This window comes from Candoia aspera, chromosome 4 (genome assembly GCF_035149785.1).
Source record: "Candoia aspera isolate rCanAsp1 chromosome 4, rCanAsp1.hap2, whole genome shotgun sequence".
NCBI lineage: Eukaryota > Metazoa > Chordata > Lepidosauria > Squamata > Boidae > Candoia > Candoia aspera.
In genome coordinates, this window is record NC_086156.1 from 91,068,565 (window position 1) to 91,140,653 (window position 72,089).

General features: G+C 36.4%; 8 protein-coding genes and 3 pseudogenes across 8 annotated transcripts; all 11 read right to left on the minus strand.

The window, feature by feature from the left end:
- Positions 1-385: 385 nt before the first annotated feature.
- On the minus strand, positions 386-1,302 carry LOC134497320 (olfactory receptor 14A16-like; annotated as a pseudogene).
- Positions 1,303-6,280: 4,978 nt separating this feature from the next.
- LOC134496584 (olfactory receptor 14L1-like) lies at positions 6,281-7,213 on the minus strand. Its single transcript, XM_063302303.1, has one exon. It carries the CDS (start codon positions 7,211-7,213, stop codon positions 6,281-6,283), a length of 933 nt encoding a protein of 310 aa, XP_063158373.1.
- Positions 7,214-12,485: 5,272 nt separating this feature from the next.
- LOC134496585 (olfactory receptor 14I1-like) lies at positions 12,486-13,472 on the minus strand. Its single transcript, XM_063302304.1, has one exon. It carries the CDS (start codon positions 13,470-13,472, stop codon positions 12,486-12,488), a length of 987 nt encoding a protein of 328 aa, XP_063158374.1.
- Positions 13,473-21,606: 8,134 nt separating this feature from the next.
- On the minus strand, positions 21,607-22,596 carry LOC134496586 (olfactory receptor 14L1-like; annotated as a pseudogene).
- Positions 22,597-29,937: 7,341 nt separating this feature from the next.
- On the minus strand, positions 29,938-30,855 carry LOC134497321 (olfactory receptor 14A16-like). Its single transcript, XM_063302987.1, has one exon. It carries the CDS (start codon positions 30,853-30,855, stop codon positions 29,938-29,940), a length of 918 nt encoding a protein of 305 aa, XP_063159057.1.
- A 4,765-nt stretch (positions 30,856-35,620) lies between these two features.
- On the minus strand, positions 35,621-36,553 carry LOC134496587 (olfactory receptor 14A16-like). Its single transcript, XM_063302305.1, has one exon. It carries the CDS (start codon positions 36,551-36,553, stop codon positions 35,621-35,623), a length of 933 nt encoding a protein of 310 aa, XP_063158375.1.
- A 6,443-nt stretch (positions 36,554-42,996) lies between these two features.
- LOC134496588 (olfactory receptor 14I1-like) lies at positions 42,997-43,917 on the minus strand. The gene has a single exon (XM_063302306.1). The coding sequence runs from the start codon at positions 43,915-43,917 to the stop codon at positions 42,997-42,999; it is 921 nt and encodes a 306-aa protein (XP_063158376.1).
- Positions 43,918-52,422: 8,505 nt separating this feature from the next.
- LOC134496589 (olfactory receptor 14A16-like) lies at positions 52,423-53,906 on the minus strand (annotated as a pseudogene).
- Positions 53,907-57,500: 3,594 nt separating this feature from the next.
- Positions 57,501-58,433, minus strand: LOC134496590 (olfactory receptor 14L1-like). The gene has a single exon (XM_063302308.1). The coding sequence runs from the start codon at positions 58,431-58,433 to the stop codon at positions 57,501-57,503; it is 933 nt and encodes a 310-aa protein (XP_063158378.1).
- A 4,236-nt stretch (positions 58,434-62,669) lies between these two features.
- LOC134496591 (olfactory receptor 14I1-like) lies at positions 62,670-63,683 on the minus strand. Its single transcript, XM_063302309.1, has one exon. It carries the CDS (start codon positions 63,681-63,683, stop codon positions 62,670-62,672), a length of 1,014 nt encoding a protein of 337 aa, XP_063158379.1.
- Positions 63,684-69,422: 5,739 nt separating this feature from the next.
- Positions 69,423-70,403, minus strand: LOC134496592 (olfactory receptor 14I1-like). Its single transcript, XM_063302310.1, has one exon. It carries the CDS (start codon positions 70,401-70,403, stop codon positions 69,423-69,425), a length of 981 nt encoding a protein of 326 aa, XP_063158380.1.
- Positions 70,404-72,089: the final 1,686 nt, after the last annotated feature.

Genomic DNA, 72,089 nt, shown 5'->3' on the forward strand with positions numbered 1-72,089 from the left:
AATTAGACCTTGTCACCACACATGGAGGAGAATTTTCAGCTGATTTGTCTATTTTTCTGCTTCTACCAGTTTTATTGTGACTGTTTTATTTTCCAACATGTTATATTGAATTGTTAGAGTACTGCAATTCACTTTTAAGGAGTGGCATGCAAAATTGTAAAGTAAGTAAATAAATGCAGGGTGCCTCATTGGGGAGGGAGATCAGACCGTTAGGAAAAACTTCCATTTCAGCAGCTGCCCTGCTAGATTTGTGGAAAGCAACAGGGAAATGCAGCACTTAATATGCTTGCTGATGAAATGCAGAACAATATCTAACTAGATAAAGGGTCTTTGCTACACATTGAAAGATAGATTTAAAGAAGAAGAACAAATCAGTTTTAGAAACTTATTTCAAAACTAAAAGCTTGGATACAGCAACCTTTATTTCCTTATTCCTCATGCTGTAGATCACTGGGCTCATCATGGGTGGAACCACTGAGTATATGACAGCAAACACTATATTGGTTTGTGAGGAGACATGAGGTATTGGTCTCAAGTACACAAGCATTCCAGTGAACAGGAACATTGAGAAAACAATGAGATGAGGAATGCATGTGGAAAAAAGCCTTTTGTCTTCCTTTGGATGAGGGCATTCGAAGCACTGTTATGAAGATCTGCACATAAGTCACAACTACAAACAGAAAGCAGCCAAATGCTATGGTAACACTTAAAATAAGAAATACATGTTCAACTAGATATAAATTAGAGCATGAAATTTTTAGCAGCTGTGGAAGCTCACAGAAAAACTGGTCAACTACATTGGAACAGAGTCATGGCAAAGGTTGTGCCAGTGTGCAAGATGGCATGAAGAAGTCCACTGAGCCATGCACTTCCTGCCATCTGGATGCAGGCTGCTTTGTTCATAATTACCTCATATCTGAGGGGATTACAGATGGCAATGTATCGGTCATGAGCCATGACCGTGAGAAGAGCATAATCAGAAGATGCAAAGAGGAGGAAGAGAGAATCTTGAAAGACACAACCAACGTATGAAATCAACCTGGTGTTCCTGAGGGAATTTGACATGGATTTGGGTATGGTGACAGAAACAGATCCAAGATCAGTAATGGCTAAGTTCATGAGGAAAAAGTACATGGGGGTATGAAGTCGGTGATCAAGAATGACTGCAGAAATAATGATGAAGTTTCCTGAAATGGCAGCTAAGTAGAAAAACAGAAATACAACAAATTGTGAAATCTGCATTGCACGGACATCCGAGAACTCCAACAGCAGAAATTCTGTCATAGAAGTTTGGTTGGACATGTCTTTCATTACTCAGTTTTAAATTATAGTATAGTCTCTGAAGGGTAAAAAGAAGAAGAAAAAAAACAGGAAAAAATAGAAAATTTTTTTCATCTTAACTTATTTAGATATTTGAACTTTTTTCACATGAACTAGAAAATTATCTGAAGAGTCATAGTTCAAAGATAAAATAAATGTTCCTCATCCTCATAGATGCCCTCTATTAGAATTTACTTATCCTGGCACTTACTGATCCCTGAAGGAGCCAGTGGAGCTTGGAAGAATTGCAAGACTGTAATCCAGTGTCTATTTTCTCTCTGAATTTGGAGTTCTGTCTTTGAATTACAGTATATGTTCCACAAACCAAAGAATTGCAGCTATAATAAACATTTTATGGGAACATGATTTTCAATCCATCCTTTCTGATTTTGTATTTGGATTCATGCCATTGCATCCCATTAACAATTGTGACAGAATTGTGAACAACAACAACAAAATTAGAAGATGATGATGATGATGATGATGATGATGATGATGACGATGATGATGATGATCATTGAAACAATAACAACAAGAAACCAATCATGATGGTTAAGATAAAGATAAAATATTGTCAATTTGTGTGTTTTTAATTATGCTGATCATCATAAAAAAATATTACATCTTCCAAATATGGAGGTCATAATAGAGTCCTTACAACTCTGTGCAATAAGTCAGTGTTGATAAAACTATATAACATTTGGGAAAAGACTGAGAGGGAAGGATTGTAACTCCTCTAATATTTGAGATGAGTCTAGAGCTTATGTTTTTAACTACTAGGATACCCCATAACTATCTTTCTAACAACTGACATGAGAAGGAGTAAAGAAAAATAAATTATAAATGAAACAGCATATTAGAAAACTGATGAGACAATTTAAAAATACTTACTACTTTATTTCTGTGTATTGGTCTAAAATCTTCAGTCTAAAATGTGCACAAAGATATTAGAAATGTAATTTCATCTCCTATTTCTGAGCCAGGCACAGCAGCATGCAATATATCACTGGAAAAAGAGGGGGATTTATTAATGTCTCTTTAGAGATTAGTGCTCTCAAGAGTCAAAAACAGTTGATCAGAAGAACTGGAAATGTAGCTTCACATCAAACTTTTAAGTGATGGTAGGTAAGCTGTGCTTAGATACAAGACAACATAGATTTATGCAGGCTGGCAAAAAATATGTCACTCATTGTCTCATCTCTGATTATTTTTTGGATGATCAGAGTGGTATATCTGCATGTTTCTGTTTTCATGCAGCATGTAGAGAATAGTGAACTCTGGTTGTTTTTCTCCCTATTTAGTCCACAGTAATGATAATTTGATTTTAAAAGATTTTAAAAGAGAGGGAACAAATGTTCAACTTTGCTTAACTCTTTTTTTTAAATGAATATTGACAAAAAAAAATATTGAATGTGGTCTATCTGCATGTTTCTGTTTTCATGTAGCATTACGACCATGTCGAGAATAGTGACCTCTGGTTGTTTTTCTGCCTATTTAATCCATAGTCTCTCCCACAATATTGACCTGAATACAATATAAAGGGTTTCTTGTACCAGAATGGAATGTTTTCAGCCAAATGGACCAGTATAACACATGACCAAAAGTTAACTGGTTGGGTCTAAAGCCAGTTTTCTCCTTGGCCAGAAGAAAAATCCTGTGAAGATTATTCCAGGAAGCTAATAGATCAAATCTCTTGGATTCATTCAGATTTTAACTCCAGCTGGGCAGATCCTTTGCTTGTCATATGGGAAGACTTTGAGCCTGTCAATCTATAAGACATGGATCTCAAAGCATTTAGTTCTACCACCAGTATATTAGATCCTTGCTCCTGAAGGCTTCCTAGGAAGTGATAAATACTGTAGCTTGAGACAAGCAGTGACTAATTCATCCTTGGGTGAGGGGACTGTCCGAGTTGCCTAGAACAAAATGGTGGTATACCCCTTTTTCTGAACCATTGCTAGGCCCAGCAACATTGAATAATTTTTACCTGGCTCCAACCTCCCCTTTTTGTAGAAGGTTTTGAGAAGGGAGTAGTGAGGGTTAGGATTAGGGTTAAAGTTTTGCCCTCTTTGGGTAAGCACATTATCTGGACCCTTTTCAATCAGGCTTTAGGTCCATGTACAGAACTGGGATGACACTGATCACATTTGTGAATGACCGCTCCAGGAACCAGGATAGGGGATGTATAACATAGGGTGCAGCAGGGTCTCCCAGGGGCATTTGATCCAATAATGATAGTATACTTCTTGAGTGAGGGGCACTTTATTGTGATGGTTGTCCTAGTTCTTGTGGGGCCTGTTACAATCTTGGTTGGTAAGATAGAGAGGTCTGTGTTGGTAGAATAGAGAAGTCTCAGATCCCTACTATATGAACCTTGGCACACTTCCACTCCTATTTAGCATTTCTATGAGGCAGCTGGGTGAAGTAATCTGTTGAAACTGATTCAAGTATGATTAGTATATAGATTATATAAATTATAGCCAGCCCTATATCTCAACCTTGGGTTAGCAAGCTCCCAGTAACTGGAGGCTGTAAGTTTTTTGGATTGGGAGAAATAGGCTGAGGCTCACCTCTTGCAAGACTGAGTGGCCCTGCTTTCAAGGACCTCCTGATCACAAGGATTTACCATGATTAATTCTCAACAGGGCTGTACTTCTCCCAGTAGCATGCACTGTAATTTGTGATTCTCCTGAGCTCCTGCTCAGCTATGGCCAGGAAGACCTTTGCACAAATCTACCTTATGTATCAATTAATCCTCTCTTGGATCAGGAAGCCCTTTTCACAGCCATTCATATCCTAGTCACTTTATGTTTAGACTATTGCAATATATTTTACACAGGCCTATCCTTGAAGACCACATGGAAGCTACCATTGGTCCAAAAAGTGGCCATACCAGCAATCAGGGGGGTTTCTTGCTTTGCCCATGTAATATGCCTGTTCACATGACCTGTACTAGGTACCCCTGGATTCTGGGTGCAGTTCAAGGTGTTGGTTGCCACACATAAAGCCTGACCTGCCTTTAGACCTGGTTACTGTAAGGACTACCTTTCTTCTGTTATTTCTGCCCAAGCAGTAAGAAAAGTTGGTACACTCCAAAACCCAACTCTAAACCCTTGTTATTCTGTGGGATCTAGGAGGCATGCCTACTTTGTAGTTCTGCCTGCACTGTGGAACAGTGTCCCTCCTGTTTGAAAAGTCGGACCTTTCTGGTTTTCATAAAGCTAAGGAAACTGGGCTTTTCCAGCAGGCCCTGTGGTGGGATGATTCCCTGGTAGTCTATCCTGATAGCTTAATACATTTGAAATGGCTATGCTCCACAAGGAATCACTTCAGTATCTATTATTCCTGCTTTTCTTTTTTCTGTTGAAATAGCAAAAAGATAGATAAAAAGAAAAAAAAAAGAAATGACCTCAAACCAAGAAGTCTTGAAAGAGCAACTTTAATGTCATTGTTTCTCATGGTATAGATTAATGGATTCATCATGAATGGAATAATGGAATACATAATCGCAATTATAAAGTCAAGGTGATGTGGATTGTCAGGGAGTGAGTTTGGTGCAGTGGTTAAGGTGCCGGCCTAGAACCCTGAAAACTGAGTTCTAGGCCTGGCTTAGGCAAGAAATTCAGCTCTGTGACTTTGGGCAAGTCACTCTCTCAGCCCTAGGAAGGAGGAAATGGTAAACCACTTCTGAAATCTTGCCAAGAAAACTGCTGGAACTAGTCCAGGCAGTTGCCAAGGTTCAGACACGTTTGAACAGCAAAAAAGAAAACAAAACAAAACAAAACCTGTGATATAAGGATAGTGACTCCAACCATGTTTGCTAAGGAATATGGGTAAACAAATTATCATTCATGCATCACACTTGTAAGGAAACATGGTATGAGGCTGCATCACACAAAACAAAATAAGTTGCATGACAAATTAAGCCACTGCAGTTAGTTTCTATGAATCTCTGCAGGTTTATTTGATTTAAAACTTCAACCCGGGAAAAATTCCAATTCAGAAACATATTTCTCAACATATTCAACTCATTATTACTAATAACTCACATATTGAGCAATAATTATTGGTTTAATTAATATCTTAACCATAATGTGGAAACTGCTTAGACATCAAAGCAGTCTACAGATATTAATAAATAATACTAAATTGTCAAATATCAAAACACTAATAAAAAGTAATGGTGAGCAGATAACTTTTAATAAGTTTCTTATTTGTCCAGCCAAGCATTTCTGATTTATTAGGAAGTCCACAAAAGTAATCATACAATTTTGTAAATATTTCTCATATGGAAACTATAAATATAAATTGCAGCATTCAGCTTTAAAAAAACCAAAAAACCTAAATTTAGATTACTTTCAAATTCATTTCACGAATCCTTTCTCTTAATATATACGGTTTCATGTTTCTTCAAACATTTGTGTTTGAAATATGTAAGGATTCATTCAGTCCAATATTTAGTATCATTTAGTTCTAATTTCGTATCTTTCAATTAACTCTTATTATCAGAGTGGTTGTTCTGAAGATTATCTCTGAAGCTGAAATATCAAGAAAAGACAGACCTTTCAGTCAAATTACGTTAACAGAGAGAACAGATTGGTTGAGTGGTTGTAAGTTCTAGATCAGACGCTGGGAGTCCATGAGTCATAGACCTCCCTTATCCCAGGAAGCCAGCTGGTTGACTGTGGCCAGATGCTCTCACATAGCCCTAGAGAAAAGGTACTGGCAAACCACTTTTGAAAACGTTGCCACGAAAATTGTGCAGATTTGTTCTTGGTGTCACCTGGAGTCTGGGTCACAACAAAAATCTTAATAGAGATCGTCTCAATCACATAAATGAACAAACAACTGTTCTAAAGTAAGGTAATATGCATGAAAGTGGGAAGTGGTTACACAGGATTGTACCCTATGTCTGCTTTTTCTCTTTCCAGTTGATTTTTTTTTAAGGTAAATGAACAGTTCATACTTCTTTAAAATGACATAATCTCAGACCAACAAATCTTGAAAAAGCAGCTTTGATCTTCTTGTTTCTGATGCTATAGATTAATGGATTCAACATGGATGGAATAATGGAATACATAATTGTAATTATGAAGTCAGGATATGATGGACTGTCAGATATGGGCCTTAAGTAAGCAAAGCAACCAGTAAACATGAATAGGGAGAAGACGATAAGGTGTGGTAGACAAGTGGAAAAGGCCTTTTTCCTTCCTTGAACAGAAGGAATTCTCAGTACAGCAGAGAAGATCTGCACGTAGGTAACAATAACAAAGACAAAACAACCAATTCCTAAAGTAGAATTGAACATTACAATACCAATTTCAGCTCCATATAAACCAGGGCAGGCAATCTTAAGTAAATATGGAACTTTGCAGTAGAACTGATTGATAATATTAGAGCAGAAAGGAATAGTGAATGTTGCAGTAGTGTGTAATATAGCATTGACAAAGCTGGCAGTCCATGCACTGCCAATCATTTTGGTACAGGCCTTCCTGTTCATTATCATTTCATATCGTAATGGATTACAAATGGCAATATATCGATCATACGCCATGACAGTAAGGAGGGAAACATCACAGGTCAGGAAGAAGAAAAAGAATAGAAACTGAGCAACACATCCAGAATAGGAAATATACTTAATATTGGTAAGAAAATTTAAAACAGCAATAGGGATAATGACTGAAACTGAACCAATGTCCTGCATGGCTAAATTCATCATGAAGAAGTATATGGGAGTGTGAAGGTGGTGGTCAAAGACAACAGCAGTGATGATGAGGAGGTTCCCAGTTACTGTCATTAAATAAAGTGTCAGGAATAAAGATAAGTAAATGATTTGTACCTCCCCAAGTTTTGAGAAATCCAAGAGAAGAAACACAGTTGTGTCATTATCCATTCCTAATTGTGCTACCCTTAAAGGAAAGAGGGGACGTGGTGGTGCTCAGGGTTTAACCACTGAGCTGCTGAGCTTTCCAATCGGTAGGTCAGCAGTACAAATCCACTTTACAGGGTGATCTCCCGTTTCTAGTCCCAGCTCCTGCCAACCTAGCAATTCGAAAACATGCAAATGTGAGTAGACTAAAAGGTACCACTTTGGCGGGCAGGTAACGGCGTGCCATGTAGTCATGCCGGCCATATGACCACAGAAGTGTCTACGGACAAAAGCCGGCTCTTTGGCTTTGAAACGGAGATGACCACCACCCCCTAGAGTCGGACACGACTAGACTTAATGTGAAGTGAAACCTAAAGGAAAAAGGAACAGTTAATCTATTTCCTATTAAGGACAGTTTGGGGTCTTTTGAACAATAACTGACCAACCTTCAATGACCATTACATTAAACCTTGATCATCCAACATTCGGAGTAACCACACTGCATTTTGATCTGTCAATTATATTACTTATTTTAATTTCAGTGTGGTAAGTCTCAGGCCTTAAGGCATTATTTTGTATCTTGGACTTGGAGATATTTGAGAATGCATTTTAGAATTTAAGGTATTTCCTTTGGTACTCATGCATAAAGTCTGACCAGATTCAAATGTTTTGGTTTAGTTGTTGAGTTGATGAGAGACAAATTGATTCAGATGAAAGCAGCCAAATTCAATCAAGTCCCTTCAGTTTGAAGTGATGGAGATACTAGAGCCACTTTGGAAAAGTCAAAGCTTTTTAATCATTGAAATTGAATAAATGACTCAAGTCAATCTAGATAGTGACTTTGGCTTAGAAAGGGAATGAAAATGCTTTTGAAGAAAAAGTTCATACTGAATATTTACAATAAGTTTTTAAGGACATATTAAAAATGAAAATGAGGACATAAAAAGAAACAACCTGAACATAGATTAATGAAGATAAGGTAACCCTCGAAAACGCAGCTGATCCTTTGACTTTAACATCAGTGGATTTCACTCAGTCGAGACAGGAAAGCTTCAGCTGAGCAAGTAAAGAATGTTTGTACAGAAATGGGGTGGGGCCTGTGGAGGGGAAACAATAGCGAAAGGTCTTGTTTGTTGCTGGGGTTAGCAAACTTTTTTTTTTACTGAATAGAAGCTGTTTTTGAAAGGTGGGAGTCAGAATGGAAAAATTAATCATGCAAATTCAATTGAAGTATGCTTTGTTTATAAGTGATTTGACACATACACACACACATATATACATATACATATATATTTTCCATCTTTTGCAAGTGGTTTGCAGCGTTGGTGCTCCCTACTAGAAAACATTAGGAAATTGTGTTGCTATTCCACCATTCTTGTGTAAAAATTGATTTTAGAGTATGGTTTATAGATTCAATGGAAGAAGAAACATATACCTAGTTCTCCAATCATGTTTGGAGATTGTGTGATTGATTATGTTTCATGAAGTCCATTCATATTCGCTCTTAGTAAAAATGCAGATAGATGTTTTCTAGGGTGATCGATCCCTAACCTGGTCCTTCAGGTGTCAGAGGTAATTGAGTCCATCCATCCTGTTGCTGGTCATTCTCTTCTTCTGCTTCCTTCCACTTTCTCCAGCACTATAGAATTCTTCAGAAAGCCATATCTTTGCATAATGTGTCCAAAATATGATAATCGGAGCCCAGTCATTTGTGCCTAAACTAAGAACTCTCAGCTGATTTTTTTCAGTGATGCAATGTTTGTTTTTCTCCAGACTATGAGTTGGCCAGGCAGAGCTATAATCAAAAACCACTCTTTATTAATACAACTATTTACAATAATAAGTCAATGTGATTAATGAAGTGGGCTGATTCTGATTAAGACCATCTGGGCAACATCGGGAGAATCAGCAAGGTTGCAGGTGAAGGCTGTGGCAGGACTGCTAGGCAGGATTCACTGACTGGAACTGTAGTGCCAGATGAATCTCGGACACGTGGCAAGGCTGGAACTGGGGATGAGTGTTTGTGGTCTGAAACACCGCTCGAACCGAGCTGACACTTGGAGGCTAGGCAAGACCAAGCTGTGCTAGGCTTGGCACTGGAGGCAAGGCTGAACTGAACTGGATATTCCAGGCTAGACTGGCCACTGGAAGCAACACTGTACTGGGCTATAGACTCATGACAAGGCTGAGAACTCAAAACAACACTGGAATGGACTGGAGACCTGGGACTAGGCTGGGAACTTGATGCATGACTGGGCTGTAGACTCTGGACTAGATTGAGAGCTGGGAACACAACTGGACTGGACTGCTGATCCTGGGCAAAGCGGATGACCAAGATGGGCCTGAAGTTCATGGACAAGACTGGGCACTTAAATCATGACTAGACTGGACTAGAGATCCTGCGCAAGGCTGGAAGCTCGAAACATGATGAACCTGGACTGGAGATTCTGGGCAGGTCTGAGAGCTAGGAGTACAATGAAACTGGACTGGAAATCCTGAACTAGGCTGAGAGCTTGGAGCAAGTCCAGGAACACAATTAGAATGTGTGGAATGGTGGCAGCAAGGTCTGGAACTGGTCATAAGGCTGAGGTTACTAGAATTGGCTGGGAAAGGATCCTCTGTGACAGCATGTGCAGGATTCAGGTCCTCCATGATTGGAAAAGCAGGCACTGATTCCCCTCCAGCTACAGATGAGGTTTCCAGCATCGGTAAGGACTCTTCTGCTGAGGCTGTGAGCTCAAAGGACTGGTTGCCTCCAGCAGCTTGCTCTTCACACATCTGCCTTTTATGCTGAACCCTTCCATGCCTTTTCTCTTCAGCAGCCAATTGGCCTGCTTTCTGATTCGCACACTTTTCTGCACACTTTTCCTGTGCGCTGATTGGAGAATTCAAATCCTCCTCCAAAGCCTGGCCAATCAGCGTCTGTAACTGCTCCTGTGCTGCTGAGTCACTTCTGGGTTTTGCTTTCCCAGGGTCTGCCTGTTAGGTTTCTATTTCCCGCTCTGATTTCAGAAAGAGTTTCATTTTCTGAGTCAGAGGCCAGCTGAAACCTCACTGTTTTCTTGGCTATCCATGGTATTCTCAGATTTCTTCTCCAACACTAAAGTGGGAAAAAAAAAATGTCAGTACTCCTTCTATCGTGCTCTTCCAAGTCCATACTTGTTACATGAAGTTCACAGGGAAAACCATTGCCTGCGCATTTCTGATCTTTGCAGGTGTAGACACATCACAGCATCTGAATAAGTTTTTCAAGCCTTTCATTGCTACTTTACCAAGTACTAGTTTATGGTATATTTCTTGATTGATGAATCCTGCACTGTTGATAGCTTCTTCTTTTTAGGATCAACTATTTACCACTTCAGCATTTTCACGGTCAATTCTAAACCTGGTTGCTGTTCATGTTGCCATTGGTTTGGTACTCATATTTTCTCTTCTTTTTTGCAATACTCATTGACTTGCATTATTAAAGGTTGCAGATGATCTGCATTTGTGGCTACCAAGGTAGTGATCAGCATATTGCTGGTTATTGAAGATTCTTCCTACAGTTTTAAAGCCATACTTCTTTTCCATTTTCCCTCAACATATATTCCAAAAGGAAATCTGTTACCTCTCAATTTTGAAAAAGGACTTTTTTTAATTAATAAAAAATGACAGAATATATTTCACTTTTGCATAGATTTCATAATAGTTTAACAAAAGTGTGTTTAAAATATGAGTAATTTGTTATATCATTAAATGAATATGTGGTATATAGAAGTGATTTACATCAATTTGGTATGTTAATTCTTGGGAGTTGTTTGCTTCTTCATTATTTCTATTCATTTTTATTTCGCCTCTTAATAAGTAATTAATTTGTTGGATGTATGTATATAATCGCCTATTTGAAATTCTCTTTTTGTATATGGATTTCTCTATATTTCTTTTTTCTTTGTTAAATGAATAAAAAGAGAGAGACAGAGACAGAGAGAGCAACAGTGGGAGAGAGAAGCAGGCAGGTAGAAGGCAGCGAGTTCCTCTAACCAACCTGATCTCATCGTTATGCTTTTAATAAAGCCATACGGATTCGATCCTGACCTTGGCTTCATCTCCCTAGAATTACATTTGGAAGAAAAAGGTAAGGGACTTGTTAGATATTATTGTACCAGGTTTTCTCTATTTCCCTTTTAGAAATCTTTCAAAAATGACCCATTCTGTAATGTCTGAATGAGTCCTGAGATCATGTTTACTTAGAAATGTGAGGCACTAATATTATTGGGAAGACAAACTACCATTCATGCATCTCAAGTGCAGGGAAAGATGGCCTGATACTGCATTCACACATCACAAAATAAGTTGAATGATAGATTAAACCACCCCAGCAAGTTGTATACAAAGGTCTGTATGATCTCTTTACCCTTGTCTTTACCACCCTTGGTGTTTCTCTGAATTAAAATGTCATCCTTCCGTTTTTTTAAAGAGACTGTTTTAATAGAAGAAGATAAACTTTTCTTATAAAGGGTGGGTTGGACAGGTTTATTTGATGCTTCAAAAAGTTTTAATTATGTTGATTCATAAACATACGAATTAACGCCTCAGTAAAGAGGGATGGTGAACAGTTAATTTTTAATTGGTTTCTCATTTGTCCCGCCATAGGTTTAAGATTTATTAGGAACTCCACATCAATATTCAGATCCTTTTTTAAACATCTCTCATATGGAATTCTCATATAAAAATTATAATATTTTTTTCCCTAAGGCAAACAAAGAAGATTATTTACTGTCAAATACATTTAATCAACACTTTCTCATAATAAATACATTGTTTAGAGATTTTCGATACTACATCTGTACTGTAAATGCAAAAGTTCCATTCAATTCAGTAGTCCATATCCATTAATTCTAATGACATATCTGTTATCTAGCTCTTTTTCACAGAGCTTCTGTTGTGATAATTATCTCTGAAGCTGAAACATCAGGCAAAATATCAGGCAAAATATATACATTTCTTCAAGGTATTCTAACAGAGAGAATCAGTGTGGTCTAGTGGTTAAGTCAAAGGAATTTGAGAAAAAGAGTCTTTGTCTTGCCCTACCCAGCTGGGTGTCTTTGCAGCAAACTTTTTCTCTCAGCCATTTCTAAAATGTTGGCAAGAAAATTGTACAGACATGTCCCTATAGTCTTCAAGAATCAGAGCTGGCTCAATACACCATAACAACCTCCATCTTGACACAGATGAGCCCAATCTCATAAAGGAATAAAATGAAATTTCCAAATTAATGTACTGGAAGGTTGGAGATGGTTACATAAGTATTGATACCCTATGTCTGTCTTTTTACTTTCTTGTTGAAATTTAAAAATAGGAAGACACAGAACTCATTCTCCTTCAAAAGCAATAACTTCTGACCAAAAAGTCGTGAAAGAGAACTTTTGATGTCTTTGTTTCTCATGCCGTAGATTAATGGATTCAACACAGGCGGGATAATGGAATATGTTATTGTTATAATGAAGTCAAGGTATGATGGACTGTCAGCTACAGGTTTTAGGTAACCAAAGCAACCAGTGAACATGAATAGGGAGAAGACAATGAGGTGTGGCAGGCAAGTAGAGGAGGCCTTTTTCCTTCCTTGAACTGAAGGAATTCTCAGTACAGCAGAGAAGATGTGCACGTAAGTGAGAATGACAAAGGAAAAACAACTTAATGCTAATATAGCACTGAAGATTAGAACTCCAGTTTCAGTTACATATAAATCAGAACAGGCAATCTTAGCTATATGTGGCATTTCACAAAAGAATTGGTTGATAACATTAGAGCAGAAAGGAGTAATAAAAGTGACAATAGTGTGTAATGAAGCATTGAGAAGGCTGGCAGTCCATACACTACCCATCATTTTTATGCAAGCCTTCCTGTTCATTATCATCTCATACTGTAAAGGACTACAAATGGCAATATACCGATCATAAGCCATGACTGTAAGGAGGGAAACATCACAGCCTATGAAAAAGATGAAGAAGAGGACTTGGCCAACACATCCAGAATGAGAAATAGTCCTTATATTCATAAGAGAATTAAAAACAGTTTTGGGAATAATGACTGAGACTGAACCAATGTCTTGCATGGCTAAATTCATCAGGAAGAAGTACATGGGGGTGTGAAGGTGGTGGTCAGAAACAACAGCAGCGATGATGACAAGGTTGCCTGTTACCGTCATTAAAAACAGGGTCAGTAGTAAAGCTATGTGCATGACCTGTATCTCCCTAATCTTTGAGAATTCCCACAGAAGAAACTCAGATGTGTCATTATCCATTCTTAATAATAAGACCCCTAGAAGAAAAAGGAAAAAGAAGTGTTTATTTTTTTTTTCTATTCAATACACTTTGGAGTGATATGGAGAGTACTCGATAAGCCTTTAGTGAGCATTATATGAAAATTGGTTCTCCACATTTATTAAAACATTCTGAAATCTTAGATGACTCACCCCAATTTATGCAAACCCAACTCTGGAATCTCATCTCTCTCTATTAGGCAGTCAAAGTCCAGTATGGGTTATCAGAAATAACAACATAAATGTTACAAATTATATCTGTTGCACGCAATCTGAATCCCTCCTGTCCATTTAAATGAATCCCCCTATATCCTTTCTTCAAATAATCAAAGTTCATCCCCACGTTAAAAAGAATTAAATATTAACAGAAATAAGCATCAACATCCAGTCCAAATCAAGAAGTTGTTAAATATCCCCCCCAAATCCATCTGAGCCCTTAATCCATTTCAAACTTTCTAAAACCAGCAATAATTGTCCCTTTGCTGTATATTCAAAAAAATACAAAATGTTGCATTTAGTTAAACTTATTTTTTTAAAGGTTTGAAGGAATCTTACCTGGTGATTTCACCAAAATTTGCCAGTCTAAAGGTTCTCAATCTTTAAAGAAAGAGAAAAGGGGGAAAAAAGGGTTGGACTGAGACTCCATATAGGCAACATTAGTGGCTGTAAGCACAATGGAATCCCGCAGCACCCAGCTGAGTACAAGCCAAATGTAAAAACACAGTTCCTGCCTTCTGCTCACAAAAAGAACAGCAGTTTCAGAGTACATGTTGGTAATCTGAAAATCTCTCTTGAGCTCCAGAGAGATTTCAGTATCCCAAATCCTGCTTTCTGGCACCGTTTCGGCCACAATGTATTACTGCTTTTAGAACATCAGTTTGCCATGATGGATCACCCACCCTCCCTTCCTTCTTCCATCTCTCTTTTGTTTTTGTTTTTTTCAAACTGTTTCTTCATCTTTAACTGGCACAATTCAGGCAGGTATAATATGCTATCATTATTTGTTGAAATCAATTCAATGTACCGTAATGCACAAATTGTTATAGTCATAGAACAGGCTTTGAATTTTCACAGGAATAACTCCAGAGTTTTGTTAGGCCAACTCAGAATTACCAACTCTGTTCAACTCCTTTATTTGTCACAGAAACCTTGTATTTGTGTCAGGATTAGCCACATATAATTATTTTGGCAAGCGTAGATGGAGATAATTGGGTTTTTTTCCCGATTTTTTTAAGCCATCATTTTAAAGTTTCTTGATAAATGGCCCACAATGAACTGTAAAATTTAAATTAAAGCTTTTTTTAATCCTTTGAATGATTTTCGCATTTCTAGCTTGTTCTACCTGAAATGAGGATTGTGAAGAATGTTTTCAAATACAATCATTAAACTGTATTTGACAACTTAATTTGAATTAAGAACTCTATCAATAAGGTCACCTTGTTTAGAAAGTGAACAAAAATATATTCAAAGAGTCTATTTTAAATACTGGCATAGCCCTAAGTTTCAAAGATATAGTAAAAGTGAAACTGAGGGCAGATTTCTGGTGATTAAAGAAAAATAACTTGAAATTAAATTACATCAAGCCATAGTAAACCTTCATACTGAGTGAAATCTGTCTTTAACCTGAAGAAGTCAAGTTTCTCTATAGGCAGCTAATGCATACAATCTATATTTTGTTGGAATTGTAGTTGAAAAGGAAAGGGAAGACTTATGACTGTTTATAGGAAGCAAGGGAGAGTTAATGGAGAGATAATTCAAAATACAAAATCTGAATGACTCACCACGTTTATCCAAGTTTATTCATGCCGATTTCTCTATATTTTTCTTACTGTCCTTCTGTAACCATCAGTCAGTTATTATGCTGTGCTGCATTTCCAAGATACTTTATCATATTTTTCTTGCCATTTCCCCAAAGATCTTTTTTATAAAACCTTTCTCCTTTGATAGTATAAAAAAGCTACTGTGGAATGGATTAAAAAAAAATAGCAACAAAAAGTTCTTAAATCATTACCCAGGTGTCTTTATTATTATAATGAGGGGAAGGGAGAGAGAGAGGGAGAGAGAATTTGCAGGCTCAATAATGAATAAAACATGATGAGCAGTAAATCTGACTTTATTAGTTTTTAGGTAATGAAAATCTAAGCTGTCTCACTTTTATAAGATTTTATTTTTAGATGAAGGACACTGTGTTATCAACTCATTCTATTATTTATTTAGGTTTTATGGGGTAGGAGGCTCAACTTAGAAACTCAGATGTATCATTATCCATTCTTAATAAGAAGAAAATGCACTAAGGGTTATCAGAAATAACAACATAATGCAACCATGTGGTGCCCTCTAGTTTCCAAACTTCAGAGTTGTGTAACTGGTTTCAGAGTGTAACAAAAACAATTTTCCCCTGGGAAGGGATCCTTTCAATCAAATTCAAAGTCTTAAATCAAGTCCATCTGAGCCCTTAATCCATTTAAAACTTTCTAAAACCAACAGGAATCATCCTTTTGCTGTATATTCCAAAAAAATAAATAAAAACTTTTGAATTTAATTAAACTTAAAAAAAAAAAAAGGATTGAAGGAATCTTACCCAGTGATTTCACCAAAATTTGCCAGTCTGAATGTTCTTGATCTTTAAAGAAAGACAAAGGGGAAAATTTTAAGTTTAAGTGATTAAGAGATGAGCCCAGTCGAACTCAGAGTCCATATAGGCAAGATTAGTGGCTGTAAGGACAATGGAATCCTGCAACTCCCAGCTAATCTGAAGCCGAATGCAAAAACACAGTTCCTGCCATCCGCTTGCAAAATGAACAGCAGTTTCAGAGTACATGTGGGTAATCTGACAATCTCTCTAGAGAGATTTCAGTAGCCCAAATCCTGTCTTCAGGGCTATTACGGCCACAATGTGTTCCTCTCTTTTAGAAAATCAGTTCACCATTATGGCTCACCCACCCTCCCTCCCTTCTTCCATCTCTGTTTGTCTTTTTTTTTCGAACTGTTTCTTCATCTTTAACTGGGACAATTCAGGCAGGTATAACATGCTATGGTTATTTGTTGAAACAAATTCAATGTACCGTAATGCACAAATTTTTATATTCATAGACAAGGCTTTGAATTTTTAAAGGAATAACTCTAGAGTTATGTATTTGAGTTTTGTTAGCCCAACTCAGAATTGCCAACTCTGCTCAACTCCTTTCTTTAAATGCTATAGAGATATCTTATTTGTGTCAGGATTAGCCACATTTAAATATTTTGGCAAATGTAGATTGAGATAATTGTTTTTGTTTCATTATTTTTAAGTCATCATTTTCTTGATAAATGGCCCACAATGCACTGCAGTATTGGAATTATAGTGGTTCTTTTAATCCTTTGAATGACCTTCTCATCTCTATCATTGTAAAGAATGTTTTCAAATAAGAGCATTCAATTCTATCTGACAACTCAGTTTGAATTAAGAACTCTGTCAGTATGATAATGTTGTTTAGAAAGTGAACAAAAGTATATTAAAGAGTCCATTTAAAATACTGACATAGCCCTAGGTTTTAACAGTATATTAAAAATGAACCTGGGGGCATATTTGTGGTGATTAAAGGAAAATAATGAGATACCTTCACTCTCAGCCAAATCTCAGTCTTTAACGTGAAGAAGTGAGGTTTCTCTATAGGCAGCTAACACTTATGTTATATTCTGTATTTTGTTGAAATTGTAATTAGAAAGGGAAGGGAAGACTTCTGACTGTTTATAGGAAGCTAGGGAGAGTTAATGGATTGATAATTCAAAATAAAAATCAGTGAATGACTCACCATCTTTATCCATGTTTATTCATGCAGATTCTTTTATTTTTTTCTTACTGTCCTATAGCCATCAGTAAGAGATTATGCTGTGCTGCATTTCCAAGACACTTTATCTATTTTTCTTTCCATTTCCCCAAAGATCAAAAAAAAAAAAAACTGTCTCCATTGATAGTATAAAAAAAAATACTGTGGAGTGGATTAAAAAAAAAAGTGTAGCAATAAAAAGTCCTTAAATCATTGCCCAAGTATCTTTATTATTTTAATGAGGGAGAGAAAGAGAGAGAAACAGAATTTGAAGGTCAATAATGAAAAAAATTGATGAGCAGTAAATCTGACTTTATCAGTGTTTAAATAATAAAAATCTAGGCTCTCTCAATTGTATAATCTTTTATTTTTAGATTAAGGATAGTGTGTTATCAACTCCTTCTATCATTTATTTAGGGTTTATGGGCTATGAGGTTCAACTTTAGCATAATTACTCTTACTGAATATTCAGAAAATGTTGTTGCTATTCATGCAGCACATTGTACAGTTGTCCTTAGAAAATAATATGCTTTAAATCCTTCTTTAATACTGAGATGATGGTGACATGCATGTGTCTTTATCATTATAATGTGGGGAGGTGGAGAGGACAGAGAGGGAGAGAGGACTAATAGCGATATGAAGCTGTATTCTGAGTTCTTTGTCATATAAATAATCCCTAAAAAGACTTCTCAGCCCCCTTCAAACATGTTTGGTGTGTATTATCTTGAAAATCAAAGATTGAAAAATATAATATGGGTAGGAGCTGTTACCAGCCATCTTTTGGAGAGATGACAATCCCAATGGGAGGACTGAGCATGAAAATATAATGGAATCCTATTATGCTTGCAGGTGATAGAATATCTTCATCTGACTATCAGTCTGTCTACCTGTCTATCTCTTATGGTTCAAGAAATGCTTTGTGGAGTCTGTCTTCACATTACAAAATGTCAGGAAATTGTGCTGCAAACCGAATATTTGTATGAAATTGTTATTTTTTGTTAGGCCTAGTTGACTTCAGCAGAATAAGAAACATCGGTTTAGTTTTCCCACAAATATTGGACTGTCTCCCAAACTGAAGAAATGTGAAGGAAGCCTATTAGATCTGTATCAAAAATTTCAACAGATCTTAGACAGTTACTGATTTATTGAATTCCACTGCATTTATATAGTATCAAAATCAGTAAAACATGCTTCCTTGGTGATGCAGTGGGAATAGTGCTTCATTAAAATACTTTGGCCACATAATGAGAAGGCAGGACACCCTGGAGAACAGGATGATGCTAGGGAAAGTGGAGGGCAGAAGGAAGAGGGGCCGACCATGGGCAAGATGGATAGATGATATTCTAGAGGTGATGGACTCGTCCTTGGGTGAGCTGGGGGTGGTGACGACTGACAGGAAGCTCTCGTGTGGCCTGGTCCATGAAGTCACGAAGAGTTGGAAGTAACTGAATGTATAAACAACAAAAAACATACATGGTTTTGAAATGTGCTAAAGTTGTTCTGTTCTGGGAAGGAGTACTTGGATATCTTACTTGATTTGAGATTTTTTCTTTAATCTTTACAGACATCCATATTATTTTGAACTATGTATTTAATACAGGGAAACTGACAGCTGCCTAGAAGAAATAGATGCTCTGAACTCTTCTTACCATCAAGAAACTATGACTTCAACCTAGGAAATATACATTTATGATCCCAGTTACCTAATGAACTGATGACATGATGTTACTTGAGAGTTGGCCACAGATGTAGTTTACGGATGGACAGTTTCAATGAAATATGGTAATCCTTTATTGAAACTGACGTTTAAAACATTATATACATATATAAAGTACATGTTCACACATACACACACACACACACACTTCTTTGCCTTTCTAACCTTTCTCTATTTGATTCTACTTATTTGATTAATTAAAGAAAGGCATTTTAAAAAGTATTCAAGATTTTTGGGCTAGTCTGCTTTCCTTCTTATTTAGATGCTATTTTCCTGCACTGTCTTCTGACTTCAAAAGAGAAATATATAATCTTCTCTACGTGTCTTTGATCTTAAGAAGAAGATATAACCAGGGAAAAGGGTACATATATAAGGAAGTAGTATTGATTGTTGCCTTAATTCACTTCTTTTTAAAAGAAAATGTGTTAATAGATGTTTATTAAAATCTATTTTGATGGCTGACAATGAACAAAGAGGTATATTTAAACCTCTAGACTTGGAGAGTTAAAGCCCCTAAAAAGGCAGGTTGAAAACGAGTTGGTTATTCCCACTGGAGCCAAAATACAAATCATGATAAATTGATAAATGTTAAAATATTTACAGTTGTGTGTGTGGGGTGTGTGTGTGTATGCAGTATATACATACAAACATACATACATGCATGGGAATCCTTTTACCTTTGAAGCAGCCTTGAATAGGCAGCATTTTACTGGCTGAATTTCTTCTTTTGGAATATGCAAAGAATTGGGAATCACATATTCAAATAAATCCATATTTTTGCCCCATTTTTTTTCCAGAAATCTCTGAAAATTACAGTATTCTTTTTTTTCCCTGCAACTCTAATAGAGTTTTCTATATATTTAAAAATCATTAATTGACTGCTGTCTTTCCATCCTCGCCAAAAATCATCATATGTGTACATGCACTGTAGTAAAGGTAAAGGTTTCCCTTGACGTAAAGTCCAGTCATGTCCGACTCTAGGGGGTGGTGCTCATCTCCGTTTCTAAGCCTTAGAGCCGGCCTTGTCATAGACACTTTCGGGTCATGTGGCCAGCATGATGACTCGGAACGCCGTTACCTTCCCGCCGAAGCGGTACCTATTGATCTACTCACATTTGCATGTTTTCAAACATGTACTGTATGTGTATACAAATATGCAAACAAGGAAATGGAATCTTAGTATTGCCTTTAAAAAGTTCTAAAGGCTCCCAGTGCAGAAATCTGTACAGAAATCTGACAGTCTTCATTTGTATAATGAAGGGAAAGTGAATCCAGTTCCACTGACATTTATTTTAAACTGTGGCATCTATCAGTTTCCCCATGCTAATCAATGAGAAAAACTTTCAGATTTAACCAAAGCCATATTTCCAAGATGAAATACTTCATGCCTAATATGAATTGAATCAAATATTCTACTTTTTAAGTCCTAAAATGTTAATAGAACCAAACATTTCCCTATTCTCTGTATATATAAATATAATTACAGGCTAATTAGCAACCCCTAATGTTTAGTTTTTGAAATTCATTAACTGACACTATTTGTCTATATTTTCGATTGCTGTTCAGCATCTTTTCACATATCCTGAAAAAAAATAAAAAAAAAAATAACGAAATATACTGTTTATTTTCTGAAGATAGGCTTTCCAAAGTTTAAGCAAGGAAAAACTGGTCTACCTTGGAAGCGGCATCTAGCCAATCTGGGGTTATACAAAAAACTAACATGACCATTTGACCATTTATACGTAGACGGTAGACCAAATATAAGCTCCTACAGACCCTGTAACATCTTTTAAGTTAAATAAAAATTTCAAAAATAACAGTAAAATCAAAATTTGAATATCTTGACACCAATTATATTTATATAAATATCACTTTTGGTTCATTATGCTTCATTTTACTGCATTTTGAAACTAAAAAGTTGGCAAAAGAAATGAAGATAAATCTCTTATATATTATGGGGCCCTATGCAGTGCCAATAAATATATATGTGCCCAGGGAATACAAAGGTCTTAACACAGACCTGCATGAATTTACCTAGAATTACATGACTTACATGATACTTCCCATGTCAGTTGGGGTAATGAAAGAAGGTATCAACAAGGCACCTCTGAACATGTTGCCAAGAAAACTGTGGGGACTTGTACCATACTCACCAGGAGACAGTGTTGGCTCAATGAACCAGAGCACCCTCAGTCTTAGCAGAGATGAAATCAATCTCATCAATGAATAAAATAAACCTTTTAACCTAAGGTACTGTCCTGACTACCAGGAAACACACTGAGACAATGACTTGGTCTCTAATATTTATTACTAGTACTTAACAAGAATCCTAACAAACTGAGGAAGCGTGGGAAAACCCAGCCATATAATCCCCAAAGGTTAAGGCGGTCCCGATCTGTGTCTCTTTGAATGGCTGAACAGTTCCTCAGTGCTACACATGCGCTTAACAGTCTGGGTGGGAGCCCCCTGCTCGCCATCCTTACTCATGACAGGTACGGTTCATGCTAATGGGGGATGGTTAAATAAAATCTGCATCATATGTCTGTTTTCCTCTTCCCTGTTCAAATGCAAAACTAGGCTGCTACACAATTCATACATCTTTAAAACAAAATGAACTCTGACTAAAAATTCTTGAAAGAGAAGTTTTGATGTCTTTGTTTCTCATGCTGTAGATTAATGGATTCAACATAGGTGGAAGAATGGAATATAATATTGTTATTATGAAGTCAAGGTGTGGTGGACCATCAGATATGGGCTTTAGGTAAGCAAAGCAACCAGTAAACATGAATAGGGAGAAGAAAATGAGGTGTGGTAGGCAAGTAGAGAAACCGAAGGGATTCTCAGCACAGCAGAGAAGACGTGCATATAAGTGACAATGACAAAAGCAAAGCAACCAAACCCTAAAATAGTATTGAAGATCAGAACTCCAATTTCAGTTATATATAAACCAGAACAGGCAATCTTAAGTAGATATTGGATTTCACAGAAGAACTGGTTAATAATATTGGAGCAGAAGGGAGTATGAAAAGTGACAATAGTGTGTAATGAAGCATTGAGAAGGCTGACAATCCATACACTACCCATCATTTTCATGCAAGCCTTCCCGTTCATTATCATTTCATACTGTAGAGGATTACAAATGGCAACATACCGATCATAGGCCATTACAGTAAGGAGGGGAATATCAGAACCCAGGAAAGAGACAAACAACAGGACTTGAGCAATACATCCAGAATAAGAAATATATCTGATATTGGTAAGAGAATTAATAACAGCTTTGGGGATAATGGTTGCATTGCTAAGTTCATCCAGAATAAGAAATCGTCCTTATATTCATAAGAGAATTAATAACAGCTTTGGTGAGAATGACTGAAACACAACCAATATCTTGCATTGCTAAGTTCATCAGGAGGAAGTACATGGGGGTGTGAAGATGGTCAAAAATAATAGCAGAGATGTTGAGAAGGTTCCCTGTTACTGTCATTAAATACATTATCAGTAATAAAGCTGCATGCGTAATCTGCAACTCCCAAGTCTTTGAGAATTCCAACAGAAGAAAGTCAGATGTTTCATGATTCATTGTTAATAATGACACCCCTAGAAGAAAAAGGAGAATTGTTAAAATATTTCATTTTCAGTACTGTTTGGAGTGATTTATACAGTGATGGATGAACCTTTAGTAAAGATTACATTAAAACTGAATTCCCCAAATTTATGGAAAACAATCTGAGCAACAGAACTACATCCTTCTGTTTGCTTAATAGCAGTTTCTAAGTTTTCATTAGTTGGAGCTTAAAACAAACAGATTTTTTCCCCCTTCAAGTTAGATAAAAGCTGCAGGAAGTTAAATTTGTGTCCAAGTATATTCAACCTTGTCAATATGATATAATTAATGTTGCTATCTCTCTCTCTCCCCCTCTGTCTTTCTCTTTTATTTCCAGAAGTTTCTTTATCTTGAACTGGCACAGTGAATTTTGTAAATTCACCCAAATTGGAATTAAAATCTCTGCTAAGAAACTTTCTTTTCTTTAATAGTTTTAGAAACATCGTATTCATTAGTCACATTCAATCATTCTGGGAAGTGTGGATGGCAATACTTGGTTTTTGCATGACACACCTAGAAGAAAAAGGATAATTGCTAAAATATTTCCTATTCAGTACAGTTTGGAGGGATTTATAAATTGATAGATGAACCTTTAGCAAAGATTAAGTTAAAACTGAGTTCTAGAAAATTATGTAAAACAATCTGAACAGCATTATATCCTTCTATTTGCTTAAAGTTCAGTGTGGTGACCCTTGGAGATTTGAAGCCACTATCAAATGAATATTGAATATTGGCACAGCCAGTTTTAAGGATATATGAAAAGTAAAAATGATGCCATATTTGAAGGAATTAAAGGAACAAACTTGAATTACATGAAGGCCTTTTAGAACAAATCTCAGCCAAACCTCAGCCTTTAACCTGAAGCAGTGAAGAAAGTCTGAACAATAAGTGAAGGTGGGTGTGGGAGCTTTGGGAAAAGATATTGCTTTCTCCTAAAAATAAATGTTTTGATGTTCAGCTCTTCTCATTCTTACTTTATGATACACAAATCTGAGCTCATTTGAGCTTTATAAAATTAAAAGTATTTGATAGACTCAAATGAATATTTCTAACATGATTCAATTATTGATTGCATTGCCTACAGAACAATCAAACTAAACCATGCAAATCTAGTCAGAACAAGTCACTTTGAACCTTTTCAGATATCGAAGGTGTATACAAGCAGAAGGATTTGGAATTACAACTTCTGTTTAACAAGTCAAATTGCACTAGTAAATCAAACTGGATAGCTAATATGATTCTCAGTTTAAATGAATTTGCATTTGGAGAGAATCTCCAAGATAAATATTTGTTCTGCATACTTAAATGGCCATGGAGTGCATATTTAAGAAGCAATAGGAAAATGTCCTGTAATTATTTTAAAAGAGGAAATGCTAAATCTCCCTAAATGATAGAGAATAACCTCAGCCTTTAACTTCACAGAATTACATTTACCCCAGTTAGTGTAATTTTGATCTAAATCAAGCAGCAATCTCTTCTTAAGTACCTGGGAATTACCTTTGGGGAGATCCCTTTGTTTTATGTTTGGTTGTAGATCATCTTAATGTATTAATACGTTTTAGTGCTATTTCTTTTCATCTCTTCCGAAAGAACATTGCCCGAACATTGCTCCCCTGGCAGCAGAGAACAGCCACTGTGAATTGGAAGTTTTTTCCTTCCTCCCTAGGACCACGTTATTTTAGATGAAGAGTTCTTTAGAGAAAAAAAGGCTGATGTTATATATCTGGATATTCAGTAGTAGGAGAGAATCTATTTTGTGGGGCACTAAATTTGGCTGTTCTTTTTAACCTAATGAGGATCTCAAATCTTTCCATGGTATTGTGTTTTCTTAGAAATTTGAAGATGCCTGACTTGAATACAGTGCTGGAATGTTCAACATCATTATTGGTGTTTTAAAATCTGGAGGGTGGTGTTGCTCTTTGTGCAGAATAATGTACCCATCAGCAACTAAAAGCCTAAGGTGGACGGAGGATAACTATATTTTAAATATGGCAGAGGACAACTATATTCCATAGTGATTGTACATACAGAGAACTGTAAGGAACACACGTACCCATATTTGTCAGATTTCTGAGTGACCTTGTATTTTGGGGATTTGTAAACTCTTGCTTATTTGGAGCTGCACTAACCATTTTTTGGGGGAGTGAGAGTAGCACAAGTTGACAATGAGCATTCAGTGGCATCATCATTATAACAATATAAGAGATGATGATGACGATGATGATGATGATGATGATGATCCTTGTAAACCATTAAATATCCCTCAATTCAATAGTATGACAAACATTTGCTTTCTGATATACTTCTTAGAATACTTTTAGACCTACTTATTCTGCAAATACAATAGGAAAATTTGGATTTTGTGGTTGCATAAAATTATATTTTAGGAACCCCGTGATAAATGTTAAGGCCAACAATGTCTTCCAGGCATATGTAGAAATGAAGACAGGAAGATCCCATGAAAATATGAAAGAGCCTTGTGAATTGGGGTGGAGATGCAATGTAGAAACACAGAGCTCACTACGTGAAAAAATATTATGGCAGCCTCTCGTTATTCTTTCCTATCAAAGCAGGGATTAGTAGGAGAAGAAGTGGAACAAAGTCCCTATTTCCCCCTTGGATTGCAGGCTATATGATTTCTGAAGGGGTTAAAATATTCTTATCGCATTCCTGTTGCCAAGCTGCCTCATGCAGAGGCAATAGATGCATGTATCTAAAATAAAAAAATAAAAAATGCTTAAATATAAATATATATATATAATCCAAGATGGAGATGTTAAAAGTTCTTAAGTTGGATTCATTTCATTCATGGGAGTCTCTTCAGGGTGCTAACCAAATCTGAGATTGATTACTCCTCCTCATACCCCAAGCGAGATGGCAGAGCCAGGTCTTCACCTCTTTTCAGGGTGAAGAGTATATATGAGTAGGTATGGTGGGAGACAGGGGGAAGGGCACTTTAGGGGATGGCGCCCTCACTCTCTTTGATCAATTTCTTGTTTTAGCCCCCTGTGTTCAGCCCTGAGATCTGGTTTCCAAAGCTACAATGGCTCTAGACTCTGGCTGACGCTGCCTATGCTAGTCTAGTCAGCTTTAAAAGTCCCCTTCATCCATGATCTGATCATGGTCGAGAGAGCCAACATGGCCTGCATCACCGAATCTTGGTTGGGCACTGAGGAAGGGTTCCCCTCTCAGACATGTGCCCTCCCAGTTTTCAAGTGTGGCACCATCCTACAAAACTCAATAATTATTGGGCACTGTGAAGAATTTAGCAATGATTGGGAAATAAGACGACCATATCGTTAGCTGTCTCTTATTACTCATATTCTTTCTAACTCGTCCTGGAAACTTTGGCAATTTTTAACATCACATACTCTGAAGTGGAATTTGAGATGGTAAATTCTACATTTCATCTCAGTTCTTATATGCCCAGTCAAAGTTATGTGATTATGAGTCCAAGAAACAGTGGGCTTGTATGGAAAACAATCCACACAAATATCAATATTTATTTTTCCTGTATATATCTAATATACATCTTGCATTATATAGATTTCGCAATACAGCTGCCTTAAAAACAAACAAAAAAGACACATTTGCATAATTTAATAAACAGTAATCCACAATTTTGTCCATATATATACATTTTAACAAATTTCTTCACATGCCAGGATGATAGGTTTCATTCAATCACATTTTAATTCTGTTTATCATTTTTTTTTATTTTAGTGTAGAACTGTTACAGCTCATGTCTTGACCATTACCTCTGAAGTTGAAAAGTCACACACACAAGAGATGTGATCTTTAGTCCTAAATATCTTTAAGGAGAGGAGTGCAGGAACCTCAATAAAATAAGCTTGCAGTGTAAAAGCAATAAGTGGATGAAAGTGCACTTCACCTAATACTACTCCTTATGACAGATTTTCTTTTACTTTTTCAGTAAAATACATAAAAAGTGATCAATCAACATATGCATAGACATCATAATTTTAAAAAGTAGAGAAAATAGTTGTAATTTGTTATATCATTAATAGACTATTTCATATATTTAGGTGACTTACATCAACTTGGTAGTTAATTCTTGAGGAGTTATTTGCATCCGTGTTTTGTCATTTTTTTACTTTTAATATTTTCTGTTTGGGTATCATATCTTTATAAGTTATTAAACTGTTGGAATGTATTCATATTATTGCCTTTTTAAATTCACTTTTTGTACATTGATATTTCTGTATTTCTTTTTAAAAATGTGAATAGAATTAGAAAGGAGACAGGAGACAGACAGAATGTCTTTAACCAATGTGATCTTCTTGTCATGCTTTCACTGAAATGCATGCAGAGAACTCAGTTGATCTGGACATTGGTTTCCTCTCAAGTCTATGCTACTAGAAAAAAGTTTGGATGATAAGGAGAAATGAATAATAATAGTGATAAATAATAGTGATGATTCATGGTGATTTTGAAAATAATTTTTTTTGCAGAAATTTCATCCCTATCTTTTTAAGCATGGATTTCAAACACATTTCAAAAAGGTATTTATAATGAATGCATAATTGTATTGTCTCCCAGTCACAAAAGATCACCACATGTAGGTATAGCAATATATGCAAATATTGCAAGATTGTGATGGTTAATTTGGATTAAATTCAGTGTATTTCATTTAATATATCATTTTACAGCAGAAAACCAACATGTCAATATGTAAATATTTCCCTACCCTTTTCCCTTGAATTAATTTCTATTCCTTTAAAATATCCCTATTTCTCGGTAATTAAGATGTTTGACTGGAAGATATACAAACTATACAGGACATTATTTATACCTTTAGCATATCTGTAGTTGGTCTTTCTAAAACCCCAAAAGCTGATGCTGGATAGAAAATGAAAGTGTAGTGGAACAACTTCAGTTGGAACAGAAAATCACCGCAAAGGGCTGTTGTGGTGGTGGAAATAGGAGGCAAGAGTATTAAGTAAGTTTGCCACCTTGAGTTAAAAAAGGTGGGAATGGTAATGATAATGATAATAAATTAGACCTTGTCACCACACTTGGAGGAGAATTTTCAGCTGATTTGTTTTTTGTTCTGCTTCTACCAGTTTTATTGTGACTGTTTTATTCTCCAACATTTTATATTGAATTGTCAGGGTTCTGCAATTCAATTTTAAGGATTGGCATGCAAAATTGTAAAGTAAGTAAATAAATTCAGGAGTAGAAACTTAGTTGTGTCATTATCCATTCTTAATTGTGCTACCCTTAATGGAAAAAGGAACAGTTGATCTATTTCCTATTAAGGACAGTTTGGTGTGTCTTGAACAATAACTGATCAACTGATCAACCTTCACTGACCATTACATTAAATCTTGATCATCCAACATTCAGAGTAACACACTGCATCTTTATCTGTCAATTATCTTACTTAGTCTATTTTCAGTGTGGTAAGTCTCAGGCCTTAAGGCGTTATTTTGTATCTTGGACTTGGAGATATTTAAAATGCATTTTAGAATTTAAGGTATTTCTTTGGTACTCATGCATAAAGTCAGACCATATTCAAATGTTTTGGTTTAATTGTTGAGTTAATGAGAGTCAAATTGATTCAGAGGAAAGCATCCAAATTCAATCAAGTCCCTTCAGTTTGGAGTGATGGAGATACTAGAGTCACTTTGGAAAAGTCAAAGATTTTTAATCCTTTAAATTGAATAAATGACTCAAGTCAATCTAGATAGTGACTTTGGCTTAGAAAGGGAATGGGAATGAAAATGCTTTTGAAGAAAAAGTTCATACTGAATATTTACAATAAGGTTTTAAGGACATATTAAAAATGAAATTTAGGACATAAAAAGAAATAACCTGAACATAGATTAATGAAGATAAGGTAACCCTCGAAAACTGAGCTGATCCTTAGACTTTAATGTCACTGGATTTCATTCACTCAAGACAGGGAAATGTTCAGCTGAGCAAGTAAAGAATGTTTGTACAGAAATGGGGAGGGGGCCTCTGGAGGGGAAACAATAGCAAAAGGTCTTGTTTGTTGCTTGGTCAACATAAGAAGTATTGAGAACAGAGTCTATCTGGTGCCACCAAAAAAACATCTTCAAATTCTGTTCATTCACAAGGCATTATTGAAATGTTTATATATTAATGAAACAGATGAATATGAGGCTACAATTCATAGAAAATAAAGTAGGGACAACAAACAGTATTTAAATTAGCTTACTTTAATATGTAATGGAACTCCAATTACATTACAGCTACAATTTAATTTGATAGACATTGATACACATGTTGATAAAATTTTATATTAATGTTCTCAATATTTAAAGAATAAAAGGACCACTTGATGAATAATAGTGATGATTCATGGTGATTTTGGGGGAAAAAATTCAGAAAATTTGATCCCTATCCTTTTAAGCATGGATTTCAAAACTTTGAGGATTAGTAGAAGTATTTATAATTAATGAATAATTGAACTGTCTCCCAGTCACAAAATATCATCACACGTACGTATAGCAATAGATGCAAAGATTGCCATTTTGTGATGGCTAATCTGGATTAAATTCAGTGTATTTCATTCAAAATGCATTTTGCAGCGGAATACCAATTTATCAGTGTCAATATGGAACAATTTCCATACCCTTTTCCCTTCAATTAATTTCTATTCCTTTAGGAAATTAAGAGGTTTGGAAGGACGATATACAAACTATACAGGAATTTTTTAATACATTTAGCATATGTGTGGTTGGTCTTTCTAAAACCCCAAAAGCTGATGCTGGATAGAAAATGAAAGTGTAGTGGGACAATTTCAATTGGAAGAGAAAATCACTGCACAGGGCTGTTGCTGCTGTGGAAATAGGAGGTAAGAGTATTAAGTAAGTTTGCCAAATTGAGTTAAAAAAGATGGGAATAATAATAATAATATTAATAATAATAATAATAATTATTATTATTATAATACCTTGTCACCACACATGGAGGATAATTTTTAGCTGATTTGTCTATTGTTCTGCTCCTACCAGTTTTATTGTGACTGTTTTATTTTCCAACATGTTACATTGAATTGTTAGGGTGCTGCAATTCAATTTTAAGGAGTGGCATGCAAAATTGTAAAGTAAGTAAATAAATGAAGGGTGCCTCATTGGGGAGGGAGATCAGACAGTTAGGAAAAACTTCCATTTCAGCAGCTGCCCTGCTAAATTTGTGGAAAGCAACAGGGAAATGCAGCACTTAATATGCTTGCTGACGAAATGCAGAACAATATCTAACTAGATAAAGGGTCTTTGCTAAACATTGAAAGATCGATTTAAAGAAGCAGAACAAACCAGTTTTATAAACTTATTTCAAACCTAAAAGCTTGGATACAGCAACCTTTATGTCCTTATTCCTCATGCTGTAGATCACTGGGTTCATCATGGGTGGAACCACTGAGTATATGACAGCAAACACCATATTGGTTTGTGAGGAGACATGAGGTATTGGTCTCAAGTACACAAGCATCCCAGTGAACAGGAACATTGAGAAAACAATGAGATGAGGAATGCATGTGGAAAAAGCCTTTTGTCTTCCTTTGGATGAGGGCATTCGAAACACTGTTATGAAGATCTGCACATAAGTCACAACTACAAACAGAAAGCAGCCAAATTCTATGGTAAAGCTTAAAATAAGAAATACATGTTCAACTTGATATAAATTAGAGCATGAAATTTTTAGCAGCTGTGGAAGCTCACAGAAAAACTGGTCAACTACATTGGAACAGAAAGTCATGGCAAAGGTTGTGCCAGTGTGCAAGATGGCATGAAGAAGTCCACTGAGCCATGCACTTCCTGCCATCTGGATGCAGGATGCTTTGTTCATAATTACCTCATATCTGAGGGGATTACAGATGGCAATGTATCGGTCATGAGCCATGACCGTGAGAAGAGCATAATCTGAAGATGCAAAGAGGAGGAAGAGAGAAACTTGAAAGACACAACCAACGTATGAAATCAACCTGGTGTTCCTGAGGGAATTTGACATGGATTTGGGTATGGTGACAGAAACAGATCCAAGATCAGTAATGGCTAAGTTCATGAGGAAAAAGTACATGGGGGTATGAAGTCGGTGATCAAGAATGACTACAGAAATAATGATGAAGTTTCCTGAAATGGCAGCTAAGTAGAAAAACAGAAATACAACAAATTGTGAAATCTGCATTTCACGGACATCCGAGAACTCCAACAGCAGAAATTCTGTCATAGAAGTTTGGTTGGACATGTCTTTCATTACTCAGTTTGAAATTATAGTATAGTCTCTGAAGAGTAAAAAGAAGAAGAAAAAAAAAACAGGAAGAAATAGAAAAGCTTTTTTCATCTTAACTTATTTAGATATTTGAACCTTTTTCACATGCACTAGAAAATTATCTGAACACTCATAGTTCAAAGATAAAATAAATGTTCCTCATCCTCATTCATGCCCTCTATTAGAATTTACTTATCCTGGCACTTACTGATCCCTGAAGGAGCCAGTGGAGCTTTTAAGAATTGCAAGACTGTAATCCAGTGTCTGTTTTCTCTCTGAATTGGGAGTTCTGTCTTTGACTTATATATTGCAGAAACCAAAGAATTGCAGCTATAATAAACATTTTATGGGAACATCATTTCCAATCCATCCTTTCTGATTTTGTATTTGGATTTATGCCACTGCATCCCATTAACAATTGTGACAGAATGGTGAACAACAACAAAATTAGAAAATGATGATGATGATGATGAGTATCATTACAACAATAGCAACAGTAATGGTTGTTGATGGTTATGACAATGATAAAATATACTCAATTTGTTTGTGTGCGTGTGTGTTTTAATTATGCTCATCATCATAAAAAATTATTACATCTTCCAAATGTGGAGATTATAATAGAGTCCTTACAACTCTGTGCAATAAGTCAGTGTTGATAAAACTATATAACATTTGGGAAAAGACTGAGAGGGAAGGATTGTTACTCCTCTAATATTTCTGATGAGTCTAGGGCTTATGTTTGTAACTACTAGGATACCCCATAACAATCTTTCTTACAAAAGACATGAGAAGGAGTAAAGAAAAATAAATTGTGAATGAAATGGCATATTAGAAAACTGATGAGACAGTTTAAAAATACTTACTACTTTATTTCTGTGTATTGATCTAAAATCTTCAGTCTAAAATGTGCACAAACATATTAGAACTGTAATTCCATCTCCTATTTCTGAGCCAGGCACAGCAGCATGCAATATATCACTGGAAAAAGAGGGGGATTTATTAATGTCTCTTTAGAGATTAGTGCTCTCAAGAGTCAAACACAGTTGATCAGAAGAACTGGAAATGTAGCTTCACATCAAACTTTTAAGTGATGGTAGGTAAGCTGTGCTTAGATACAAGACAACATAGATTTATGCAGGCTGGCAAAAAATATGTCACTCATTGTCTCATCTCTGATGATTTTTTGGATGATCAGAGTGGTATATCTGCATGTTTCTGTTTTCATGCAGCATGTAGAGAATAGTGAACTCTCGTTGTTTTTCTGCCTATTTAGTCCATAGTCTCTCCCACAATATTGACCTGACTACAATATAAAGGGTTTCTTGTACCTGAATGGAATGTTTATCAGCCAAATGGACCAGTATAACACATGACCAAAAGTTAACTGGTTGGGTCTAAAGCCAGTTTTCTCCTTGGCCAGAAGAAAAATCCTGTGAAGATTATTCCAGGAAGCTAATAGATCAAATCTCTTGGATTCATTCAAATTTTAACTTCAGCTGGGCAGATCCTTTGCTTATCATATGGGAAGAGTTTGAGCCTGTCAATATATAAGACGTGGATCTCAAAGCATTTAGTTCTACCACCAGTATGTTAAATCCTTGCTCCTGAAGGCTTCCTTGGAAGTGATAAATACTGTAGCTTGTGACAAGCAGTAACTAATTCATCCTTGGTTGACGGGACTGTCCGAGTTGCCTAGAAAATGGTGGTGGTATACCCCTTTTTCAGAAGCATTGCTAGGCCCAGCAGCGTTGAATATTTTTTACCTGTCTCCAACCTCCCCTTTTTGTAGAAGGTTTTGAGAAGGTAGTAGTGAGGGTGAAGATTAGGCTTAAAGTTTTGCCCTCTTTGGGTAAGCACATTATCAGGACCCTTTTCAATCAGGCTTTAGGTCCATGTACAGAACTGGGATGACACTGATCACATTTGTGAATGACCGCTCCAGGAACCAGGGTAGGGGATGTATAACATAGGGTCCAGCAGGGTCTCCCAGAGGCATTTGATCCAATAATCATAGTATATTTCTTGAGTGAGTGGCACTTTAGTGTGATGGTTGTCGTAGTTCTTGTGGGGCCTGTTACAATCTGTGTTGGTAAGATAGAGAGGTCTGTGTTGGTAGAATAGAGAAGTCTGAGGTCCCTACTATATGAACCTTGGCACACTACTACTCCTATTTAGCATTTCTATGAGGCAGCTGGGTGAAGTAATCTGTTGAAACTGATTCAAGTATGATTAGTATATAGATTATGTAAATTAAACCTAGCCCTATATCTCAACCTTGGGTTAGCAAGCTCCCAGTAACTGGAGGCTGTAAGTTTTGGGATCGGGAGAAACAGGCTGAGGCTCACCTCTTGCAAGACTGAGTGGCCCTACTTTCAAGGACCTCCTGATCACAAGGATTTACCATGATTAGTTCTCAACAGGGCTGTACTTCTCCCAGTAGCATGCACTGTTATTTGTTATTCTCCTGAGCTCCTACTCAGCTATGGCCAGGAAGATCTTTGCACAAATCTACCTTATGTACCAATTAATCTTTTCTTGGATCAGGAAGCCCTTTTCACAGCCATTCATATCCTAGTCACTTTATGTTTAGACTATTGCAATATATTTTACGCAGGCTTATCTTTGAAGACCACATGGAAGCTACCATTGGTCCAAAATGTGGCCATACCAGCAATTAGGGGGGTTTCTTGCTTTGCCCATGTAATATGCCTGTTCACATGACCTGTACTAGTTACCCCTGGATTCTGGGTGCAGTTCAAGGTGTTGGTTTCCACACATATTGCCTGACATGCCTTTAGACCTGGTTACTGTTAGGACTACCTTTCTCCTGTTATTTCTGCCCAAGCAGTAAGAAAAGTTGGAACACTCTAAAACCCAACTCTAAACCCTTGTTATTCTGTGGGATCTAGCAGGCATGCCTACTTTGTAGTTCTGCCTGCACTGTGGAACAGTGTCCCTCCTCTTTGAAAAGTCGGAACTTTCTGGGTTTTCATAAAGCTATGAAAACTGGGCTTTACAAGCAGGCCCTAGGGTGGGATGATTCCTTGGTAGTCTATCCTGATAGCTTAATGCATTTGAAATGGCTATGCTCCACAAGGAATGGCTGCAGTATCTATTATTCCTGCTTTTCTTTTTTCTGTTGAAATAGCAAAAAGATAGATAAAAAGAAAAAAAAAAGAAATGACCTCAAACCAAGAAGTCTTGAAAGAGCAACTTTAATGTCATTGTTTCTCATGGTATAGATTAATGGATTAATCATGCATGGAATAATGGAATAAAGTCAACATGATGTGGATTGTCAGGGAGTGAGTTTGGTGCAGTGGTTAAGGTGCCGGCCTAGTACCCTGAAACCTGTGAGTTCTAGTCCTGGCTTAGGCATGGAATTCAGCTGTGTGACTTTGGGCAAGTCACTCTCTCAGCCCTAGGAAGGAGGAAATGTAAACCACTTCTGAAATCTTGTCAAGAAAACAGCTAGAACTAGTCCAGGCAGTTGACAAGGTTCAGACATGGTTGAACAGCAAAAAACAAAACAAAACAAAACCTGTGATATAAGGAAGCTGACTCCAACCATGTTTCCTAAGGAATATGATGCTTGGATACTATAAGGGTAGACAAATTATCATTCATGCATCACACTTGTAAGGAAGCATGGTATGAGGCTGTATCACACAAAACAAAATAAGTTGCATGACAAATTAAGCCACTCCAGTTAGTTTCTATGAATCTCTGCAGGTTTATTTGATTAAAACTTCAACCCGGGAAAAATTCCAATTCAGAAACATATTTCTCTACATATTCAACACATTATTACTAATAACTCACATATTGAGCAATAATTATTGGTTTAATTAATATATTTACCATAATGTGGAAACTGCTTAGACATCAAAGCAGTCTACAGATATTAATAAATAATACTAAATTGTCAAATATCAAAACACTAATAAAAAGTAATGGTGAGCAGATAATTTTTAATAACTTTCTTATTTGTCCAGCAAAGCATTTCTGATTTATTAGGAAGTCCACAAAAGTAATCATACAATTTTGTAAATATTTCTCATATGGAAACTGTAAATAGAAATTGCAGCATTCAGCTTTAAAAAAACCAAAAACCCTAATTTAGATTACTTTCAAATTCATTTCACCAATCCTTTCTCTTAATATATACAGTTTCATGTTTCTTCATACATTTGTGTTTGAAATATATAAGGATTCATTCAGTCCAATATTTAGTATCACTTAGTTCTAATTTTGTATCTTTCCTTTAAGTCTTATTATCAGAGTGGTTGTTCTGAAGATTATCTCTGAGGCTTAAACATCAAGCAAAAAGACAGACATTTTAGTAAAAGTATCTTAACGGAGAGAACAGATTGGTCTACTGGTTAAGGCTCTAGATTAGAAGCTGGGAGTCCGTGAGTCATAGACCTCCCTTATGCCAGAAAGCCACTTGGTTGATTTTGGGCCAGATGCTTTCACATAGCCCTAGAGAAAAGGTACTGGCGAACTACTTTTGAAAATGTTGCTACAGAAATTGTGCAGATTTGTTCTTGGTCTCACCTGGAGTCTGGGTCACAACAAAAATCTTAATAGAGATGGTCTAAATCACATAAATGAACAAACAACCGTTCTAAAGTAAGGGAATATGCATGAAAATGGGAAGTGGTTACAGAAGTTTTGTACTCTATGTATGGTTTTGCTCTTTCTGGTTGATTTTTTTTTTTTTTTAAGGTAAATGAACATTTCACACTTCTTTAAAATGAAATAATCTCAGACCAACAAATCTTGAAAGAGCAGCTTTGATCTTCTTGTTTCTCATGCTATAGATTAATGGATTAAACATGGATGGAATAATGGAATACATAATTGTAATTATGAAGTCAGGATGTGATGGACTGTCAGATATGGACCTTAGGTAAGCAAAGCAAGCAGTAAACAAAAATAGGGAGAAGACAATAAGGTGTGGTAGACAAGTGGAAAAGGCCTTTTTCCTTCCGTGAACAGAAGGAATTCTCAATACAGCAGAGAAGACGTGCACATAAGTAACAATAACAAAGACAAAACAACCAATTGCTAATGTAGAACTGAACATTACCATTCCAATTTCAGCTCCATATAAACCAGAGCAGGCAATCTTAAGTAAATATGGAACTTCACAGTAGAACTGATTGATAATATTAGAGCAGAAAGGAATAGTGAATGTTGCAGTAGTGTGAAATATAGCATTGAGAACGCTGGCAGTCCAGCAACTGCCAACCATTTTGGTGCAGGCCTTCCTGTTCATTATCATTTCATATTGTAATGGATAACAAATGGCAATATATCGATCATATGCCATGACAGTAAGGAGGGAAACATCACAGGTCAGGAAGAAGAAAAAGAATAAAACCTGAGCAACACATCCAGAATAGGAAATATACCTACTATTGGTAATAAAATTTAAAACAACTTTAGGGATAATGACTGAAACTGAACCAATGTCCTGCATGGCTAAATTCATCATGAAGAAGTACATGGGAGTGTGAAGGTGGTGGTCAAAGACAACAGCAGTGATGATGAGGAGGTTCCCAGTTACTGTCATTAAATAAAGTATCAGGAAAAAAGATAAGTAAATGATTTGTACCTCCCCAAGTTTTGAGAAATCCAAGAGAAGAAACACAATTGTGTCATTATCCATTCTTAATTGTGCCATGCTTAAAGGAAAGAGGGGACGTGGTGGTGCTGAGGGTTAAACCGCTGAGCTGCTGAGCTTGCCAATCGGTAGGTCGGCGATTCAAATCCGCTTGACAGGGTGATCTCCCGTTGCTAGTCCCAGCTCCTGCCAACCTAGCAGTTTGAAAACATGCAAATGTGAGTAGATTAATAGGTACCACTTCAGCGGGCAGGTAACGGCGTTCCATGTAGTCATGCCGGCCACATGACCACGGAAGTGTCTACGGACAAAAGCCGGCTCTTTGGCTTTGAAACGGAGATGAGCACCACCCCTATAATCAAACACGACTGGACTTAATGACAAGGGAAACCTAAAGGAATAAGGAACAGTTAATCAATTTCCTATTAAGGACGGTTTGGGTGTTTTGAACAATAACTGATCGACCTTCACTGACCATTACATTAAATCTTGATCATCCAACATTCGGAGTAACCACACTGCATCTTGATCTGTCAATTACGTTACTTATTTTAATTTCAGTGTGGTACGTTTTAGGCCTTAAGGCATTATTTTGTATCTTGGACTTGGAGATATTTGAGAATTCATTTTAGAATTTAAGGTATTTCTTTGGTACTCATAAAGTCTGACCAGATTCAAATGTTTTGGTTTAATTGTTGAGTTGATGAGAGAGAAATTGATTCAGATGAAAGCATCCAAATTCAATCAAGTCCCTTCAGTTTGAAGTGATGGAGATACTAGAGCCACTTTGGAAAAGTCAAAGCTTATTAATCCTTTAAATTGAATAAATGACTCAAGTCAATCTAGATAGTGACTTTGGCTTAGAAAGGGAATGAAAATGCCTTTGAAGAAAAAGTCCACAGTGAATATTTACAATAAGGTTTTAAGGACATATTAAAAATGAAAATGCGGACATAAAAAGAAATAACCTGAACATAGATTAATGAAGATAAGGTAACCCTCAAAAACGTAGCTGATCCTTAGACTTTAACCTCAGTGGATTTCTCTCAGTCAAGAGAGGGAAAGCTTCGGCTGAGCAAGTAAAGACAATTTGTACAGAAATGGGGTGGGGGCCTGTGGAGGGGAAACGATAGTGAAAGGTCTTGTTGGTTGCTTGGTCAACATAAGACGTATTGAGTCTAATGCTGTTTACATTCACCTCTCCTCTTAAATAAAACCGCTTGAAGAATAATTCTTCTATAAGCACCTGCCACTTATATTATAGTGTGCATAATCTGATAGGATAATCTGTGTTGGGTTTGTAATTGCAAGGGAAAGAGAATAAAAGACTGTTGCAAACATTTAATGGGAAAAAGGGAGCAGTAATGGGAAAATTCAAAATAAAGTAAATGAATCACTCACCATCTTTACCCATCTTCATCCATTTTCCTGCAGTCATCAGCGAGCTTTTAAGTTCTGCAGCCAGCACTGATATTTCATCCAAGTACACAAGCTATTTCCCCAGAGATTTAAAAAAAGAAAAATGTCTCCATTGGAAGTATAAAAAAATCACTGTGGAGTGAAGTTGTTTGTTTATTTTAAACTCCTTCAGTTATTAGAGTTTCTAAAGTCCTAGATTATTCTAATTGGGCTGGGAGTGGGAGGAAGTAATTTGCAGGCAGGATAATGGAAAAGGTTTATGAAAACAGATGAACACTAAATATGACCCTGTCAGTTTTCATGTTATGGAAATCTAAAATGCCTCAACTCAGAGGAATTTTGTTGCTATTCGTGCAGGATATTGTACAGTTGTCTTTAGAAATAAGGTGCTATGAATTCTTCCTCAACTAATGACAGAGGATGAGGACATAAGGTTTTCTGAGTTCATTGCTGTAAATGTAATCCCTAAGAATATTTCTCAGTCCTCTTCAAACAAATTCCTTGTATTATCCTGAAAATCTGGGGTTAGCAAACTTTTTTTTTTACTGAATAGAAGCCGTCTTTGAAAGGTGGGAGTCAGAATGGAAAAATTAATCATGCAAATTCAATTGAAGTATGCTTTGTTTATTAGTGATTTGACACATACACACACACACATATACATATACATATATATTTTCCATCTTTTGCAAGAGGTTTGCAGTGTTGGTGCTCCCTACAAGAAAATACCAGGAAATTGTGTTGCTGTTCCACCATTCTTGTGTAATAATTGATTTCAGAGTGTGGTTTATAGATTCAAAGGAAGAAGAAACATATACCTAGTTCTCCAATCATGTTTGGAGGTTGTGTGATTGATTATGTTTCATCAAGTCCGTTCATATTCGCTCTTAGTAAAAATGCAGATAGATGTTTTCTAGGGTGATCGATCCCTAACCTGCTCCTTCAGGTGTCAGAGCTAATTGAGTACATCCTTCCTGTTGCTGGTCATTCTCTTCTTCTGCTTCCTTCCACTTTCTCCAGCACTATAGAATTCTCCAGAAAGCCACGTCTTTGCATAATGTGTCCAAAATATGATAATCTGAGCCCAGTCACTTGTGCCTAAACTAAGAACTCTCAGCTGATTTTTTTCAGTGATGCAATGTTTGTTTTTCTCCAGACTATGAGGTGGCCAGGCAGGGCTATAATCAAAAACCACTCTTTATTAATGCAACTATTTAGAATAATAAGTCCACATGATTAATGAAGTGGGCTGATTCTGATTAAGCCCATCTGGGCAACAGCGGGAGAATCAGCAAGGTTGCAGGCAAAGGCTGTGGCAGGACTGCTAGGCAGGATTCACTGACTGGAAGTGTAGAGCTAGGTGAATCTAGGACACGTGGCAAGGCCGGAACTTGGGATGAGTGTCTGTGGTCTGAAACACCGCTCGAACTGAGCTGACACTTGGAGGCTAGGCAAGAGCAAGCTGTGCTAGGCTTGGCACTGGAGGCAAGGCTGAACTGAACTGGATATTCCAGGCTAGACTGGACACCGGAAGCAACACTGTACTGGGCTGTAGACTCATGGCAAGCCTGAGAACGCAATACAATACTCGGCTGGACTGGAGACCTGGTACTAGGCTGGGAACTTGGTGAATGACTGGGCTCTAGACTCTGGACTAGATTGAGAGCTGGGAAGACAACTGGACTGGACAGCTGATCCTGGCCAAGGCTGATGACCTGGAGCACAACAAGATGAGCCTGAAGTTCCTGGACAAGACATGGCACTTAAAGCATGACTAGACTGGACTGGAGTTCCTGGGCAAGGCTGGAAGCTAGAAGCATGATGAACATGGACTGGAGATTCTGGGCAGGTCTGTGAGCTAGGAGTACAATGAAACTGGACTGGAAGTCCTGAACTAGGCTCAGAGCTTGGAGCAAGGCCAGGAACACAAATAGAATGTGTGGCAGCAACTGGACATGAGGCTCAAGTTACTAGAATTGGCTGGGAAAGTATCTTCTGTGACAGCGTGAGCAGGATTCAGGTCCTCCATGATTGGAAAAGCAGGCACTGATTCCCCTCCAGCTACAGAGGAGGTTTCCAGCATGGGTAAGGACTCTTCTGCTGAGGCTGTGAGCTGAAAGGATTGGTTGTCTCCGGCAGCTTGCTCTTCGCACATCTGCCTTTTATGCTGATCCCTTCTGTGCCTTTTCTCTCCAGCAGCCAATTGGCCTGCTTTCTGATTCACATACTTTTCTGTACATTTTTCCGGTGCACTGATTGGAGGATTCAAATCCTCCTCCAAAGCCTGGCCAATCAGCGTCTGTAACTGCTCCCATGCTGCTGTGTCACTTCTGGGTTTTGCTTTCCAAGATTCTGCCTGTTAAGTTTCTATTCCCCCTTCTGATTTCAGAAAGAGGTTCATTTTCTGAGTCAGAAGCCAGCTGAAACATCACTGTTTTCTTGGCTATCCATGGTATTCTCAGATTTCTTCTCCAACATTAAAGTGGAAAGAAAAATGTCAGTACTCCTTCTATCGTGCTCTTCCAAGTCCATACTTGTTACATGAAGTTCACAGGGAAAACCATTGCCTGCACATTTCTGATCTTTGCAGGTGTAGACACATCACAGCATCTGAATAAGTTTTTCAAGCCTTTCATTGCTACTTTACCAAGTACTAGTTTATGGTATATTTCTTGATTGATGAATCCTGCACTGTTGATAGCTTTTCCTTTTTCGGATCAACTATTTACCACTTCAGCATTTTCACCGTCACTGCTAAACCTGGTTGCTGTGCATGTTGCCATTGATTTGGTACTATTTATATTTAAACATCATCTTTTCTTTTCTTTTCTGTTTTACTATACTCATTGACCTGCATTATTAGAGGTTGCAGATCATCTGCAGTTTTGGCTACCAGGGTAGTGACCTCAGCATAGTGCTGGTTATTGAAGATTCTTCCTACAGTTTTAAAGCCATACTTCTTTTCCATATTCCCTCAACATATATTACAAAAAGAAATCTGTTACCTATCAATTTTGAAAAATGATTTATTTAATTAATAAAAAAATGACAGAATATAGTTCGCTTTTGCATAGATTTCATAATAGTTTTAACAAAAGTGTGTTTAAAATATGAGTAATTTGTTATATCATTAAATGAATATGTGGCATATTTATGTGATTTACATCAATATGGTATGTTAATTCTTGGGGGTTGTTTGCTTCTTCATTATTTCTGTTCATTTTTATTTTGCCTCTTAATAAGTAATTAATTTGTTGGATGTATGTATATAATTGCCTTTTTGAAATTCTCTTTTTGTATATGGATTTCTCTATATTTATTTATTTCTTTTTTAAATAAATAAAATGAGAGAGACAGAAAGAGTGAGAGTGGGAGAGAGAAGCAGGCAGGTAGAAGGAATAAGTTCCTCTAACCAACCTGATTTTATTGTTATGCTTTTAATAAAGCCGTATGGATTAGATCCTGACCTTGGCTTCATCTCAAAAGAATTACATTTGGAGGACAAAGGCAAGGGACTTGTTACATATTATTGTACCAGGTTTTCTCTATTTCCCTTTAAAAATCTTTCAAAAATGACCCATTTGGTGATGTTTTAATGAGGCCTGAGATCATGTTTACTTAGAAATATGATGCACTAATATTACTGGGAAGACAAACTACCATTCATGCATCTCAAGTGCAGGGAAAGATGGCCTGATACTATATTCACACATCACAAAATAAGTTGAATGATAGATTAAACCACCCCAGCAAGTTGTCTACAAAGGTCTGTATGACCCCTTTACCCTAGTCTTTACCACACTTGTTGTTTCTCTGAATTAAAATGTCATCCTTCCGTTACTGCTAACACTAACACTTGAAATCTTAGTTACAGGTTGTTTCCAAATTCTCATTTTAGTACCTGTACAAAATTTACTCAGAATATGAAATGGATGAGCAATCACCAAACATGATTACAAATCTAATGGAGAATAGCAGAAGATCAACTGGAGGGGTTTAATGTGTCATTCCTATTAAAGACTTCGAAGAAGTTGAGATGTCATTGAAGAACTCCATATATTCCCTAACTGTATTTTCTTGAACAAGCCAGAAATATGCCAAGGTAAATACTGCAGATAAGTAAACTACTTAAATCCTCTTCAAGCCAAATTTGATTTTTTTCTTCTTTTTTTTAAGAGACTGATTTAATAGAAGAAGACAAACTTTTCTCATAATGGGTGGGTTGGACAGGTTTATTTGATGCTTCAAAAAGTCGTAATTATGTTGATTCATAAACTTACGAATTAACACCTCAATAACGAGGGATGGTGAACAGTTCATGTTTAATTAGTTTCTCATTTGTCCAGCCATATGTTTAAGATTTATTAGGAACTCAGCATCAATATTCAGAACCTTTTTTAAACATCTCTCCTATGGAATTCTCAAATAAAATTTATCATATATTTTCCCCTAAGGCAAATAAAGAGTATTATGTACTGTCAAATACATTTAATCAATGCTTTCTCATAATAAATACATTGTTTACAGATTTTCTATATTACATCTCTACTGGAAATTCAAAAGTTCCATTCAATTCAGTAGTCCATATCCATTAATTCTAATGACATATCTGTTAGCTAGCTCTTTTTCACAGAGCTTCTGTTGTAATAATTATCTCTGAAGCTGAAACATCAGGCAAAATATATAAATTCATTCAAGGTATTCTAACGGAGAGAATCAGTGTGGTCTAGTGGTTAAATCAAAGGAATTTGAGAAAAAGAGTCTTGGCCTTGCCCTACCCTGCTGGGTATCTTTGCAGCAAACTTTTTCTCTTAGCCATTTCTAAAATGTTGGCAAGAAAATTGCACAGACATGTCCCTATAGTCTTCGAGAATCAGAGCTGGCTCAATACACCATAATAACCTCCATCTTGACACAGATGAGCCGAATCTCATAAAGGAATAAAATGAAATTTCCAAATTAATGTACTGGAAACTTCGATATGATTACATAAGTATTTATACTCTATGTCTGCTTTTTTACTTTCCTGTTGAAATTCAGAAATAGGAGGACACACAGCTTATTCTCCTTCAAAAGCAAAACTTCTGACCAAAAATTCTAGAAAGAGAAGTTTTGATATCTTTGTTTCTCATGCTGTAGATGAATGGATTCAATACAGGTGGTATAATGGAATACAATATTGTTATAATGAAGTCAAAGTATGATGGATTGTCAGCTACAGGCTTTAGGTAACCAAAGCAACCAGTAAACATGAATATGGAGAAGACAATGAGGTGTGGCAGGCAAGTAGAGAAGGCCTTTTCCCTTCCTTGGACCGAAGGAATTCTCAGTACAGCAGAGAAGACGTGCACGTAAGTGACAATGACAAAGGCAAAACAACCAATTCCCAGTGTAACACTGAAGATTAGAACTCCAATTTTAGTTACATATAAATCAGAACAGGCCATCTGAAGTAGAAATGGGATTTCACAGAAGAATTGGTTGATAATATTAGAGCAGAAAGGAGTAATAAAAGTGACAATAGTGTGTAATGAAGCATTGAGAAGGCTGGATGTCCATACACTACCCACCATTTTCATGCAAGCCTTCCTGTTCATTATCATTTCATACTGTAGAGGATTACAAATGGCAACATACCGATCATAGGCCATGACTGTAAGGAGGGAAATATCACAGCCTGTGAAGAAGAGGAAGAAGAGGACTTGGGCAACACATCCAGAATGAGAAATAGTCCTTATATTCATAAGTGAATTAAAAATAGCTTTGGGAATAAAGACTGAAACTGAACCAATGTCTTGCATGGCTAAATTCATCAGGAAGAAGTACATGGGGGTGTGAAGGTGGTGGTGAGAAACAACAGCAGAGATGATGACAAGGTTCCCTGTTACCGTCACTAAAAACAGTGTCAGTAGTAAAGCCATGTGCATAACCTGTATCTCCCTAATCTTTGAGAATTCCCAGAGAAGAAACTCAGATGTGTCATTATCCATTCTTAATAATTGCACCCTAGAAGAAAAAAGAAAAGGAAGTGTTAATATTTTTTCTGTTCAATACTGTTTGGAGTGAATTGGAGAGTACTGGATAAGCATTTAGTGAACATTATATGAAAATTGGTTCTCCACATTTATTAAAATGTTCTGAACTCTTAGATGACTCACCCCACTTTCTGCAAACCCAGCTCTGGAACCTCATCTCTCTCTATTGGGCAGTCAAAGTCCAGTACGGGTTATCAGAAATAACAACATAAATGTTACAAATTATATCTGTTGCACCCAATCTGAATCCCTCCTGTCCATTTAAATGAATCCCCCTATTTCCTTTCTTCAAATAATCAAAGTTCATCCCCACGTTAAAAAGAATTAAATATTACCAGAAATAAACATCAACATCCAGTCCAAATCAAGGAGTTGTTAAATATCCCTCCCAAAACACAACCTTATTTTAACATTATTTTGACCCTGATCAAATAAACCAATGCTGCATTCTTTCTTTTTTCTGCAAACTGTCTTTAAATTCATCAAAGAAAATTGTAGCATCTGCTTTCTTGCAAACATTTTGTCTCTTCTCTCAAAGTTCTTGTCATCAATTTTGTCAAGCCCCCTTTGTACTTCCATCATGGAAACTCCAGCAAATCACTCTTGTAAATCCAGTTTAAGGAAGTAATCCAGATCACTCATCTGATCTGTTGTTTTAATCTCTTCTTCTTTTCATTTTTTAAGTCATCATGTTTCATTTGGAAGCCCATCATTTCCATCTCTTTCTAATAAACTACAATTTTTAATTCCACCTATAAGTCAGTTTCAGTTTTATTGAGTGGGGCTTGTTCAATAGCACCGTCTGATTCTACTATTAAATAGATAGTAGACATCTAGTTAAATAGATCAAATGTTTCTTTTAAGGCAGCCATCTGGTGTCCAATCTTCAAAGTCATGTAACTGGTTTCAGAGTGTAACAAAAAGAATTTCCCCATGGGAAGGGATCCTTTCAATCAAATTCAAAGTCTTAAATCAGGTCCATCTGAGCCCTTAATCCATTTAAAACTTTCTAAAACCAACAATAATTGTCCTTTTGCTGTATATTCCAAAAAAATAAAAACTTTTGATTTTTTTGAATAAAAAAAAAAAGGATTGAAGGAATCTTACTCGTTGATTTCACCAAAATTTGCCAGTCTGAAGGTTCTTGATCTTTAAAGAAAAACAAAGGAGAAATTATTAAGTTTAAGTGATTAAGAGTTGAGCCCAGTCCAATTCAGAGTCCATATAGGCAAGATTAGTCACTGTAAGCACAATGGAATCCAGCAACACTAAACTAATCAGAAGCCGAATTAAAAACACAGTTCCTGCCATCCGTTTGCAAAATGAACGGCAGATTCAGAGTACATGTGGGTAATCTGACAATCTCTCCAGAGAGATTTCAGTTGCCCAATTCCTTTATTCAGGCGCTATTACGGCCACAATGTGTCCCTCTCTTTTAGAAAATCAGTTTGCCATTATGGCTCACCCACCCTCCTTCCCTCCTTCCATCTCTCTTTGTCTTTTTTTCAAACTGTTTCTTCATCTTTAACTGCCACGATTCAGGCAGGTATAATATGCTATCGTTATTTGTTGAAATGAATTCAATGTACCGTAATGCACAAATTGTTATATTCATAGAACAGGCTTTGAATTTTCACAGGAATAACTCTAGAGTTTTGTTAGCCCAACTCAGAATTACCAACTCTTCTCAACTCCTTTATTTGTCACAGAAATATTGTATTTGTGTCAGGATTAGCCACATATAATTATTTTAACAAGTATAGATGGAGATAATTGTTTTTTTTTCATTATTTTTTAAAGCCATTATTTTAAAGTTTCTTGATAAATGGCCCACAATGAACTGCAAAATTTGAATTATATCTTTTTTTTTTTTTTATCCTTTGAATGATTTTCACATTTCTAGCTTGTTCTACCTGAAATGAGGATTGTGAAGAATGTTTTCAAATACGGTCATTAAACTGTATTTGACAACTTAATTTGAATTAAGAACTCTATCAATAAGGTCACCTTGTTTAGAAAGTGAACAAAAATATATTCAAAGAGTCCATTTTAAATACTGGCATAGCCCAAATTTTCAAAGATATAGTAAAAGTGAAACTGAGGGCATATGTATGGTGATTAAAGGAAAATAACTTGAAATTAAATTACAGAAAGCCATAGTAAACCTTCATACTGAGTCAAATCTGTCTTTAACCTGAAGAAGTAAAGTTTCTCTATAGGCAGCTAAAGCTTACAATCTATATTTTGTTGGAATTGTAGTTGAAAAGGAAAGGGAAGACTTATGACTGTTTATAGGAAGCAAGGGAGAGTTAATGAAGGGATAATTCAAAATACAAAATCTGAATGACTCACCACCTTTATCCAAGTTTATTCATGCCGATTTCTCTATATTTTTCTTACTGTCCTTCTGTAACCTTCAGTAAGTTATTAAGCTGTGCTGCATTTCCAAGATATTTTATCATTTTTTTCTTGCCATTTCCCCAAAGATCTTTTTTATAAACCCTGTCTCCATTGATAGTATAAAAAAGCTACTGTGGAATGGATTAAAAAAAATAGCAACAAAAAGTCCTTAAATCATTACCCAAGTTTCTTTATTATTATAATGAGGGGAAGAGAGAGAGAGAGGGAGAGAGGGAGAGAGGGAGAGAGAATGTGCAGGCTGAATAATGAATAAAACATGATTAGCAGTAAATCTGACTTTATTAGTTTTTAGGTAATGAAAATCTAAGCTGTCTCTATTTTATAAGCTTTTAATTTTAGATTAAGGATACTGTGTTATCAACTCCTTCTATTATTTATTTAGGTTTTATGTGGTCGGAGGCTCAACTTAGAAACTCAGATGTATCATTATCCATTCTTAATAAGAAGAAAAAGGAAAAAGCATTGTTAAAAAATTTCCTATTCAATACTGTTTGGAGTGATTTGGAGAGTACCAGATAAGCATTTACTAAACGTTATATTAAAACTTGGCTCTCCACATTTATTAAAACATTCTGAACAATACCATTCTGTAATTGTGTTTGCTTAAAGTTCAATATGATGACTCTTAGATGACTCACCCCAGTTCTGCAAACCCACCTCTAGAACTCATCTCTCTCTATTAAACAGCCAACATGCAGTAAGGGTTCTCAGAAATAGCAACATAAGGAAGCCATCTGGTGCCCTCTAGTTTCCAAATTTCAGAGTTGTGTAACTGGTTTCAGAGTGTAACAAAAACAATTTTCCCCTGGGAAGGGATCCTTTCAATCAAATTCAAAGTCTTAAATCAAGTCCATCTGAGCCCTTAATCCATTTAAAACTTTATAAAACCAACAGGAATCATCCTTTTGCTGTATATTCCAAAAAAAAAAAAAAAACTTTTGAATTTAATTAAACTTAAAAAAAAAAAAAAAAGGATTGAAGGAATCTTACCCGGTGATTTCACCAAAATTTGCCAGTCTGAAGTTTCTTGATCTTTAAAGAAAGACAAAGGGGAAAATATTAATTTTAAGTGATTAAGATGTGAGCCTAGTCGAACTCAGAGTCCATATAGGCAAGATTAGTGGCTGTAAGCGCAATGGAATCCTGCAACACCGAGCTAATCTGAAGCCGAATGCAAAAACACCGTTCCTGCCTTCTGCTTGAAAAAATGAACAGCAGTTTCAGAGTACATGTGGGTAAGCTGACAATCTTTCTTGAGCTCCAGAGAGATTTCAGTAGCCCAGATCCTGTCTTCAGGGCTATTACGGCCACAATGTGTTTCTCTCTTTTAGAAAATCATTTCGCCATTATGGCTCACCCACCCTCCCTCCCTCCCTCCATCTCTCTTTGTCTTTTTCTTCAAACTGTTTCTTCATCATTTACTGGCACAATTCAGTCAGGTATAATATGCTATTGTTATTTGTTGAAATGAATTCAACGTAACATAATGCACAAATTGTTATATTCATAGAACAGGCTTTGAATTTTTAAAGGAATAACTCTAGAGTTATGTATTTGAGTTTTGTTAGCCCAACTCAGAATTGCCAACTCTGCTCAACTCCTTTCTTTAAATGTTATAGAGATATCTTATTTGTGTCAGGATTAGCCACATTTAAATATTTTGGCAAATGTAGATTGAGATAATTGTTTTTGTTTCATTATTTTTAAGTCATCATTTTCTTGATAAATGGCCCACAATGCACTGCAGTATTGGAATTATAGTGGTTTTTTTAATCCTTTGAATGACCTTCTCATCTCTATCATTGTAAAGATGCTTTCAAATAAGAGCATTCAATTCTATCTGACAACTCAGTTTGAATTAAGTACTATGTCAGTATGATAATGTTGTTTAGAAAGTGAACAAAAATATATTCAAAGAGTCCATTTAAAATACTGACATAGCCCTAGGTTTTAACAGTATATTAAAAATGAACCTGGGGGCATATTTGTGGTGATTAAAGGAAAATAATGAGATACCTTCACTCTCAGCCAAATCTCAGTCTTTAACGTGAAGAAGTGAGGTTTCTCTATAGGCAGCTAACACTTATGTTATATTCTGTATTTTGTTGGAATTGTAATTAGAAAGGGAAGGAAAGACTTCTGACTGTTTATAGGAAGCTAGGGAGAGTTAATGGATGGATAATTCAAAATAAAAATCAGTGAATGACTCACCATCTTTATCCATGTTTATTCATGCAGATTCTTTTATTTTTTTCTTACTGTCCTATAGCCATCAGTAAGAGATTATGCTGTGCTGCATTTCCAAGATACTTTATCTATTTTTTCTTGCCATTTCCCCAAAGATCAAAAAAAAAAAAAAACTGTCTCCATTGATAGTATAAAAAAATACTGTGGAGTGGATTAAAAAAAAAGTGTAGCAATAAAAAGTCCTTAAATCATTGCCCAAGTATCTTTATTATTTTAATGAAGGAGAGAAAGAGAGAGAAACAGAATTTGAAGGTCAATAATGAAAAAAATTGATGAGCAGTAAATCTGACTTTATCAGTGTTTAAATAATAAAAATCTAGGCTGTCTCAATTGTATAATCTTTTATTTTTAGATTAAGGATAGTGTGTTATCAACTCCTTCTATCATTTATTTAGGTTTTATAGGCTATGAGGTTCAACTTTAGCATAATTACTCTTACTGAATATTCAGAAAATGTTGTTGCTATTCATGCAGCATATTGTACAGTTGTCCTTAGAAAATAATATGCTTTAGATTCTTCTTTTAATACTGAGATGATGGTGACATGCATGTGTCTTTATTATTATAATGTGGGGAGGTGGAGGAGACAGAGAGGGAGAGAGGACTAATAGTGATATGAAGCTGTATTCTGAGTTCTTGTGATATAAGTAATCCCTAAAAAGACTTCTCAGCCCTTTCAAACATGTTTGGTGTGTATTATCTTGAAAATCAAAGATTGAAAAATATAATATGGGTAGGAGCTGTTACCAGCCATCTTTTGGAGAGATGGCAATCACGATGGGAGGACTGAGCATGAAAATATAATGGCATCCTACTATGCTTGCAGGTGATAGAATATCTTCATCTGACTATCAGTCTGTCTACCTGTCTATCTCTTATGGTTCAAGAAATGCTTTGCGGAGTCTGTCTTCACATTACAAAATGTCAGGAAATTGTGCTGCAAACCGAACATTTGTATGAAATTGTTATTTTTTGTTAGGCCTAGTTGACTTCAGCAGAATAAGAAACATAGGTTTAGTTTTCCCACAAATATTGAACTGTCTCCCAAACTGAAGAAATATGAAGGAAGCCTATTAGATCTGTATCAAAAATTTCAACAGATCTTAGACAGTTACTGATTTATTGAATTCCACTGCATTTATATAGTATCAAAATCAGTAAAACATGCTTCCTTGGTGATGCAGTGGGAATAGTGCTTCATTAAAATACTTTGGCCACATAATGAGAAGGCAGGACACCCTGGAGAACAGGATGATGCTAGGGAAAGTGGAGGACAGAAGGAAGAGGGGCCGACCAAGGGCAAGATGGATAGATGATATTCTAAAGGTGATGGACTCGTCCTTGAGGGAGCTGGGGGTGGTGACGACTGACAGGAAGCTCTCGTGTGGCCTGGTCCATGAAGTCACGAAGAGTTGGAAGTAACTGAATGTATAAACAACAAAAAACATACATGGTTTTGAAATGTGCTAAAGTTGTTCTGTTCTGGGAAGGAGTACTTGGATATCTTACTTGATTTGAGATTTTTTCTTTAATCTTTACAGACATCCATATTATTTTGAACTATGTATTTAATACAGGGAAACTGACAGCTGCCTAGAAGAAATAGATGCTCTGAACTCTTCTTACCATCAAGAAACTATGACTTCAACCTAGGAAATATACATTTATGATCCCAGTTACCTTATGAACTGATGACATGATGTTACTTGAGAGTGGGCCACAGATGCAGTTTACGGATGGACAGTTTCAATGAAATATGGTAATCTTTTATTGAAACTGAAGTTTAAAACATTATATATATATATATATATATAGTACATGTACACACACAAACACACATTTCTTTGCCTTTCTAATCTTTCTCTATCTTATTCTACTTATTTAGTTAATTAAAGGCATTTTAACATGTATTCAAGACATTTTGGGGTAGTCTGCTTTCCTTCTTATTTAGATGCTATTTTCCTGCACCGTCTTCTGACTTCAAAAGAGAAATACATAATCTTCTCTACGTGTCTTTGATCTTAAGAAGAAGATCTAACCAGGGAAAAGGGTACATATATAAGGAAGTAGTACTGATTGTTGCCTTAATTAACTTATTTTTAAAAGCAAAGTGTTAATAGATGGTTATTAAAATCTATTTTTATGGCTGACAATGAAGAAAGAGGTATATTTAAACCTCTAGACTTGGAGAGTTAAAGCCCCTAAAATGGCAGGTTGAAAACGGGTTGATTATTCCCACTGGAACCAAAATACAAATCATGATAAATTGATAAATATTAAAATATTTACAGTTGTGTGTGTGGGGTGTGTTTGTCTGTATGCAGTATATACATACATACATGTGAATCCTTTTACCTTTGAAGCAACCTTGAATAGGCAGCATTTTACTGGCTGAATTTCGTCTTTTGGAATATGCAAAGCATTGGGAATCACATATTCAAATACATCCATATTTTTTGCCCCATTTTTTTTCCAGATTTGTGAAAATGACAATATTCTTTTTTTCCTTCATCTCTAATAGAGTTTTATATATATTAAAAAATCATTAATTGACTGCTGTCTTTCCACCCTCTCCAAAAGTTGTCATATGTGTACATGTACAGTATGTGTATACAAATATACACACAAGGACATGGAATCTGAGTATTGTCTTTAAAAAGTTCTAAAGGCTCCCAGTGTAGAAATCTGACACTCTTCATTTGTATAATGAAGGAAAACTGAATCCAGTTCCACTGAAATTTATTATAAACTGTGGCATCTATCAGTTTCCCCATGCAAATCATTGAGAAAAACTTTCAGATTTAAACCAAAGCTATATTTCCAAGATAAAATACTTCATGCCTAATGTGAATTGAATCAAATGATTCTATATGTTAAGTCCTAAAATGTCAATAGAACCAAACTTTTCCCTATTCTCTGTATATAATAATATAATTACAGGCTAATTATCAACCCCTAATGTTTAGTTTTTGAAATTCATTAACTGACACTATCTGTCTATATTTTCCATTCCTGTTCAGCATCTTTTCACATATCCTGAAAAAAAAGAAAGGAAATATACTTTGTATTTTCTGAAGATAGGCTTTCCAAAGTGTAAGCAGGGAAAAAAACTGGTCTACCTGGGAAGCAGCATCTAGCGAATCTGGGGTTATACAAAAAACTAACATGACCATTTGACCATTTATACGTAGACGGTAGACCAAATATAAGCTCCTACAGAGCCTGTAACATCTTTTAAGTTAAATAAAAATTTCAAAAATAACAGTAAAATCAAAATTTGAATATCTTGACACCAATTATATTTATATAAATATCACTTTTGGTTCATTATGCTTCATTTTACTCCATTTTGAAACTAAAAGTTGGCAAAAAAAATGAAGATAAATCTCTTATATATTATGGGGCCCTATGCAGTGCCAATAAATATATATGTGCCCAGGGAATACAAAGGTCTTAACACAGACCTGCATGAATTTACCTAGAATTACATGACTTACATGATACTTCCCATGTCAGTTGGGGTAATGAAAGAAGGTATCAACAAGGCACCTCTGAACATGTTGCCAAGAAAACTGTGGGGACTTGTACCATACTCACCAGGAGACAGTGTTGGCTCAATGAACCATAGCACCCTCAGTCTTAGCAGAGAGGAAATCAATCTCATCAATGAATAAAATAAACTTTTTAACCTAAAGTATGGTTCCTGCAAATGGGGGATGGTTAAATAAGATACGCATCATATGTCTGTTTTCCTGTTCCCTGTTCAAATGCAAAAATAGGTTGCTACACAATTCAAACTTCTTTAAAATGAAATGAACTCTGACCAAAAATTATTGAAAGTGAAGTTTTGATGTCTTTGTTTCTCATGCTGTAGATGAATGGATTCAACATAGGTGGAAGAATGGAATAGAATATTGTTATTATGAAGTCAAGGTGTGATGGACCATCAGATATGGGCTTTAGGTAAGCAAAGCAACCAGTAAACATGAATAGGGAGAAGACAGTGAGGTGTGGTAGGGACGTAGCGAAGGGCTTTTTCCTTCCTTGGACCGAAGGGATTCTCAGTACAGCAGAGAAGACGTGCACATAAGTGACAATGACAAAGGCAAAACAACCAAACCCTAATATAGCACTGATGATCAGAACTCCCATCTCAGTTAGATATGAACCAGAACAGGCAATCTTAAGTAAATGTGGGATTTCACAGAAGAACTGGTTGATAATATAGGAGCAGAAAGGAGTAATAAAAGTGACAAAAGTGTGTAAGGAAGCATTGAGGAAACAAGCAATCCACAGACTGCCAACCATTTTGGTCTGTTCATTATCACTTCATATTGTAAAGGATTACAAATGGCAACATACCGATCATAGGCCATGACAGTCTGGAGAGGAATATCAGAATCCAAGAAAAGGGAAAACAGCAGGACTTGAGCAATACATCCAGAATAAGAAATAGTCCTTATATTCATAAGAGAATTAAAAACAGCTTAGGGGAGAATGATGGAAACAGAACCAATGTCTTGCATTGATAAGTTCATCAGGAAGAAGTACATGGGGGTGGAATGCATGTGGAAAAAGCCTTTTGTTTTCCTTTGGATTAGGGCATTCAAAGCACTGTTATGAAGATCTGCACATAAGTCACAACTATAAACAGAAAGCAGCCAAATGCTATGGTAAAGCTTAAAATAAGAAATTCATGTTCAACTTGATATAAATTAGAGCAGGAAATTTTTAGCAGCTGTGGAAGCTCACAGAAAAACTGGTCAACTACATTGGAACAGAGTCATGGCAAAGGTTGTGCCCGTGTGCAAGATGGCATGAAGAAGTCCACTGAGCCATGCACTTCCTGCCATCTGGATGCAGGCTGCTTTGTTCATAATTACCTCATATCTGAGGGGATTACAGAGGGCAATGTATCGGTCATGAGCCATGACTGTGAGAAGAGCATAATCAGAAGATGAAAAGAGGAGGAAAAGAGAAACTTGGAAGACACAACCAACGTATGAAATCAACCTGGTGTTCCTGAGGGAATTTGACATGGATCTGGGTATGGTGACAGAAACAGATCCAAGATCAGTAATGGCTAAGTTCATGAGGAAAAAGTACATGGGGGTGTGGAGTCAGTGATCAAGAATGACTGCAGAAATAATGATGAAGTTTCCTGAAATGGCAGCTAAGTAGAAAAACAGAAATACAACAAATTGTGAAATCTGCATTTCACGGACATCCGAGAACTCCAACAGCAGAAATTCTGTCATAGAAGTTTGGTTGGACATGTCTTTCATTACTCAGTTTTAAATTATAGTATAGTCTCTGAAGGGTAAAAAGAAGAAGAAAAGAAAACAGGAAAAATAGAAACGTTTTTTTCATCTTAACTATTTTAGATATTTGAACTTTTTTCACATGCACTAGAAAATCATCTGAACACTCATAGTTCAAAGATAAAATAAATGTTCCTCATCCTCATTGATGCCGTCTAATTGAATTTACTTATCCTGGCACTTACTGATCCCTGAAGGAGCCAGTGGAGCTTGGCAGAAACGCAAGACTGTAATGCAGTGTCTGGTTTCTCTCTGAATTGGGAGTTCTGTCTTTGACTTACAGTATATGTTCCACTACCAAAGAATTGCAGCTATAATAAACATTTTATGGGAACATCATTTTCAATCCATTCTTTTTGATTTTCTATTTGGATTTATGCTACTGCATCCCTTCAACAATTGTGACAGACTGGTGAACAACAACAGCAACAAAATTATAAAATTATGATGATGATGACGATAATTGAAACAATAACAACAATAAACCAATCATGATGGTAAAGATAAAGATAAAATATTCTCAATTTGTGTATTCTTAATTATGCTGATCATCATAAAAAATGTATTGCCTCTTCCAAATATGGAGGTCATAATAGAGTCCTTACTACTCTGTGCAATAAGTCATTGTTGATAAAACTATATAACATTTGGCAAAAGACTGAGAGGGAAGGATTGTAACTCCTCCAATATTTCTGATGAGTCTAGAGCTTTAGGTCCATGTACAGAACTGGGATGACACTGATCACATTTGTGAATGACCGCTCCAAGTACCAGGATAGGGGATGTATAACATAGGGTGCAGCAGGGTCACCAGAGGCATTTGATCCAACAATCATAGTATACTTCTTGAGTGAGGGGTACTTTATTGTGATGGTTGTCCTAGTTCTTGTGGGGCCTGTTACAATCTGGGTTGGTAAGATAGAGAGGTCTGTATTGGTAGAATAGAGAAGTCTGAGGTCCCTACTATATGAACCTTGGCACACTACTACTCCTATTTAGCATTTCTATGAGGCAGCTGGGTGAAGTAATCTGTTGAAACTGATTCAAGTATGATTAGTATATAGATTATATAAATTAAACCCAGCCCTATATCTCAACCTTGGGTTAGCAAGCTCCCAGTAACTGGAGGCTGTAAGTTTTTGGATTGGAAGAAACAGGCTGAGGCTCAACTCTTGCAAGACTGAGTGGCCCTGCTTTCAAGGACCTCCTGATCACAAGGATTTACCATGATTAGTTCTCAACAGGGCTGTATGTCTCCCAGTAGCATGCACTGTAATTTGTGATTCTTCTGAGCTCCTACTCAGCTATGGCCAGGAAGACCCTTGCACAAATCTAGCTTATATGCCAATTAATCCTTTCTTGGATCAGGAAGCCCTTTTCACAGCCATTCATATCCTAGTCACTTTATGTTTAGACTATTGCAATATATTTTACGCAGGCCTATCCTTGAAGTCCACATGGAAGCTACCATTGGTCCAAAATGTGGCCATACCAGCAATTAGGGGGGTTTCTTGCTTTTCCCAAGTAATATGCCTGTTCACGTGACCTGTACTAGTTATCCCTGGATTCTGGGTACAGTTCAAGGTGTTGGTTGCCACACATAATGCCTGACATGCCTTTAGACCTGGTTACTGTTAGGACTACCTTTCTCCTGTTATTTCTACCCAAGGAGTAAGAAAAGTTGGTACACTCCAAAACCCAACTCTAAACCCTTGTTATTCGGTGGGATCTAGGAGGCATGCCTACTTTGTTGTTCTGCCTGCACTGTGGAACAGTGTCCCTCCTGTTTGAAAAGTTGGACCTTTCTCGGCTTTCATAAAGCTATGGAAACTGGGCTTTTCCAGCAGGCCCTGGGGTTGGTAGTCTATCCTAATAGCTTAATACATTTGAAATGGCTATGCTCCACAAGGAATGGCTACAGTATCTATTATTCCTGCTTTTCTTTTTTCTGTTGAAATTGGAAAAAGATAGATAAAAAGAAAAGAAAGAAAAGAAATGACCTCAACCCAAGAGGTCTTGAAAGAGCAACTTTAATGTCATTGTTTCTCATGGTATAGATTAATGGATTCATCATAAATGGAGTAATGGAATACATTATCACAATTCTAAAGTCAAGGTGATGTGGATTGTCAGGGAGTGAGTTTGGTGCAGTGGTTAAGGTGCCAGCCTAGAACCCTGAAAAGTGTGAGTTCTAGTCCTGGCTTAGGCATGGAATTCAGCTGTGTGACTTTGGGCAAGTCACTCTCTCAGCCCTAGGAAGGAGGAAATGGTAAACCACTTCTGAAATCTTGCCAAGAAAACTGCTAGAACTAGTCCAGGCAGTTGCCAAGGTTCAGACACATTTGAACAGCAAAAAACAAAACAAAACAAAACCTGTGATAGAAGGATAGAGACTCCAAGCATGTTGGCTAAGGAATATGATACTATAAGGGTAGACAAATTATCATTCATGCATCACACTTGTAAGGAAACATGGTATGAGGCTGTATTACACAAAACAAAATAAGTTGCATGACAAATTAAGCCACTCCAGTTAGTTTTTATGAATCTCCACAGGTTTATTTGATTAAAACTTCAACCCGGGCAAAATTCCAATTCAGAAACATATTTCTCAACATATTCAACATATTATTACTAATAACTCACATATTGAGCAACAATTATCGGTTTAATTACTATCTTAACTATTATGTGGAAACTGCTTAGAGATCAAAGCAGTATACAGATATTAATAAATAACACTAATATGTCAAATATTAAAGCACTAATAAAAAGTAATGGTGAGCAGGTAATTTTTACTAAGTTTCTTATTTGTCCAGCCAAGCATTTCTGATTTATTAGGAAGACCACAAAAGTAGTCATACAATTTTGTAAATATTTCTCATGTGGAAACTGTATTTATAAGTTGCAGGATTCAGCTTTAAAAAAACCAAAAAACCTAAATTTAGATTACTTTCAAATTCATTTCACCAAGCCTTTCTCTTAATATATACAGTTTACATATTTCTGTTTGAAATATGTAAAGTTTCATTCAGTCCAAAATTTAGTCTCGCTCAGTTCTACTTCCATATCTTTTAGTTAACTGTTACTATCAGAGTTGTTGTTCTGAAGATTATCACTGAAGCTGAAACATCCAGCAAAAGACAGACCTTTCAGTAAAATTACGTTAACAGAGAGAACAGATTGGTTGAGTGGTTGTGGGATCTAGATTAGAAGCTGGGAGTCCATCAGTCATAGACCGGTGTCATCTTGGGAAGCCAGCTGTTTGATTGTGGGCCAGACGCTCTCACATAGCCCTAAAAAAATGGTACTGGTGAACCACTTTTGAAAACGTTGCCAGGAAAATTGTGCAGATTTTTTCTTGGTGTCACCTGGAGTCTGGGTCAGAACAAAAATCTTAACAGAGATGGTCTCAATCACATCAATGTACAAACAACCTTTCTAAAGTAAGGTAATATACATGAAAGTGGGAAGTGGTTACACAGGATTGTACCCTATGTCTGATTTTTTTCTCTCCAGGTTATTTTTTTTTTAAGGTAAATGAACAGTTCATACTTCTTTAAAATGACATAATCTCAGACCAACAAATCTTGAAAAAGCAGCTTTGATTTTCTTGTTTCTCATGCTATAGATTAATGGATTCAACATGGATGGAATAATGGAATACATAATTGTAATTATGAAGTCAGGAGGGGATGGGCTGTCAGATATGGGCCTTAGGTAAGCAAAGCAAGCAGTAAACAAAAATAGGGAGAAGACAACAAGGTGTGGTAGACAAGTAGAAAAGGATTTCTTCCTTCCTTGAACAGAAGGAATTCTCAATACAGCAGAGCATATCTGCACATAAGTAACAATAACAAAGACAAAACAACCAAATGCTAATGTAGAACTGAACATTACCATTCCGATTTCAACTCCATATAAACCAGGGCAGGCAATCTTGAGTAAATATGGGACTTCACAGTAGAACTGATTGATAATATTAGAGCAGAAAGGAATAGTGAATGTTGCAGTAGTGTGTAATATAGCATTGAGAAAGCTGGCAGTCCATGCACTGCCAACCATTTTGGTGCAGGCCTTCCTGTTCATTATCATTTCATATCGTAATGGATTACAAATGGCAATATACCGATCATAAGCCATGACTGTAAGGAGGGAAACATCACATACTGTGAAAAAGAGGAAGAAGAGGACTTGGGCAACACATCCAGAATGAGAAATAATCCTTATATTCATAAGAGAATTAAAAACAGCTTTGGGGAGAATGATGGAAACAGAACCAATGTCTTGCATTGCTAAGGTCATCAGGAGGAAGTACATGGGGGTGTGAAGATGGTGGTCAAAAATAATAGCAGAGATGATGAGCAGGTTCCCTGTTACTGTCATTAAATACATTATCAGTAATAAAGCTGCATGCATAATCTGTAGCTCCCAAGTCTTTGAGAATTCCAAGAGAAGAAAGTCAGATGTTTCATTATGCATTGTTAATAATGACACCGCTAGAAGAAAAAGGATAATTGTTAAAATATTTCCTATTGAGTTCAGTTTAGAGGGATTTATAAAATGATAGATGAACCTTTAGCAGAGATTAAGTTAAAACTCAGTTCTCCAAAATTATGTAAAACAATCTGAACAGCATTATATCCTTCTATTTGCTTGAAGTTCAGTTTGGTGACTCTTGGAGATTTGAAACCACTATCAAATGAACATTGAATATTGGCACAGCCAGTTTTAAGGATATATTAAAAGTAAAAATGATGCCATATTTGAAGGAATTAAAGGAACAAACTTGAATTACACGAAGGCCTTTTAGAACAAATCTCAGCCAAACCTCAGCCTTTAAGCTGAAGCAGTGAAGAAAGTCTGTAGAATAAGTGATGGTGGCTGTGGGAGCTTTGGGCAAAGATATTGCTTTGTCCTCAAATAAATGTCTTGATGTTCAGCACTTCTCATTCTTACTTTATGATACAAAAATCTGAGCTCATTTGAACTTTATAAAATTACTAGTATTTGATGCACTAAAATGGATATTTCTAACATGATTCAAATTATTGATTGCATTGCCTAAAGAGCAATCAAACTAAACCATGCAAATCTAGTCAGAACAATTCACTTTGATCCATTACAGATATCTAAAGTGTATATGAGCAGAAGGATTTGGAATTACAACTTCTGTTTAACAAGTCAAATTGCACTAGTAAATCAAACTGGATAGCTAATATGATTCTCAGTTTAAATGAATTTGCATTTGGAGAGAATCTCCAACGTAAATATTTTTTTTGCATACTTAAATGGCAACGGAGTGCATATTTAAGAAGCAATAGGAAAATCTCCTGTAATTATTTTAAAAGAGGAAATGCTAAATCAACCTAAATGATAGAGAATAACCTCAGCCTTTAACTTCACAGAATTACATTTACCCCAGTTAGTGAAATTTTGATCTAAATCAAGCAGCAATCTCTCCTTAAGTACCTACGAATTACCTTTGGGGAGATCCCTTTGTTTTATGTTTGGTGGTAGATCATCTTAATGTATTAATACGTTTTAGTGCTATCTCTTTTCATCTCTTCCGAAATAACATTTTCCGCACAAAAATGATTAAATGAATAATGCCTGACAGTATAATCTGTTTGTTTTAACTGGAAGTGTAATTGCTAGCAAAGGGAAGAAAATAAAAGATTAAAAGGAGAAATAACCCATTCAAGATGACATGCTCACCAACTTTATTTTTGCAGATTTCTTTATAATTTTCCATTTTCTCTGTGCCTCTGAGAGTGAGGTTATATCCCCTGCATTCATTAGTGACTTTTTATTTAATTTCTCTTGTGAATTTCCTCAAGGTTGTTAACAAGTCAGTCTCCCATGGCAGCAGAGAACAGCCACTGTGAATTGGAGGTTTTTCCTTACTCCCTAGGACCATGTTGTTTTAGATGAAGAGGTCTTTAGAGAAAAAAGGCTGATGTTATGATCAGGTAATCAGTAGTAGGGCAGAATCTATTTTGTGGGGCACTAAATTTGGCTCTTCTTTTTAACCTATTGAGGATCTCAAATCTTTCCATGGCATTGTGTTTTCTTAGAAATTTGAAGATGCCAGGCTTGAATACAGTGCTGGAATGTTCAACATCATTATTGGTGTTTTAAAATCTGGAGGGTGGTGTTGCTCTTTGTGCAGAATAATGTACCCATCAGCAACTAAAAGCCTAAGGTGGACAGAGGATAACTATATTTTAAATATGGCAGAGGACAAGTATATTCCATAGTGATTGTACATAGAGATAACTGTAAGGAACACACGTACATGTATTTGTCCGATTTCTGAGTGGCCTTGTAATTTGGGGATTTGTAAACTCTTGCTTATTTGGAGCTGCACTAACCATTTTTTGGGGGAGTGAGAGTAGCACAAGTTGACAATGAGCATTCAGTGGCATCATCATCATTATAACAATATAAGAGATGATGATGACGATGATGATGATGATGATGATGATGATGATGATCCTTGTAAACCATTAAATATCCCTCGATTCAATAGTATGACAAACATTTGCTTTCTGATATACTTCTTAGAATACTTTTAGACCTACTTATTCTGCAAATACAATTGGAAAATTTGGATTTTGTGGTTGCATAAAATTATATTTTAGGAACCCTGTGATAAATGTTAAGGCCAACAATGACTTCCAACCTTATGTATAAATGAAGACAGGAAGATCCCATGAAAATATGAAAGAGTGTTGTGAATTGGGGTGGAGATGCAATGTAGAAACACAGAGCTCACTACGTGAAAAAATATTATGGCAGCCTCTCGTTATTCTTTCCTATCAAAGCAGGGATTAGTAGGAGAGGAAGCGGAACAAAGTCCCTATTTCCCCCTTGTATTGCAGGCTATATGATTTCTGAAGGGGTCAAAATATTCTTATTGCATTCCTGTGGCGAAGCTGCCTCATGCAGAGGCAATAGATGCATGTATCTAAAATAAAAAAATAAAGAAAATCTTAAATATAAATATAAATTTAGATATAAAATCCAAGATGGAGATGTTAAAAGTTCTTAAGTTAGATTCATTTCATTCATGGGAGTCTCTTCAGGGTGCTAACCAAATCTGAGTTTGATTACCCCTCTATATACCCCAAGCGAGATGGCAGAGCCAGGTCTTCACCTCTTTTCAGGGTGAAGAGTATATATGAGTAGGTATGGTGGGAGACAGGGGGAAGGGCACTTTAGGGGATGGCGCCCTCACTCTCTTTGATCAATTTCTTGTTTTAGCCCCCTGTGTTCAGCCCTGAGATCTGGTTTCCAAAGCTACAATGGCTCTAGACTCTGGCTGCTGCTGCCTTATGCTACTCTAGGTCAGCATTAAAAGTCCCCTTCATCCATGATCTGATCATGGTGGAGAGAGACAACATGGCCTGCATCACCGAAACTTGGTTGGGCACTGAGGAAGGGTTCCCCTCTCGGACATGTGCCCTCCCAGGTTTCAAGTGTGGCACCATCCTGCAAAACTCAATAATTATTGGGCACTGCGAAGAATTTAGCAATGATTGGGAAATAAGGCCACCATATCGTTAGCTGTCTCTTATTACTCATATTCCTTCTAACTCATCCTGGAGACTTTGGCAATGTTTAACATCACATACTCTGAAGAGGAATTTGAGATGGTAAATTCTACATTTCATCTCAGTTCTTATATGCCCAGTCAAAGTTATGTGATTATGAGTCCATAAAACAGTGGGCTTGTATGGAAAACAATCCACACAAATATCAATATTTATTTTTCCGGTATATATCTCATATACTTCTTGCATTTTATAGATTTTGCAATACAGCTGCCATCAAAACAAACAAAAATGACACATTTGCATAATTTAATAAACATTAATCCACGATTTTGTCCATATATATACATTTTAACAAATTTCTTCACATGCCAGGATGATAGGAAAAAAAATCATGGTTTCATTCAATCACATTTTGATCCTGTTTATCACATTTTTATTTTAGTTTAGAACTGTTACAGCTCATGTCTTGACAATTACCTCTGAAGTTGAAAGATCACACACAGAGATGTAAACTTTAGTCCTAAATATCTTTAAGGAGAGGAGTGCAGGAACCTAAATAAAATAAGCTTGCAATGTTAAAGCAATAAGGGGATGAAAGTGCACTTCACCTAATTTTACTCCCTATGACAGATTTTCTTTAATTTTTCAGTAAAATACATAAAAAGTGACCAAACGACATCTGCATAGACATCATACTTGTAAAAAGTAGAGAAAATACTTGTAATTTGATATATCATTAATAGATTATTTCATATATTTAGGTGACTTACATCAACTTCGTAGTTCATTCTTGAGGGGTTATTTGCATCCGTGTTTTGTCATTTTTTATGTTTAATATTTTCTGTTTAGGTATCATATCTTTATAAGTAATTAAACTGTTGGAATGTATGCATATTATTGCCTTTTTAAATTCACTTTTTGTACATTGATATTTCTGTATTTCTTTTTAAAAATTTGAATAGAATTAGAAAGAGGAACACACAAGGAGACAGCCACAATGTCTTTAACCAATGTGATCTTCTTGTCATGCTTTCACTGAAATGCATGCGGAGAACTCGGTAGATCTGCACATTGGTTTCCTCTCAGGACTATGTTACTAGAAATAAGCTTCGATGATAAGGAGAAAGGAATAATAATAGTGATGAATAATAGTGATGATTTATGGTGATTTTGAAAATATTTTTTTTTCAGAAAATCTGATCCCTATCTTTTTAAGCATGGATTTCAAACACATTTCAAAATGGTATTTATAATGAATGCATAATTGTATTGTCTCAAATCTTGAAAGAGCAGCTTTGATCTTCTTGTTTCTCATGCTATAGATTAATGGATTAAACATGGATGGAATAATGGAATACATAATTGTAATTATGAAGTCAGGAGGGGATGGACTGTCAGATATGGGCCTTAGGTAAGCAAAGCAAGCAGTAAACAAAAATAGGGAGAAGACAATAAGGTGTGGTAGACAAGTGGAAAAGGCCTTTTTCCTTCCGTGAACAGAAGGAATTCTCAGTACAGCAGAGAAGATCTGCACATAAGTAAAAATAACAAAGACAAAACAACCAAATGCTAATGTAGAACTGAACATTACCATTCCAATTTCAGCTCCATATAAACCAGAGCAGGCAATCTTGAGTAAATATGGAACCTCACAGTAGAACTGATTGATAATATTAGAGCAGAAAGGAATAGTGAATGTTGCAGTAGTGTGTAATATAGCATTGAGAACGCTGGCAGTCCAGCAACTGCCAACCATTTTGGTGCAGGCCTTCCTGTTCATTATAATTCCATATTGTAATGGATAACAAATGGCAATATATCGATCATACGCCATGACAGTAAGGAGGGAAACATCACAGGCCAGAAAGAAGAAAAAGAATAGAACCGGAGCAACACATCCAGAATAGGAAATATACCTACTATTGGTAAGAAAATTTAAAACAACTTTAGGGATAATGACTGAAACTGAACCAATGTCCTGCATGGCTAAATTCATCATGAAGAAATACATGGGAGTGTGAAGGTGGTGGTCAAAGACAACAGCAGTGATGATGAGAAGGTTCCCAGTTACTGTCATTAAATAAACTGTCAGGAATAAAGATAAGTAAATGATTTGTACCTTCCAAAGTTTTGAGAAATCCAAGAGAAGAAACACAGTTGTGTCATTATCCATTCTTAATTGTGCCATGCTTAAAGGAAAGAGGGGACGTGGTGGTGCTGAGGGTTAAACTGCTGATATGCTGAGCTTGCCAATTGGTAGGTCGGCAATTCAAAACCGCTTGACAGGGTGATCTCCCATTGCTAGTCCCAGCTCCTGCCAACCTGCAGATCAAAAACATGCAAATGTGAGTAGATTAATAGGTACCACTTCGGCGGGCAGGTAACGGCATTCCATGTAGTCATGCCAGCCACATGAAATAACATAAAAAGAAATAACCTGAACATAGATTAATGAAGATAAGGTAACCCTCGAAAACTTAGCTGATCCTTAGACTTAAACTTCAGTGGATTTCTCTCAGTCAAGACAGGGAAAGCTTCGGCTGAGCAAGTAAAGAATGTTTGTACAGAAATGGGGTGGGGGCCTGTGGAGGGGAAACGATAGCGAAAGGTATTGTTGGTTGCTTGATCAACATAAGACGTATTGAGTCTAGTGCTGTTTACATTCACCTCTCCTCTTACATAAAACCCCTTGAATAATAATTCTTCTACAAGCACCTGCCACTTATATTATAATGTGCATAATCTGATAGGATAATCTGTGTTGTGTTGGGTTTGTAATTGCTTGGGAAAGAGAATAAAAGACTGTTGCAAACACTTAAAGGGAAAAAGGGAGCAGTAATGGGAAAATTCAAAATAAAGTAAGTGAATCACTCACCATCTTTATCCATCTTCTTCCATTTTTCTGCAGACATCAGCGAGCTTTTAAGTTCTGCAGCCAGCACTGATATTTCATCCAAGTACACAAGCTATTTCCCCAGAGATTTTTTTTAAAAAATGTCTCCATTGGAAGGATAAAAAAGTCACGGTGGAGTGAAGTTGTTTGTTTCTTTGTTTTAAACTCCTTAAATTATTACAGTTTCTAAAGTCCTAGATTATTAATTGGGCTAGGCGTGGGGGGAAGTAATTTGCAGGCTGGATAATGGAAAAGGTTTATCAAAACTGATAAACACTAAATATGACACTGTCAGTTTTCATATTATGGAAATCTAAAATGCCTCAACTCAGAAGAATTGTGTTGTTATTCATGCAGGATATTGTACAGTTGTCTTTAGAAATAAGGTGCTATGAATTCTTCCTCAACTAATGACAGAGGATGAGGACACAAGGATTTTTCTGAGTTCATTGCTGTAAATGTAATCCCGAAGAATATTTCTCAGTCCTCTTCAAACAAATTTCTTGTATTATCCTTCAAATCTGGGGTTAGCAAACTTTTTTTTTTTACTGAATAGAAGCTGTTTTTGAAAGGTGGGAGTCACAATGGAAAAAAATATTCATGCAAATTCAATTGAAGTATGCTTTGTTTATTAGTGACTTGACACACACACACACACATATATACATAGACATATATATTTTCCATCTTTTGCAAGAGGTTTGCAGCGTTGGTGCTCCCTACTAGAAAACATTAGGAAATTGTGTTGCTATTCCACCATTCTTGTGTAAAAATTGATTTTAGAGTATGGTTTATAGAATCAATGGAAGAAGAAACACATACCTAGTTCTCCAATCATGTTTGGAGGTTGTGTGATTGATTATGTTTCATCAAGTCCGTTCGTATTCGCTCTTAGTAAAAATGCAGATAGATGTTTTCTAGGGTGATCGATCCCTAACCTGCTCCTTCAGGTGTCAGAGGTAATTGAGTCCATCCATCCTGTTGCTGGTCATTCTCTTCTTCTGCTTCCTTCCACTTTCTCCAGCAATATAGAATTCTTCAGAAAGCCATGTCTTTGCATAATGTGTCCAAAACATGATGATCTGAGCCCAGTCATTTGTGCCTAAACTAAGAAATCTCAGCTGATTTTTTTCAGTGATGCAATGTTTGTTTTTCTCCAGACTATGAGGTGGCCAGGCAGGGCTATAATCAAAAAACACTCTTTATTAATACAACTATTTACAATAATAAGTACATGTGATTAATGAAGTGGGCTGAATCTGATTAAGACCATCTGGGCAACAGTGGGAGAACCAGCAAGGTTGCAGGCGAAGGCTGTGGCAGGACTGCAGGCGAAGGCTGTGGCAGGATTCACTGACTGGAACTGTAGAGCTAGATGAATCTGGGACACATGGCAAGGCTGGAACAGGCGATGAGTGTCTGCGGTCTGAAACACCGCTCGAACTGAGCTGACACATGGAGGCTAGGCAAGACCAAGCTGTGCTTGGCACTGGAGGCAAGGCTGAACTGAACTCGATATTCCAGGCTAGACTAGTCACCAGAAGCAACACTGTACTGGGCTGGAGACTCATGACAAGGCTGAGAACACAAAACAACACTGGAATGGACTGGAGACCTGGGACTAGGCTGGGAACTTGATGAATGACTGGGCTCTGGACTAGATTGAGAGCTGGGAACACAACTGGACTGGACTGCTGATCCTGGGCAAGGCTGATGACCCGGAGCACAACAAGACGGGCCTGAATTTCCTGAAAAAGACATGGCACTTAAAGCATGACTAGACTGGACCGGAGATCCCGGGCAAGGCTGGAGGCTTGAATGATGATGAACCTGGACTGGAGATTCTGGGTGGATCTGAGAGCTGGGAGTACGATGAAACTGGACTGGAAATCCTGAACTAGGCTGAGAGTTTGGAGCAAGGCTGGGAACACACATAGAATGTGTGGAATGGTGGCAGCAAGGTCTGGAACTGGACATGAGGCTGAGGTTACTAGAATTGGCTGGGAAAGGATCCTCTGTGACAGCATGTGCAGTATTCAGGTCCTCCATGGTTGGAAAAGCAGGCACTGATTCCCCTCCAGCTACAGATGAGGTTTCCAACATGGGTAAGGACTCTTCTGCTGAGGCTGTGAGCTGAAAGGATTGGTTGTCTCTGGCAGCTTGCTCTTCACACATCTGCCTTTTAAGCTGATCCCTTCTGTGCCTTTTATCTCAAGCAGCCAATTGGCCTGCTTTCTGATTCGCACACTTTTCTGCACACTTTTCCTGTGCGCTGATTGGAGGATTCAAATCCTCCTCCAAAGCCTGGCCAATCAGCATCTGTAAATGCTCCTGTGCTGCTGAGTCACTTCTGGATTTTGCTTTCCCAGGGTCTGCCTGTTAAGTTTCTATTTCTCGCTCTGATTTCAGAAAGAGTTTCATTTTCTGAGTCAGAGGCCAGCTGAAACCTCACTGTTTTCTTGGCTATCCATGGTATTCTCACATTTCTTCTCCAACATTAAAGTGGAAAGAAAAATGTCAGTACTCCTTCTATCCTGCTCTTCCAAGTCCATACTTGTTACATGAAGTTCACAAGGAAATCCATTGTCTGTGCATTTCTGATCTTTGCAGGTGTAGACACATCCCAGCATCTGAATAAGTTTTTCAAGCCCTTCATTGCTACTTTACCAAGTACTAGTTTATGGTATATTTCTTGATTGCTGCTTCCTGCACTGTTGATAGCTTCTCCTTTTTAGGATCAACTATTTACCACTTCAGCATTTTCACGGTCAGTTCTAAACCTGGTTGCTGTGCATGTTGCCATTGATTTGGTACTATTTATATTTAAACATCATCTTTTCTTTTCTTTTTTTACTATACTCATTGACTTGCATTATTAAAGGTTGCAGATGATCTGCATTTGTGGCTACCAAGGTAGTGACCTCAGCATAGTGCTGGTTATTGAAGATTCTTCCTACAGTTTTAAAGCCATACTTCTTTTCCATTTTCCCTCAACATATATTCCAAAAGGAAATCTGTTACCTCTCAATTTTGAAAAAAGGATTTTTTTTAATTAATAAAAAACGACAGAATATATTTCACTTTTGCATAGATTTCATAATAGTTTTAAGAAAAGTGTGTATAAAATATGTGTAATTTGTTATATCATTAAATGAATATGTGGCATATTTATGTGATTTACATCAATATGGTATGTTAATTCTTGGGGGTTGTTTGCTTCTTCATTATTTCTGTTCATTTTTATTTTGCCTCTTAATAAGTAATTAATTTGTTGGATGTATGTATATAATCGCCTTTTTGGAATTCTCTTTTTGGATATGGATTTCTCTATATTTCTTTCTTTCTTTGTTAAATGAATAAAATGAGAGCGACAGAGACAGAGAGAGCAACTGTGTGAGAGAGAAGCAGGGAGGTAGAAGGCAATAAGTTCCTCTAACCAACCGGATCTTATTGTTATGCTTTTAATAAAGCCATACAGATTCGATCCTGACCTTGGCTTCATCTCAAAAGAATTGCATTTGGAAGACAAAGGTAAGGAACTTGTTAGATATTATTGTACCAGGTTTTCTCTATTTCCCTTTAAAAATCTTTCAAAAATGACCCATTTGGTGATGTTTGAATGAGGCCTGAGATCACGTTTACTTAAAAATGTGATGCACTAATATTACTGGGAAGACAAACTACCATTCATGCATGACAAATGCAGGGAAAGATGGCCTGATACTACATTCACACAACACAAAATAAGTTGAATGATAGATTAAACCACCCCAGCAAGTTGTCTACAAAGGTCTGTACAATCCCTTTACCCTTGTCTTTACCACCCTTGGTGTTTCTCTGAATTAAAATGTCATCCTTCCGTTACTGCTAACACTAAGATTTGAAATCTTAGTTACAACTTGTTTCCAAATTCTCATTTTAGTACCTGTACAAAATTTACTCAGAATATGAAATGGATGAGCAATCACCAAACATGATTACAAATCTAATGGAGACCAGCAGAAGATCATCTGGAAGGGTTTAATGTGTCATTCCTATTAAAGACTGAGAACAAATTGAGATCTCATTGAAAAACTCCATATATACCCTAACTGTATTTTCTTGAACAAGCCAGAAATATGCCAAGGTAAATACTGCAGATAAGTAAACTACTTAAATCCAGTTCAAGCCAAATTTATTTTATTTTTTATTTTTTTAGAGACTGTTTTAATAGAAGAAGACAAACTTTTCTCATAAAGGGTGGGTTGGACAGGTTTATTTGATTCCTCAATAAGTCGTAATTATGTTGATTCATAAACTTACGAATTAACACATCAATAACGAGGGATGGTGAACAGTTCATGTTTAATCAGTTACTCATTTATCCAGCCATAGGTTTAAGATTTATTAGGAACTCCGCATCAATATTCAGATCCTTTTTTAAACATCTCTCATATGGAATTCTCAAATAAAATCCATATTCCCCCCCCCCGTGGCAAACAAAGAGGATTATTTACTGTCAAATACATTTAATCAATGCTTTCTCATAATAAATACATTGTTTACAAATTTTCTATACTACATCCGTACTGTAAATGCAAAAGTTTCATTCAATTCAGTAGTCCATGTCCATTAATTCTAATGAGTTATCTGTTAGCTAGCTCTTTTTCACAGAGCTTCTGTTGTGATAATTATTGCTGAAGCTGAAACATCAGGCAAAATATATAAATTTATTCAAGGTATTCTAACAGAGAGAACCAGTGTGGTCTAGTGGTTAAGTCACAGGATTTTGAGAAAAAGAGTCTTGGTCTTGCCCTACTCTGCTGGGTGTCTTTGCAGCAAAGTTTTAGTCTCAGCCATTTCTAAAATGTTGGCAAGAAAATTGCACAGTCATATCCTTATAGTCATCAAGAATCAGAGCTGGCTCAACACACCATAACAACCTCCATCTTAACACGGATGAGCCCAATCTCATAAATAAATAAAATGAACGAATTAATGTACTTGAAAGTTGGAGATGGTTACATAAGTATTGATACCCTATGTCTGTTTTTTTACTTTCCTGTTGAAATTCAAAAATAGGAAGACACACAACTCATTCTCCTTCAAAAGCAATAACTTCTGACCAAAAAGTCGTGAAACAGAACTTTTGATGTCTTTGTTTCTCATGCCGTAGATTAATGGATTCAACACAGGTGGAATAATGGAATACATTATGGTTAAAATGAAGTCAAGGTATGATGGACTGTCAGCTACAGGTTTTAGGTAACCAAAGCAACTAGTAAACGTGAATATGGAGAAGACAATGAGGTGTGGCAGGCAAGTAGAGAAGGCCTTTTTCCTTCCTTGAACTGAAGGAATTCTTAGTACAGCAGAGAAGACGTGCACGTAAGTGAGAATGACAAAGGAAAAACAACCAATTCCCAGTGTAACACTGAAGATTAGAACTCCAATTTTAGTTACATATAAATCAGAACAGGCAATCTTAAGTAGATATGGGATTTCACAGAAGAATTGGTTGATAATATTAGAGCAGAAAGGAGTAATAAAATTGACAATTGTGTGTAAAGTAGTATTGAGAAGGCTGGCAGTCCATACACTATCCACCATTTTCATGCAAGCCTTCCTGTTCATTATCATTTCATACTGTAAAGGATTACAAATGGCAATATACCGATCATAAGCCATGACTGCCAGGAGGGAAACATCACAGCCTGTGAAAAAGAGGAAGAAGAGGACTTGGGCGACAGAATGAGAAATAGTCCTTATATTCATAAGTGAATTAAAAATAGCTTTGGGAATAAAGACTGAAACTGAACCAATGTCTTGCATGGCTAAATTCATCAGGAAGAAGTACATGGGGGTGTGAAGGTGGTGGTCAGAAACAACAGCAGCGATGATGACAAGGTTCCCTGTTACCGTAATTAAAAACAGTGTCAGTAGTAAAGCTATGTGCATGACCTGTATCTCCCTAATCTTTGAGAATTCCCAGAGAAGAAACTCAGATGTGTCATTATCCATTCTTAATAATAAGACCCCTAGAAGAAAAAGGAAAAAGAAGTGTTATTTTTTTTTTTTCTATTCAATACTGTTTGGAGTGATTTGGAGAGTACTGGATAAGCCTTTAGTGAGCATTATATGAAAATTGGTTCTCCACATTTATTAAAACATTCTGAACTCTTAGATGACTCACCCCACTTTCTGCAAACCCAGCTCTGGAACCTCATCTCTCTCTATTAGGCAGTCAAAGTCCAGTATGGGTTATCAGAAATAACAACATAAATGTTACAAATTATATCTGTTGCACGCAATCTGAATCCCTCCTGTCCATTTAAATGAATCCCCCTATATCCTTTCCTCAAATAATCAAAGTTCATCCCCACGTTAAAAAGAATTAAATATTACCAGAAATAAACATCAACATCCAGTCCAAATCAAGAAGTTGTTAAATATCCCCCCCAAAAAACAACCTTATTTTAACATTATTTTAACCCTGATCAAATAAAACCATGTTGCATTCTTTCTTTTTTCTGCAAACTGTCTTTAAATTCATCAAAGAAAATTGTAGCATCTGCTTTCTTGCACTCTTTTTGTATCTTCTCTCAAAGTTCTTGTCATCATTTTTGTCAGGACCCCTTTGTACTTCCATCATGGGAACTCCAGCAAATCACTCTTGTAAATCCAGTTTAAGGATATAATCCAGATCACTCATCTGATCTTTTGTTTTAATATCTTTTTTTTTTTTCAATTTTTAAGTCATCATGTTTCATTTGGAAGCCCATCATTTCTATCTCTTTCTTGTAAACTGCAATTGTTAATTCCACCTTTCAGTCAGTTTCAGTTTTATTCAGTGGGGCTTGTTCAATAACACCTTCTGATTCTACTATTAAATAGATAATATACATCTAGTTAAATAGATCACATTTTTCTTTTAAGGCAGCCATCTGGTGCCCTCTAGTGTCCAATCTTCAAAGTCATATAACTGGTAACTGAGTGTAACAAAAAGAATTTTCCCATGGGAAGGGATCCTTTCAATCAAATTCAAAGTCTTAAATCAAGTCCATCGGAGCCCTTAATCCATTTAAAACTTTCTAAGAACAACAATAATTGTCCTTTTGCTGTCTATTCGAAAAAATACAAAATTTTGAATTTAGTTAAACTTTTTTTTTAAGGATTGAATGAATCTTACCTGGTGATTTCACCAAAATTTACCAGTCTAATGGTTCTCAATGTTCAAAGAAATAGAAAAAAAAAAGGGGGGGAAGGTGATGAGCCAAGTTGAACTGAGACTCCATATAGGCAACATTAATGGCTATAAGCACAATGTAATCCCGCAGCACCCAGCTGATTACAAGCCACATTTAAAAAGACAGTTCCTGCCATCTGCTCACAAAACGAACAGCAGTTTTGGAGTACATGTCGGTAATCTGACAATCTCTCTTGAGCTCCAGAGAGATTTCAGTAGCCCAAATCCTGCTTTCAGGCAACATTTCGGCCACAATGTATTACTGCTTTTAGAACATCAGTTTGCCATTATGGATCACTCACCCTCCCTTCCTTCTTCCATCTCTCTCTCTCTCTCTCTCACTCTCTTTTTTTCCCCCATACTGTTTCTTCATCTTTAACTGCCACAATTCAGGCAGGTATAATATGCTATCGTTATTTATTGAAATGAATTCAATGTACCATAATGCACAAATTTTTATA

Bases quoted from the DNA above. Each gene is read 5' to 3' on its own strand.
- LOC134496584 (XM_063302303.1), bottom strand. From the start codon at position 7,213: ATGGATAATGACACAACTGTGTTTCTTCTCTTGGATTTCTCAAAACTT.
- LOC134496585 (XM_063302304.1), bottom strand. From the start codon at position 13,472: ATGGATAATGACACATCTGAGTTTCTTCTGTGGGAATTCTCAAAGATT.
- LOC134497321 (XM_063302987.1), bottom strand. From the start codon at position 30,855: ATGTCCAACCAAACTTCTATGACAGAATTTCTGCTGTTGGAGTTCTCG.
- LOC134496587 (XM_063302305.1), bottom strand. From the start codon at position 36,553: ATGGATAATGACACAATTGTGTTTCTTCTCTTGGATTTCTCAAAACTT.
- LOC134496588 (XM_063302306.1), bottom strand. From the start codon at position 43,917: ATGGATAATGACACATCTGAGTTTCTTCTCTGGGAATTCTCAAAGATT.
- LOC134496590 (XM_063302308.1), bottom strand. From the start codon at position 58,433: ATGCATAATGAAACATCTGACTTTCTTCTCTTGGAATTCTCAAAGACT.
- LOC134496591 (XM_063302309.1), bottom strand. From the start codon at position 63,683: ATGGATAATGACACAACTGTGTTTCTTCTCTTGGATTTCTCAAAACTT.
- LOC134496592 (XM_063302310.1), bottom strand. From the start codon at position 70,403: ATGGATAATGACACATCTGAGTTTCTTCTCTGGGAATTCTCAAAGATT.